At 44.1% G+C, this 60,948-nt stretch overlaps 2 protein-coding genes and 1 long non-coding RNA gene across 5 annotated transcripts in view; 1 reads left to right on the forward strand and 2 right to left on the reverse strand.

Moving 5' to 3' along the window:
- Window positions 1–4,664, forward strand: part of LOC128838035 (retinoic acid-induced protein 3-like) — a 7,179-nt gene extending 2,515 nt beyond the window's left edge. The window contains exons 2-4 of the mRNA XM_054029796.1: window positions 1–852; window positions 1,953–2,011; window positions 2,881–4,664. The exon at window positions 1–852 is cut by the window's left edge and continues 234 nt beyond it. Coding sequence (XP_053885771.1) covers window positions 1–852; window positions 1,953–2,011; window positions 2,881–2,973 — 1,004 coding nt within the window. The 3' untranslated portion in view covers window positions 2,974–4,664. The remainder of the gene's footprint in view (window positions 853–1,952; window positions 2,012–2,880) is intronic.
- Window positions 4,665–27,124: 22,460 nt separating this feature from the next.
- Window positions 27,125–37,087, reverse strand: HEBP1 (heme binding protein 1). Of its 3 annotated transcripts, none has more exons than XR_008445080.1 (4): window positions 35,385–35,640; window positions 33,826–34,006; window positions 29,736–30,591; window positions 27,125–27,306 (listed from the first exon to the last, which is right to left on the reverse strand). XR_008445080.1 is itself a non-coding variant. In XM_054029825.1 (4 exons), exons 1-4 carry the CDS (start codon window positions 37,026–37,028, stop codon window positions 30,420–30,422), a joined length of 570 nt encoding a protein of 189 aa, XP_053885800.1. In that variant the 5' UTR covers window positions 37,029–37,087; the 3' UTR covers window positions 27,919–30,419. The 3 variants fall into 3 exon arrangements, 2 of the variants coding, with proteins under 2 accessions (XP_053885800.1, XP_053885784.1); XM_054029825.1 differs by lacking the exon at window positions 27,125–27,306 and adding an exon at window positions 36,951–37,087 and having other exon boundaries at window positions 27,919–30,591; window positions 35,385–35,523; XM_054029809.1 differs by lacking the exon at window positions 27,125–27,306 and having other exon boundaries at window positions 27,919–30,591.
- A 4,044-nt stretch (window positions 37,088–41,131) lies between these two features.
- On the reverse strand, window positions 41,132–59,503 carry LOC128838051 (uncharacterized). Its single transcript, XR_008445088.1, has 4 exons — window positions 59,084–59,503; window positions 49,232–49,368; window positions 47,924–48,053; window positions 41,132–44,366 (listed from the first exon to the last, which is right to left on the reverse strand). It is a non-coding gene; the product is annotated as an uncharacterized LOC128838051 (long non-coding RNA).
- Window positions 59,504–60,948: the final 1,445 nt, after the last annotated feature.

A 60,948-nucleotide genomic window follows, 5' to 3' on the forward strand; every position in this document is an offset into this window, starting at 1 on the left:
GGGGCATCGTCCTGGAAACACTGGCTACAGCTGGTGTCATTGTCACAATCATCTTCATGCTCTTGCTACTCATCTTCATTGGTAAGGTCCAAGACTCCACCAAGCGAAGCATGATCCCTATCTATTTCCTCTTCCTCTTAGGCACCCTAGGGATCTTCGGCCTCACCTTTGCTTTCATCATTAAACTTAATGTCCGGACCGGCCCCACCCGCTTCTTCCTCTTTGGTGTCCTCTTCGCCCTCTGCTTTTCCTGCCTCCTGACCCATGCCTTCAACCTTGTCAAACTGGTGAGGGGGAAGGCCCCCTTTTGGTACCCGGTGTTGCTGGTTATTGCCATTAGCCTCACTGTGGTGCAGATTATTATAGCCATAGTGTATGTAGTCGTCATAGTGGCCAGACAAAATATTCACTTTACTACGATGAGTCCAGAACAACGCAATATGGACTTTGTCATGCTTCTGATCTACGTGCTCCTCTTGCTGGCACTCACCTTCCTGGTCTCCATGTTTACCTTCTGTGGGACATACAAAGGCTGGAAGAGGCATGGAGCACACATCTATGTCACTGGCCTGTTCTCCATAGCCATCTGGGTGGTGTGGATCACCATGCTCATGCGAGGCAACCCAGAATTAAAGAAACAGCCCCTCTGGGATGATCCTGTCATCAGCATTGCTCTGGTGTCCAATGGATGGGTCTTCCTGATGATGTACATGGTGCCTGAATTCTGCTTTCTCACAAACCCACGCAACCCTGAGGACTACCCTCCAGAAAACTATTCTTGCCAGCCTAAACTCGTGAAGAAGAACTTTGGAGTGGAGAACCAAGCCTATATCAAGGAGGAAACCACAACAGGTATAATGAAGTGTGTTGTTACATAGCGTCCTCGCTTGCAGTGCCATAGAATGCAGGAGAGAGAGAGAGAGAGAGAGCACCAACCATGAGTTGGAAGGGATAGGGTGGTTTTAAGAAGGGATTTGAAGACAATAAATGACTTAGAGGTAGGAAGGGGGAGAGTTCCAGATGGATGGGGAAACACAGGTGACAGAGAACTTCTCAACCTGGAGAGAGGGAAAGGTTATGGACAAGGAGGAGGCTAAGAATGGGGGAGAGGAGTGAGCAAGCAGGAGATGAGATGAATATCAGGACACAGAGGTGATCTGGGGGGGGACCCTGCTGAAAGTTTGAAAACCAGGAAGGTAAACAATCTGGGCAGTTTTGTTTGTTTGTTTGTTTGTTTGTTTGTTTACTAGTATCAGCATTGGGGACTTGCAGAGCTATCCAGATCACTCTGGTAAACTGTTTCCCCCAGTTCTGATCTAGTTTCCAAGACCCACTTAGAAAATACAATTATGTGGGGATGGGGGGAATCTTTTCTGTGGGAATCTCTTTTCCAATGGCATAGGGCCAAATCACATGTCAGTTCATGCTTCCCAGGGCCAAGGGTAAGGGAAGTGATCACTTGCAAGGTGTGGGTCTGCTGGTCAGAGCACATTCATGCCCGGGATGGCAGATTCCCTTGGCAGTCTCCCAAGAATTTATTAAGGAAAGGACATGCCCCCCCACTGAACACTGCAGTGGGGTCATGCAGTGTGTGTGTGTGAGGAGCTCTGGGGTGAAGGGCTCTGTCGAAGTCTGCATATGGGAGGATCTTTTTGTGTAGGATCTGGGATGTGAGGAGGACAACAGCTATGGAAGAAGAGAGAGAAATTTCAATGCCCCTAGCCCTACCACGTCCTTTTACTTAAGATATTTCCCATCAGTCTCTGGTTGATAAGAAAATGGGAAACGGTAAAATGATCTGTGGAATTCACACTCTTCCTGCCTGCTGGTTACATAGAGGACAGTCAGGGGCAGTTCTCCATACAGCATTGGGCCCCCTCTGGCATGGTGTTGCCATGGTAGCACTGTGACACTTACTGACTGCCTTCTTCCCTTTTCCTTCTTTTTTTTAGGCCCAGGAAACAATGGGGACCCATGCTACGTTCCACATTATGCTCACTTTCAGATGGAGGTAAAGACATCCCTTCCTTCATCTATTTAACTAGGGAGATGGGATGAAGCTGCCTTCTGTACACGGGATAGGCAGAGCTGGGTGGGCCCTGAGGCTGAGGAATCTTTGGTGGAATTGGGGTTGATGCCTTCATTTGGAGGGAGGCTGGCCCTGTCTGAGTGAGGCTGTGGTGTATCCCTATTCCTTGTTCATTGGCTATTGGGAGTGGTAGTGTAATCAATCCTGGGCAGGCGAGGGACTGTCCCTAAATTGTGTAACACGTAATTTTGGTGACTGTCAGGACCCACTACTCACCCCCTTGCAACACTGAAACAAACATGCAAAATTAAGGACCCACCCATCCCTAATGCAATGTGTAACTTATGGACAGCTCCCTACCTGCCTCAGTAAAAACTCACTATCCCACCAGGGATGATAGAATCTGTCAGAGCTGGGTAGGGTGACCAGATAGCAAATGTGAAAAATCGGGATGGGGGTGGGGGGTAATAGGAGCCCATATAACTCCCCCCCCCCCCCCCCCAAATATCAGGACTGTCCCTACAAAATTGGGACATCTGGTCACCCTAGAGCTGGGCTAGGCCTAATCGTTCATGTCTTATCCATACTCCCTGCCCTGCACGCACCCTGCCCAGCATAGGATTGTTCTCCACAGTCTATTCTAGAGTGCTTTGTCCAGTCCTTTTCCAAAGGGATCAACAAGCAATGTGGCTTCCGCCATTTCCCTTGGGAGACTGCTCCACAGCCTAACAGCTTGTGCTCTCAGGAAGTGTTTCCTGATATTCAGTGTACCAGCTCCCCTTTTACTCATTCTCATCCCATTTACTCTTCTCCAGTTTTGAAGTTTGATCACATGATTGTTTCCTTTTCAGAGCCTCAAACCTCAGCAGGAGTTCTCCATCCCCCGGCCTAAAACCCGGGTCAGTCCGTATGAGAATTACACCGGCGGGCAAGACACCAAGTAACAGCTCAGTGATGAGCCAAGAGACAATGCACAGGCAGTCGGGGCTCAGAGAAAGGCCAACGCTTCTATCCTGCTAAACAGAGACAGAACCAGACTGATAGGACTGCGACTGATGAAAGGGACGGGCCCTTTTTCTTCCCCATCTCCCTTTGGCTTTACACATGCAGCACTTTAATTCCCTTCCATTCATCCAGCAGAGCACTTTGAACATAAATCCCCCTGTCTACCCCTGTTCACTCAGTTCCCTGCCCTCACTCATGTGACTGAGCTCAGCTGTTCTCCTCCAGAGGCAGTGGGTTTCTGATGGCACCAGAGCTTCCTGCGGTAAGGCCCAGGAACCAGGAACCTTGTCAGCAGAGACTTGACCCCAGGCCACTCAGTCCTGATCACCTTAGCATCCTTGTGCACACTGCCAGCTGGTAAACTGAAACAAGCAGGAATGTTCAGGAATCACCTTCCAACTGCCTCCCCACCCAGATACCAAAGTCTCATGTATTGCTGAAAGTACCTGACCCGTACAGCACTGATCCACCCAAGTACTGCAGCCTCTCCTATCTCTAGTTCCATAGCATTGACTCACAGCTAGAGCTGGCTGGCAAAGAGAGAGAATTTCTTTCTTTCTTTCTTTCTTTCTTTTATCCCAACTTTATGCCCCTATAGAGCTGGTTGGAAAATGGCAGGGGGGGGGGGATTAATTAAAAGTTTTGGGGACATTAGTTTCCATTGAAATTTTGAAACCTTCTATATTTCCTGACCAGCTCTCCTAACAGCTCCCTCCCTAGACATGCTGCTCACTGATTCCCAAACTCCGCCCCCAAGACAACCTTCCCAGCACTGACCACCAGCACCACCACAGAGCTCCTTCCCAGCACTGATTCCTAGTCCCTAGGACTCCCATCTTCCTAACACTGATTTCAGTCCCCCAAACCTCTTTTCTGACATTTCTAACTTCTGGTTCCTTCCAGCCCCTGAGTCTCATGCTTCCTGGCCACCCAAGATCTCCCAAGACAGGAGGGGAGGTAGACTCCCTCTTTCCCAGAAGTGTGTGTGAGCTGCGTCCTGGTGATAAGTCTGCAGAGTTGACTCTTCCTGGAGTCTGCGATGCATTTTGTAAATAATCTTGTTTGCATTTATATATAAATACACAGACATCTCCAAGTGAACGAGCTAGGTACGTTAGTGCTGATGATTCTATATTTATTTAATACTTTGTATGTGGAATATTTAATAAAAGCCTGGCTCACAGGAACTGTCATTCTTCATCAGTGAAATGAACCTTCTAGTGCAGTGGAGGAGCAGGGCCAGTATTTGTCATTTGTGACACTCCATGGGTTGTAGTGAGTGAGTTGGCACAAGCCCCCCAGAGGGAGCAGGGCGGGGACAAGCACCGAACCCCTTAGGAGTTGTCATTGTGGATCAGGGTTAACTTTGTAAGGTGATGCACTGTTGGAGAAGAAGATTTAGTAGCTCTGGCTTCTCTGTGCTACTGTTCCAGACAGAAAAGGCAATTCAGATTGCGCGTTGCCCAAGAAATGAAGAACTCTAGAACCAGGCCCTACAAGACATGTGTGCAGAAGGCTGCGAGCATTTCAGCTTTGCATGCGCATGTGTGTGGGTCTGGATTATATTATTTGTGTCTTGTTCCACACTGAGCACACTGTAAGAATGTAACTAATAATAAATAAGAAGAAATAATAATGTGTATCTATTTATTTCAGTTTATAAAAATGCACCCGTCTAATTGTACCATATTTATTGAACAATCTACAGACTGCAGCTAGGAGCCAATGTCCTAATATGCAGGGATGTTCTGGATTCCCCCCTGGATTCCTCATCTCCACCTATTTACTCAACCCTAAACGCAATCCCATGTACACTCACATTCTAGAAAACACCTCAGGGAAACGAGTAGGCCTTGCAGTGTCAGCTGAAGTCAACAAATTCAGGCTCTGGAGAACCAACAAGAAGAAGCAAACTTCACAGTAGTGAACTCCTCACTGAAGATTCCTTGCCTCTAATCACCTCACAATTAAACCAGGGAGCTGTTATCCCCCTCAGATACTCTTAATTTCTGTGGTTTTAAAACAAAGGCCTTGTGTGCGTTAGCAAAATTCAGACATGTAATTCACCACCAGCGCAAACTAGCAATAGTGGAAATGTTAATGTAAACCAGTCTCGGGTGTCTAGCCATGGTCAGAGCCCTGTCTGCACTACCATTTCACCCACTGCTTTCAGCGGTGGAGTTGCACTAGTGAAGAATGACAGGTGCAAATGTTGCTAGTGTTGACACACTTGGATAGATCTGTGGGTTCTCAAGGAAACCAGGACATAGCCCAATTAAGATTTTATTACTTAAAATCAATACCTGAAATTGCACACGGAAACCAAGGGTTGTCAGAACTATATGCGTGTGAAGAGTGAGTAGGTTAATAAAAACAACAAGGAGTCTGGTGGCACCTTAAAGACTAACAGATTTATTTGGGCATAAGCTTTCGTGGGTAAAAACCTCACTTCTTCGGATGCATAGAGTGAAAGTTACAGATGCAGGCATTATATACTGACACATGGAGAGCAGGGAGTTACTTCGCAAGTGGAGAACCAGTGTTGACAGGGCCAATTCAATCAGGGTGGATGTAGTCCACTCCCAATAATAGAAGAGGAGGTGTCAATTCCAGGAGAGGAAAAGCTGCTTCTGTAATGAGCCAGCCACTCCCAGTCCCTATTCAAGCCCAGATGAATGGTGTTAAATTTGCAAATGAATTTTAGTTCTGCTGTTTCTCTTTGAAGTCTGTTTCTGAAGTTTTTTTGTTCAATGATAGTGACTTTTAAATCTGTAATAGAATGACCAGGGAGATTGAAGTGTTCATTTACTGGCTTTTGTATGTTACCATTCCTGATGTCCGATTTGCATCCATTTATTCTTTTGCGGAGGGACTGTCCGGTTTGACCAATGTACATGGCAGAGGAGCATTGCTGGCACATGATGGCATATATAACATTAGTAGATGTGAAGGTGAATGAGCCCTTGATGGTGTGGCTGATGTGGTTGGGTCCTCTGATGGTGTCACCAGAGTAGATATGGGGACAGAGTAGGCAATGAGGTTTGCTACAAGGATTGGTTCCTGGGTTGGTGTTTCTGTGGTGTGGTGTGTAGTTGCTGATGAGTATTTGCTTCAGGTTGGGGGGTTGTCTGTAAGCGAGGACTGGCCTGCCTCCCAAGGTCTGTGAGAGTGAGGGATCATTTTCCAGGATAGGTTGTAGATCGTGGATAATGCGCTGGAGAGGTTTTAGCTGGGGGCTGTATGTGATGGCCAGTGGTGTTCTGTTATGGTCCTTGTTGGGCCTGTCCTGTAGTAGGTGATTTCTGGGTACCTGTCTTGCTCTGTCAATCTGTTTCCTCACTTCCCCAGGTGGGTATTGTAGTTTTAAGAATGCTTGATAAAGATCTTGTAGGTGTTTGTCTCTGTCTGAGGAGTTGGAGCAAATTCGGTTAATAAGTGTAGCGAGAGGGAAACCAGTTAGGGATTATAGTGTGCTAGAATACTGTAAATACATACAAACAAGAGGGAATTGCACAGAATCTGCCAGTTTTATAAAGCCAGCCTAGCGTAAAGAGAGAGAATTTAGGACCAAGGACAAGCATGGCAGTCGGCAGAGCTTCATGTCATGGGCCCAGGACATCCCGGAACCAAGAAGAAGAAGGACAGACTGGTATTCCCAGCACTCATGCAAGTGCTGCACACAGTACAATGGGCCTAGGAAGAGGCATGACAGGGCTTCATGCACACATGTAATAGGTGCAATAAAGACTGTATGTTTGTAAGGCCGTGATTTTTGTGACAAACAAAATCTGTGACTCATAGACTTTAAGGCTAGAAGGTAAGGCCGTATCATCGTGATCATTGAGTCTGACCTCCTGCACATTGCCAGCCACAGAACCTCACCCAGCCATTCCTTTAATAGATCCCTAACCTCTGGCTGAGTTACTGAAGTCCTGAAATCCTGGTTTAAAGCAGGGGTAGGCAACTTATGGCATGTCTGCCAAAGGCGGCACGCGAGCTGATTTTCAGTGGTACTCACACTGCCTGGGTCCTGGCCACCAGTCGGGGGCTCTGCATTTTAATTTAATTTTAAATGAAGCATCTTAAACATTTTAAAAATCTTATTTATTTTACATACAACAATAGTTTAGTTATATATTATAGACTTATAGAAAGAGACCTTCTAAAATCGTTAAAATATATGACTGACACGCGAAACCTTAAATTAGTGACTAAACGAAGACTCTGCACACCACATCTGAAAGGTTGCCGACCCCTGGTTTAAAGACTTCAAGTTACAGAGAATTCACCATTTACACTAATTTAAACCTGCAAGTGACTTTCAGAATTTTGTTGTTTGTTTTTTATTAGCTACTGAGCAAGACTTGTCCATGGATTCTTCCCTTATCCATATCTTAATGATCTCTGAGCTATCTGGGAAAGACCCACAACTCAGCCACTCACTTTCTATGTGAGATAGGCCAGACTGAGCACAATCGACCTGTGCTCTACTCTCCATACTGGCAGCCAATCAGCTGCTAAGTGAAATTCAAGATATTGGTAGGTATATGCAAGGACCGAAGTGGATGAGGCCACACTACCTTAAGGTGTAGCCTAGGGTTACCATACATCCGGTTTTTCCCGGACATGTCCAGCTTTTCGGCACTCAAACCCCCATCCGGGGGGAATTGCCAAAAAGCCGAACATGTCCGGGAAAATGCCGGCTGGGCACTTCCCCTCCCGCGGCTGCTCTGCTCCTCCCCTGACTCTTCAGCTCTGTTTAAGAGCCGGGCTGCCCGAGTGCTACCGGCTTCGGGCAGCCCCCATGCCTCCGGACCCTGCGCCGCCGGAGCCCGGGAGGGGAAGTGCCCGGCTGGGGGCGCAGGGTCCGGAGGCAAGGGGGCTGCCCGAAGCCCAAGCGCTACTGGCTTCACGGTTTGCCGGGCAGCCTCAAGGGGGCTCCAGCTGCACTGGGGAAGCGCCGGCCGGGGGTGCAGCAGGCTGAGTGTATAAGGGGAGCATGTTGCCCTACCAAAGCATGATGTGCCATGTCTGTATGCTTCCAAAGCATCCTGGGGTGCCCAGGATGAGTCTGTTTCTCCCAAATCCCTCCCTGAGCTCCTCCAGGAGGGCGTGGTGCTGCTGTACTTTTCTGGCAAAACATAGGCCTCACTGTTAGTTCCAGAGTTGAATTTCAGTATCTGTCGCTTTACCCTGTGTGGAGACCTGTAACCTGTATATTCCCAAAATGTGCTCTGTAGAGAGTGACCTGGTCACATGATACTGCCACTGGCTCCTCCTTCAGCTGTTAAATTGCATCAAGCCAATTCCAGTGCATTGAATACATTCCTAATGTCACCTTTCCCCTGCAAGCAATTTCTGTATTTGCCAAAGGGGCAGTGGTGTGGCTGCAAACAGGAGAGGAAGTGGCCTGTTCAATCCTGTTGGGAGGGGAGGCATTTCATAAAGCAATCTCTCTAGGGTGTGGCCTGGATGCTGGGGAAGTCTGAGAACCCCGAGCTCAGAAAACAAAATGCTTGGACCCCACAGGGGCCTTTGTCGGGTGTCACTCAGATGGGATATGGTGAGGGCGGGTTCACTTAGGCCCAGCTGCGCTCATCTGTTTTGTGCCCTGTGTAGCGTGATGAGGGAGAGTCCAGTCTCCCCAACTGGAGTGACTTGTCACTGCAGCACTGAGAGACTCAATACACCCTGAGCAACCCTGTGTCTGTAGCTGAGGATCCACTGCTGAGGCCAGGTGTTACCTCTCAGGCCTGAGGTCAGACTACATGATTTCTGGCCTTAGTATCTAACATCTCTGTTCTTCACTCCCTTCTCTTTCAGGCCAGGTACAGGCTCTCCCTTGCTTGATTCCTCACTCCCCTCTCTTTCACTGCCTGAGCCCCAGGAGCGCCCATACTTCCCTCCTTCTCCCTCCATGTGACCCACCCCTCCGCAGGATTCACTGCATCTTTATCTAGCCTCTCCTCCCCCACATGACATTCTTAGGTCTGATACTCTCCCACCACTTAAAGTCAACATGCCAGTATGGGGTGAGCCAAACATTTTCAAGGAAGCTGGTGTTTGCTTTCCCTTCACTATGGTGAGCCTACGTCATTGTACATTATGTCATGAGTAGCGCCCTCTTGCACATTTCCAGTATGAACATTACTGCTTAACAATTTGTAAATCTTTCCAAACCAAACCAAAAGCGTATGGCTCTGGTGGGTGATAAACAACAGATGCGGCGGAATCCTGAGCGGGCTGGGTGTCTGTAAATCTGGCTTATTTCATAGGGCGTTTGAAGATGCGCTGTGTCTCTTGGGTTTTAGCCCATGCTCTTTCCAACAGTGGATTGAATCTCATCACACTGTCAGTAATGGGTGTATAGTAGAAAAACCCGAGTTTAAAAGAGGGTTTTTTGTTCTGTAGATAATTATTCAGTTGTGAAAATACCATATGTTGCTCTACCACAGATTTAACATGATCCAGAATTTTGTACTGAATCTACTATGGAGATGGTGAGGATACAGGTGTACACTAGTTCTTAAAACAGTTGCAGGAATCCAGGCAAGAGGAGTGCTGGAAAATGTTACTTCTATGCAGAAGATCTACAGTGAAGTGGGGAGAGAGACTGAGTAGCTTTTCTTGTTTTTAATAATCTTCCTTGTTCAGTGTTGGAAGGAAGCAAAGCTTTCTGTGACTGATTTCTTACCATTGTCCCAGGATGTGGCGGAGGATCAAATATGAGACACATGAGGCCTGACCTAGTAAAATTTTCAGCACCCATTGACTGCAGCGCTGAACAACTTGCAGGATCAAGCCCATGAAGTGACCCCTGGGGAAGGGACACTGAGATTTAGTATTGAAATGTTCCCCGAAACATCAACACCCCAAGTGAGTGTCCTAATCTATTGAAGTAGTTTTGATTTTTAACTCTGTCAGTGGAATAATTGCCTGTAGAAATTCATCATCTTAGTAATTTTTGTTTAGTAACAGCCCCGATTTCATCACTAACAAAGTGAATAAACAGGTGGACATATTTACTGTAATGACGGCCTGTAATGAATGCTGGCTCCCATCCATGGAACAGGTGATACAGGAATAAATCCCAGCTGCCTGTGGACGGTGCCATTGTTAGTTAGTTCTCATGCTTATTGCCACACTGTGAAATTTTGTAATTGGCCACTAGGTGGTAATCTTATATCAAGGAAATGCAGCTGTTTTCCAAAAAATTGAGCACCAAGTGGCTCTGAAATACAGGAGAGAACATTGAGGAAGCTGGGAAGTGAGAAATCTGTTTGACTGGCCACACACACCACCATGAGTCTGTGATGGATCCTTCTCCATTGTCCATTTTAAAACTGACCTTTAACATTGCTTTTAATGTATAATTTTCTACTAATTCTCATGCTCTCTCTGTGAGCCTGAGGTTACCATGCTGAGACTGAGATGTAGCAATGTTGCCAGACCTTACGATTTTATCAAGAATCTCACCATATTTGGCTGGGTTTTGGTTGGCTTTTTTCCCTGAAAGCTCCAGCTCCTGGAATCCTGTGATAAACAGGAGACTCTCAGCTTCTTCTTCTTCTTCTTCTTCTTCTTTTAATTAAAGATTTTCTTCAGAGCTGGTTGAAATTTGGGTATTTCCATTCCACAGGAAATTCTGCCATTGGATATTTCCTTTCATCCTGGATCAGATGAACAGCCAAAACTTCCCACGAAACAAAATTTCCAAATGTTTTAGTTTCTGTAAGGTTGAAGTGCTTCCTTTTGACTTTTCTATATTACATAATCATAAAGGTCAAAATGAAGCACTTTAATACAAATATATGACAAGAATATCAAATTGATGTGTTTCTGCAAAACATTTTGTTTACATCAAATCAACATTTTCCAATGGGAAATTGTTCCGCTGGAAAATTCTTGACCAGCTCTAGTCTTGTCTACACAAGAATATTGCACAATTATAATTTTAAATCTGTTCTTAAGCCAGTACAAAAGGCTGTTTGGACACATTTATTTTGATAATAATGTGTCAGTTTAGCTGAGTTGAACTACCTCCTCCCACCACTTGCTCACCACAGCGACACGATTTTTAGTGCACTAGCTTGATCACAGCTAGTGAGGCTATGTCTCCTCGAGCTGGGAGTGACGCCCGCAGCCCAAAGTGTAGACATATGTACCCTAAGGATAGGTCTACATGGCAGCTGGGTAGTGCAATTCCCAGCTCAGGTAAACATACACGTGCAGCTCTGCTCGAGCTAGCACCTACAAATAGCCACGTGGCCATGGCAGCACAGGCAGCAGCTTGGGTTAGCTGCTCAAGTACATGCCCAGAGGCTCAGGTGGGATTGTTCTCCAGATATGCTTACACTGCATTACAAAGCCATGGTTGGCTTGTGCCAGCTGACTTGGGCTCATGGGGCTGTTTCATTGCAGCGTAGACTTCTGGGCTTGGGCAGGAGCCCCGGCTCTAGGACCCTGTGAGGTGGGAGGGTCCCAGAGCTCAGGCTGCAGCCCAAGCCCACAAGTCTACACTGCAATGAAACAGCCCCACAGCCCAAGCCCCGCGAGCCCAGGTCGGCTGGCATGGGACAGCCGTGGGTGTCTAATTGCAGTGTAGACATACCCTCGGGCAGCTAGCTTGAGCCACCACCCATGCTGCTGCAGCCACACCGCTATGGTTAGTGCCTAGCTTGAGCAGAGCCAGCATGTGTATGTTTCTTCAAGCTGGGAATTACACCTTCCAGCTGCTGTGTAGTAGACATATCCTGAGTGACTTACTCAAGGTCACATAGTAAGGCTGTGGCAGAGCCAGGAAGTGAACCCAGATTTCCTGAGTCCCAGTCTAGAGCCATAACCACACAGAACAGAGTTTAGTGACATACACAAGAAACCCACTTTATGTGCTGGTTTGAAATTTGTACAAGGAATGGTGAAACTAATAAGGCTGTGAGGCTTCTGTGAAAATGTATGTGGTATAGGAAGGTTTATTTTAGAAACGGCCCTTATGCAACAACTCCTCATCTGCGCACCATGACCTTTGGGAATCATCTAGACTTTGCAACTCTGTCTCGCTGCGAGAAATGAACGGTGTGGAAGGGGATGCTGAATGCTCCGAGGTCAGACCCAGGAAAGTCGAAGCTGTGTAAGCTTCTTGCCCTGGACTCAGTATGCTCAGAGAGAGGAGGCATGCTCCCCCAGAGTAGTTCCAGAGCATCGCCCCAAGTCTTGTTTATTTGTAATTATATGCCCAAAATGAAGCACATGACCCAAATAACTGTACAATGAATATGTAAAGCAACCCAGATGTGTAAAGCAACCCAGCTGTATAAAGCGATCCAGATGTGCAAAGCAACAACATTCCAGGTGTTTTTCATCTAGTCCACCAGATCTAACAAATAAGAGAATGAAGAAATTCACTGATGCTCTTTATCTTTTCTGATTGAAGTATCAGTGCCAGAAAGTTAGTCATTGCTCAGCTACACAACCACGCATGCCTGAACTACAGATGAACTCTCCTTTCACTGGCTGAACTTAGCAAATTTATTTCTCAGATGGAATGCAAAACTGAAGTCCTGACCACATGCAGTCCTTAAAAACCCCATTGCCCTTCTTTCAAGAGAGTTTATTATTTGCATTGCAGTAGCACTGCAAGGCCCCAACCAACATTGTGGAGGGAAGAAGGATTGTGCTAGACATTGTACAAACACCTAGTAAGAGAGTACCTGTTCCAGAGAGCTTATAGTCTAAACAGACAAGCCAAAGTGTGTGAGAGGTGAAGTGCTTTGTTCAAGGTTACACAGTGACAGAGATTTTCTCCTTGGTACATGGTCCAGGTTTGATTTAGGGTATATATATTCTGTTTAAACCCTCCCCGCTCCCCCTCCACCCCACAGTTGTGAGATATAAAACTCCAGCAGATGAAGAGTGCTGCATCAGAGACAGGGCCGGCTCTGGCTTTTTTGCCACCCCAGGCAAAAAAGCCTCCGGCCGCCCCCCTCACCCCCCCGCGCGGCAGGGGAGGGCAGCCGGAGCCCCGGGGGCAGGGCAGCAAGCCCCGGCCGGGGCTCCGCTCTCCCCGGTGGCGAGTCCCGGTCGGGGCTCCGCTCTCCCCGGCGTCCAGAGCGCCAGGGGGAGAGCGGCGAGCCCGCCGCGGCTCCGCTGTCCCCGGCGTCCAGAGCGCCGGGGGGAGGGCGGCGAGCCCGCCGCGGCTCCGCTGTCCCCGGCGGCCAGAGCGCCGGGGGGAGGGCGGCAAGCCCGCCGCGGCTCCACTGTCCCCGGTGGCCAGAGCGCCGGGGGGAGGGCGGCGAGCCCGCCCGGGGCTCCGCTCTCCCCGGCGGCCAGAGCGCCCGGGGGAGGGCGGTGAGCCCGCCGCGGCTCCGCTCTCCCCGGTGGCTAGAGTGCCGGGGGGAGGGCGGCGAGCCCCGGCCGTGGCCCCGCTCTCCCTGGCGGCCGGAGCCGGAGCACCGCGCCGCCCCCCCTCCAGGTGCCGCCCCAAGCACAAGCTTGGTGGGCTGGTGCCTGGAGCCGGCCCTGATCAGAGAGATCACAAAGCACTGGGCAAGGAGGGTAAACATAACTATTCCTTCTTACGGATGTGACTTGTCCAGGGTCACATAGCAAGTAAGTGGCAGAGCTAGGAATAGACCTTAGATCTACTGATTTCCTTTCTGTGCCCTATCCTCGGGACCATGCTGATCTCGAGAGGGAGAGAGGAAGGGATCTGGGAGGGCAGGGGCCTCTGAGGTTGACTTTGAGGAGTTTTCATGCAATCATTCCATTGGAATGTGGGGGCTTGCCCCTGTCCACCCCTTCACTTGTTCCATATGGGGGAAGTCCCACAGATCGCAGGAATCGACTGGAGGCCAGAGCTATCTACATGAAGTGCAGGGACTCTGATTCAGAAGAAAGTTGGCCTTCCGGTTAAGGCACCAGACTATAATTTGGGAGATCAGGGCTCACTTTCCGGTTCTGCCACAGACTCCTTGTGTGACCCAGGCTACGCCAATCACCCTCTGTGCCTCCATTTCCAATCTGTAAAATGGAGGGCATACTTCCTTTTTCTTCTCTACTTAGCCTAGATGCTCTTTGGGGGCAGGGTCTGTCTGTGTTTTTATATAATACTTATCACATGAGGGCCCTGACCTTTGGTGAGACTGCTAGGGGTTACGGCAACACTCAGACATATTGAACAGGGTCCCCATCCCTCTACCTCTGGCAACCCTGAGCAGCACAGCTCCAACAGAGCTTCATGGTCGGGTGTTCCCTGGCCTGCTGAAGCTTCCCAAAGGGGAGAGCCACAGGCTGTAGAGTAGGGGTAGGCAACCTATGGCATGTGTGTCGAAGGCGGCACGCGAGCTAATTTTCAGTGGCACTCACACTGCCCGGGTCCTGGCCACTGGTCTGGGGGGCTCTGCATTTTAATTTAATTTTAAATGAAGTTTCTTAAACATTTTAAAAACCTTATTTACTTTACATACAACAATAGTTTAGTTATATATTATAAACTTATAGAAAGAGACCTTCTAAAAACATTAAAATGTATTACCGGCACGCAAAACCTTAAATTAAAGTGAATAAATGAAGACTTGGCACACCACTTCTGAAAGGTTGCCGACCCCTGCTGTAGATAAATCTTTTTAAATCCTGAGATGTTTTCATCCTCCATGTAAGGCAGTGTAAGATTGATTATCTATCTTGCTTGTTTAAGATTTAATTTGTTTTTATGGTTATAATATTTGAAAATATGAGAAACTGGGTTGTGTGGTTGTATTTTTTAAAAAAGGAAAGCTGAGGCTGGAAATGACTTCAGGGCATTGAAGGGATGAGATGTTGAAAACAGAAAAATGTTCCTTAAAGGGACAGACCCATCAGTGCTTTCTCTTCTGGTTTCCTCCTTCAGAGCACACTCTTAAAATGCAATTAGACTTGTGGAGCATATTCTGCCTTCACCTGTGCAGCTGATGCTCACATTGAAGTCAGTTGGAGCAGAAAGATATCGTCAGAGTAGGAAAATGGCCTATCCATGGGAGAAAAGTCAAGTCCTTACCAATCAAGTCAATGGCAAAACTCCTTGTGGCTTTAAGCCTTGCATTATACACTTCTAGTGATTTCATAATCCTTATGGACATGTGGATCTTAGCAACAGCCATAGAAATAAAAGCATGGGATTTTTTTTTATCACAGAATCATAGAAGTGTAGGACTGGAAGTGACCTTGAGAGGTCATCGAGTCCAGTGCCCTGCATTCAAGGCAGGTAGGGTTGCCCACCGTCCCAGTTTGGCTGGGAGTCTCCCAGAATCAGGCTCTATCTCCCAGAGGCTACTGAAGCCAAACTGGGAAATTTTAGGCCATTAAAAGACCGGTAGTGAAGTGAGGCTAAAGCAGGCTCCCTGGCTCTGCGCCACTCCCGGAAGTGGCCGGCATGTCCCTGAGGACCCTGTGAGGGAAACAGGGGGTCTCCGCGCTCTGCCCCTGCCCCGAGAGCCAAGTCTGCAGCTCCCGTTGGCCGTGTGCCTGCAGGGAGGGGTAGCGTGCAGACACCCCCGTCTCTCCCAGGGGCTGCAGGGATGTGCTGGCTGCTTCCGGGAGTGGCGCAGGGCCAGGGCAGGCAGGGAGCCAACCCCCTGCCTCAGCCCACTAAAAGCAAGTGAGGGTGGGGGAGAGTGAACAATGGAGGGAGGGGAGATGGAGTGAGTGCGACGGGGTCTCAGAGAAGGGGTGGGGCCTCGGGGAAGGGGCAGGGCAGGGTGCGTTTGGGTTTGTGTGATTAGACAGTTGGCAACCCTAAAGGCAGGACTGTACAATACACCACTACATTAATTGTAATTAAGAACCGAAAGTGCACTTTCTTTCAGTTTCCAAGAACTCCAGCCTCCCATCCCTCAAATACCAAGAAGGAGATCCAAATGCAAAGGCAGCTTGGACACCAATCCTCTTAGTCTGACTTTACCAAGGTGTACTTGCTGTGTATGTACTTATCCCCAGCGGTCCTGTGGGAGAACCCGGGGGCGGGAGGGATGTTGTGTGTCATGTAATTAAAGGCCACATCATAATACATATACCCAAGGGGTTGGAACTGGGCATCTTAATTTTGGCACTTATGAACTGTTACTGTTATTTTAAATCCATCTAATAGTAACTATATGTCTCCCATTACCAAGGTAGCTAAGCACCTCATCATCTTTGATAGGTTTAGCCTCACAACACCCCTGTGAGACAGGGCACTGCTATTATCTGCATTTCACAGCTGAGGTCCAGAGAGACTAAGGGACTTGCCCAAGGTCACACAGGAAGCCTGTAGCTGAGCAGGGAAGTGATCTCAGGTTTCCAGGCTAGTGCTCTAACTACTGGCCCATCCTTTCTCCCGCCTTCATGGAGGTGATGTACAGATAAAATCCTCCCATGCACTCTTCCTGCCCCTGTTGCCAGTCCTTTATGCCCATAGGTAGCAGTAGCTGATCACAAAGCCATGCTGTGCCAGCTTTTGCAAACCCACTCTTGCTCACAGGCATACAGGCTTAGGCCATGGCTCATCAGATTTTTGCAGTAACCTGATGGAAACTCTAGCAGAGAGCTAAAGCCATCATGACCTCAAATAGGTAGTGCATCCTGGGGATAAGGGGAAAAGGCTAATCAAGGCATGGAATGGCTGGTTCCTTCTCTACATCCCCTCAGGAGAGCTACTGTTCATTCGAATTCAGAACTTATTTTGTAAAACAAAGGTTTTGCGATCATGGGCCTGAAACGATCGTACCCTGCTCTCAAACAGTAAGTAGGGCAGCAGTCCGCCTCACTGGCATGGAGCCAGGCATGGGGTGTGAGCGTCCCAGATTGTCTTGCTGCTCCAGAGCACTAAAAGAGAAAATCCAATGTGACTGTAAGGCATCTTCTGCACAGCTGTGCTCCCTGGGCGAACACTGCCTGCTTCCTTACTGCTCCCTGGGCCGGGTGCGTGCATGTGTGGAAATTGCCTGGCCCACGTGGCAAAGGAAGAACACCCATCCTTGTTGCCCTCACAGCTTTATTAAAAATCCCACGTGAGGCAAAGTGAATCACTTCTTACATCACTAGCACTTCCAGCTGTTAATGTGCAATGGGCACCCACAGGGTGTTTGTGTTCTCTCTAGGATCCTGTTGGCAGAGATATTTATAGAGCACATACAAATGGCCCCAGTTCAGGAAGACATCCTTATTCAGGCAGGGTGCTTAACATGAAACCTGGGCTCTTATTGAAGTCAATGAGGCTTAAGCAATGTTTTTGAGCCTAAATTATATAAAACAATTCTTTAGCACCATCAATTTACGTTACACAGTAAATCCTCTCAGGAGGGAAAGGGGAGATTATCTATCTCCTCATAGACTTTAAGGTCAGAAGGGACCATCGTGATCATTGAGTCTGACCTCCTGCACATTGCAGGCCACAGAACCTCACCTACTCGCTCCTGTAATAGACCCCTCACCTCTGACTGAGCTACTGAAGTCTTCAAATCATGGTTTAAAGACTTCAAGTTACAGAGAATCCACCATTTTCACTAGTTTAAACCTGCAAGTGACCCCTGCCCTATGATGCAGAGGAAGGTGAAAACCCCCCCCAGTCTCTGCCAATCTGACCTGTGGGAAAATTCCTTCCCAAACCCAAATCTGGTGATCAGTTAGACCCTGAGCCTGTGGGCAAGACCTACCAGGCAGATACCTGGGAAAGAATTCTCTATAGTAACTCCTGCTGGAATTCATGGTGGGGAGTTGGTCTGACTCGGACACTCAGTGCCTGTGCTTGTTGAGAAGGTCCAGATGAGAGAAAGGAGTCGGTGAGTTGGAAACTCAGCCAAGTATCCTCCTGGCTGTCAGCCGTGCCTGCCAGAAGCCCTGGCACCATAAGTAGGATACCATCTGCATAGCCATCCCAGTTGTGAAGAATGGTCATGTGACCAAAAGGAAGCTTGTGATGAGGGAGCCAGTGAGGTTGATGAGTCATATGTTTGAAAGAGGTTTAATAAAGTTGTGATGGGTTTGGTCACAGAGACCCCCTTGGGATTGTCACCTGACGTGCTGAGATTACCTCTGAGCCCATTTTCCCTGCCAGCTTGGGACTCCAGAACCCTGCCTTGTTGAGCCAGACATGCTAGCCTGCTGCAACACAGACCCAGGTCTCGTCCACGCCCCAAAAGCTGCAGACTTTAACCAAAAACTGCTCAGCAGGTTTCCTATCTCCAGCACCCAGACACCCAGCTCCCAATGGGATCCAAACCCCAAATAAATCTGTTTTACTCTGTATAAAGCTTATACAGGGTAAACTCATAAATTGTCCACCCTCTATAACACTGATAGAGAGATATGCACAGGTATTAATCACTTACTCTGGGTTCAATAATAAACAAAAGTGATTTTATTAAGAATAAAAAGTAGGATTTAAGTGGTTTCAAGTAATAACAGACAGAACAAAGTAAGTCACCAAGCAAAATAAAGCAAAAACATGCAAGTCTAAGCCTAATACATTAAGAAACTGTTTACAGATAAAATCTCACCCTCAGAGATGTTCCAATAAGCTTCTTTCACAGACTAGACTCCTTCCTAGGCTGGGCCTAATCCTTTCCCCTGGTACAGTCCTTGTTAGTTCCAGCAGGCATCTTAGGTGAAAAGCCGGGGCTTTCTCATGACTGGGACCCCCTTTATTCTGTTCCACCCCCTTTTATAGCTTTGGCACAAGGCAGGAATCTTTTGTCTCTCTGAGTCCCCACCCCTCCTTCTAAATGGAAAAGCACCAGGTTTAAGATGAATTCCAGTTCAGATGACATGATCACATGTCACTCTAAGACCTCCTTCTTCATTACCTAGGAACTGGCTGACAAGTACGCAGGAAGGCTTGCAGGTAAACAAACCCATTCACAGTTCATTGATTCTGAAGCACCCTTAATGGCTTCCACTTAATATGTTTACATTAGTAATACAAGTTTATATCTTATTCTCCTAACTCCAGACATAGAAATAATACATGCAAATGAATAGGATGAACATACTCAGTAGATCATAAGCTTTGTCATGATGCCTTACAAGAGACCTTTTGCATGAAGCATATTCCAGTTACATCATATTTACACTCATAAGCATATTTCCATAAAACATTATGGAGTGCAAGCCAGTGGGGTTGATGAGTGATATGTTTGAAAGAGGTTTAATAAATTATCTTCTGATGAAGGCTCCCAATGAGCGTAATAGGATTAACGTGCTCCATCTGTGGAGGCAGGGTGGGGAGAGGAACACCACCCCTTCAGTCAGCCCTGGTGACCTCTCCCTGATTCCAGCTCCTGGTGGCAGGATTGTTGAAGCGTTGCTCTATGTGTGCCTCTACCAGCCTCTCCATTTCTCCTAGGCCTCTGAATTTCTCTCACTGCCCCTTTTTTCAGAGTAACAGCCGTGTTAGTCTGTATCCGCAAAAAGAAGAACAGGAGTACTTGTGGCACCTTAGAGACTAACAAATTTATTAGAGCATAAGCTTTCGTGGACTACAGCCCACTTCTTCGGATGCATATAGAATGGAACATATAATGAGGAGATATATATACACACATACAGAGAGCATAAACAGGTGGGAGTTGTCTTACTAACTCTGAGAGGCCAATTAATTAAGAGAAAAAAAAAAAAAAAAAAAAAAAAAAAAAAACTTTTGAAGTGATAATCAAGCTAGCCGAGTACAGACAGTGTGATAAGAAGTGTGAGAGTACTTACAAGGGGAGATAGTCTCACTGCCCCTATTGACTTTGCAGCGGAGTGCTTTAATTTATTCACAATACAGCATCATTACAGCTTTGGTTTTATCTTGCATTCATGACATTAGATTTTGTGTTGTGACTTCTTTGGGGCAATGACTGTCTTTTACTATGTGTTTGTACTGCACCTAGCACAGTTAGGCCCTGATCCTAATTGGGGGTCCCTGGACATTTTCACAATGCCAATAATAATAAGCACATCTGCTGGCACTATGCTGGAAAACCTGAATCCCACGAAACGGAAGAGTACCAGGTCAATTGACACCACGAAAGCAGCCTTTTAGTGAATGGTAAAATGGCTAGGCTGGTAGTGGCATTCAAACTAACAAACAGCTGGACACACAAAGATGCTGCAGATACTCACACTAGCCCCATTGCACCGTAACGTGTGTGTCATTTCGTGGGTGGGCCGGGCTTTACCTATCGTGGTTATGTGCTGGTCAGTGATAGGGGACTGAAAATGACTGACAAGCTGGTCCAAACCCCTCCTGTATTCTCCCCTATAGTTGTAACTTTGGGATCACTAGTGTATGTAAAATGTGCTCTATGAACTGGCCAGAGGTGGTTGTATCTACAGCATCAGCAACAGGTAGGAGGAGAGTTCTCTGCTCTGTACAGCAAAATCTTGAAGCCCAAGTATGAAACAGGAACAATGGCTCCAATCCCTCATGGTCCTGGCCTGCAGACCCAAAGACTTGGAGCTAATGGGTTCTAAAGCCACCCATCAGGCTCTTCTCCAGGGATTTAGTTCTAACTCAAATGTCCGGATGACATCCCCAACGCTCAGAAAGGTCCAAAGTCCCTGCAGATACACACTGCAGCCACCGCCCCTGTTAGCAGAGAATGTCACATCCTCGGTGTGTTGTCCTGACTTATCTTCTCTGTGTCCTTGCTGGGAGCTGGGGCATCAGGGGAAGTGGCTAACACAGGGGAATTCTTTTTGCTCCCAAGCGAGGATGCGGAAGATAACCTCAGCTACTGGGGACCTTAGCCAGCCTCCGGGGGCACTATGAGTGTTACGTGATTTATGCCTGTAAAATGTGTTGAGGAGAAGAAGCCCTAAATTAGGTGCTAATGTATTATTATTAATAATTGCTCCTTGAGCAACTGGGCAGCAAACACGCACTCCCAGGGCAGCTAAAAAGCACCCTGGACAAAGAAGATGCACCTCTTCCAGTCCCACTATGACTCAGACCACTGAGAAAATAAAGCTCCTGGGCCAACTCCTCCACTGGTGTAAATGAGCCTAATTCCATGGGCTTCAATAGCACTACACTGATTGACACCAGCTGAGGATCTGGCCCCCAATGCCAGGGGCTGAAGTTGAAGCCTTCCAATAGCAATACTGGGGGCAAACAACTGAACTAGGTTTGGGATGGAGCCTGATAAATGATGGAACTACATGATAGGGTTGCCTCCAATAGCAGGGGACTGGACTTGAAGACCCAGGAAGTCTCTTCTGGTCCTATGGCCCTCTGAAATATTCTGGCATCAGCAGGACATTCACCCAAGAAGCAAGGTGGAGAGCGGACCTTGTCTTTGAAATGAATCAAGTATCTTCCATCCAGGCCACTACTAAGTGCACTTTCTCTTAAGTCAGGTCGCTGGAATGGGGTGTGTTCATGAGACCACTTAAAACAAGAATGACTCCATCCCACCCATCCCCACAAAGTCTCTGTGCTTCCCCATGAGTCTGGCCATCAGTTGATGCAACCAAGCAACTGGAGAATGAGCCTGACCTCCCTCTGTAACATGTATATATACGTATCCTTGAATCTAGTCACTGGAAGGGAGAGGGACTGTAAATCAGAAATCCCAGGGCAAAGACAACTGTAAGCCCTCCGTACCTCCATCTTCTTTCCTTTGAGCTAAGCTGCTGGGAGGGGAAGTCGATGTGGCTACAAGACTCCATGGAGGGAAAGACTCTGCACTGCCTCCCACTACCAGGCATGCTTTTCTATCTGGCTGAATGCTAGGAGAGCTGGGTGATGTGCAAGTAGATAAGAGAAAAAAGAGTAGCGAAGTAAAAAAGAGAAGACTCACCCTATAGCGAAACTAGGACTGCTTAATTAAGAGAGACTATTTTTACACCGTGCCAGTTTCTCTTCGGGCTGGATCTTTTCTTCTTTGGCTTGAAGCCATCACAACAGCCATGATCAGTGCTAGTTGACATTTTTCTGGATACTTTTTTTTTTCTTCAATTAAAAGAAAGAAATAGCCTTTTCTGACACCCACATTTTTCATGTAACGTTGTTGATGTTACAACCAACTGTAGGGCAGGGGTAGTCAATTATTTTTTGTCAAGGTCCAAATTTCTTGGTCAAGATATAGTCAAGGTTCAGACTCCAGAAAAAAAATTATAATAAATAGATAGATTTTGGAGTCCGTTCAAAAGTGTCTGGCAATGCGGATTTGGCTCACAGTCCACCTATTGACTCTTTAAGCAAAACTTTTATTAAAATGATTATTGAAATGATTTGTTTACTGAAAACTACATTTCCCATAAATTAAACATTTTGATAACACTTAAATAATATCGTGAGAGTCGTCCTGACAAAATGGGTCCATTTTGAGCCAAGCAAAATGAAAACACCTTCCAAATGTCAAGTAATTCCAAAGGGATAAAGATCAGCTTTGTAAAGAAAATCAAGTTCTTAATCTATTTATTTTTGTGGAACTAGGTATTATGTTTGTTGAAGTGCACTGCACTGACAGAAGCCCTGGGTACACACACCGGGTCTATTTTGGGTATGCTTATAATATTGTATGAGTCCCACTATGGTTTGTCATATCAATGGGCCACGCAGTGTTTCTTTATGATAGGTGGGTTACAGAACTGAAAATGCTGGAAAAGTATTTTGCTTATTTTTAGAGTAGTTTGGAACACACTGTCAATATCCACAGTGCTTTGCCAGAGTGTGGGTATCACAATGCTATAATGCTCAAATTCACTACTGGTTAGTGCAGTATAAACACCTAGATAGATCAGAGCCATTTCCCTTTAGGAAGAAGTGAGAAGAAACACATTCTTCTCCCCGCTACACCTTGCTGCTTTAAAATAAGTTTTTTTTTTTCTGAATTCTGCCTGTTTGTAGTGACATTCAGACTTCACCCCCACAATTTTTATTTTTAGACTTTTCCCTCCAGGGCCAGTGAGACATACGCAGAGCAAACCCCTCTCAAACATCACTTGCCTCAGCGCCAGGAACAGGAGAAAATCCTGGATGTGAAAAAACTGCAGATTTGTCTCTCTCTCCAGTTTTTGTTGCATTTTGAAAATTCTAGACTTTCATTAAAAAAACTGCAATAAACATCCCAAGTTTTTTCTCTCTTTCTGTTGCCAAGATAGCGCCATCAAAATGTAAACAGATGGGCTGCTGCCCTGTGTTATTAACCCAGCTTGGGAGAAAACTGCCTCCAGCCAAACACTTGGGAAAGGATAGTTTTGTAGTTAAGGTGCTACACTTACCTGCAGACCTGGGTTCAATTTCTGGATTTGCTACAGGCTTCCTGTGTGACTTTGGGCAAGTCACTTAATCTCTGTGTCTTAGTTCCCCACCTATAAAAGGAGGGTAATGGCCCTTTCTCTGTGTATAAGTCTTTTAGGGTAGGGGCCATCTCTCACTCTGTGGATCTATCACAGTGCTGCCCCATGCTCAGCTGGTACCTCTAGCATGCTGCTATAAGGCAAATAACAAGCAACACTGGCAAAGACCTGCCCCTCCTCCACTCCATTCACTTCAAGGGGAGGTAGAATAGCTCCCTTCTGCAGCTGAGCCTACCACAATAAGGTGTGATCTTCAAAATGTAACTGGGACTGCACAAATGCTACATTATTCAGGGCAAGCAGTTTATGTTTTGTTTTTCTTCTAAATTAAAAAAAAGATAAAAGCTCTTTGTGCAGTGTTAAGGTTGCATGGTTAAAATTTACAAAAAGGCAAGGCAAGAGTTAATGGAACATTAACTCCCGCACATTGCACAACCGACCCCTGGAGTGGGGCTGCCAATTGGCCTGGAGTCTCCAGGAATTAAAGATTAATCTTGAATTAAAGATTATGTCATGTGATGAAACCTCCAGGAATACGTCCAACCAAAACTGGCAACCCTAACGAGGGCTTGCTTCTCCACTGCCTTGTGCAGTCACTTACACCCAGGCAACACTAGTGTAAACTTGCTATCACACTGATTTGGATTATACTCACTTTGCACAGATGTAAAATCACTACTCAAAGGCATAAAGTAGGGGAAAATCAGGCCTTTGCTTTGACTATGGCTTTAACAACCTAAAATAATGAACATAAGCAAAAGAAACAGGGTGCGTACTACATATATGCCACATGGCCAAGTAATATTGCTCTAGCCTAGGAGCCTTCATTTGTATGTTTCTCGTGACTTTAAATTCTAACTCTGCAACCTTAATGTTGCATTAACCTAGTTTTTTCCCTTACATTTAATTATACCTTGGTTAAATAACATTAGTTTGGGAAAGGGATTTTAACTGTCTCTTAAATGTTGATCCAAGATCTTTCCTTACTGAGCTTGGTCATAAAGAGGATTTAGAAACTCTTCAATCTTTGATTAAAGAGCTTGGGTTAGTAGAGATCTGACTGTAGGAAAACAACCCCCATCAGGAATCATAACATTCAAAAACCAGTAGAACACTTCAATCTCTCTGGTCACTCAATAACAGACCTCACAGTGGCAATTCTTCAACAAAAAAACTGCAAAAACAGACTCCAATGTGAAGCTGCAGAACTGGAATTAATTTGCAAACTGGATACTATCAGATTAGGCCTGAATAAAGACTGGGAGTGGTTGGGTCATTACAAAACCTAAACTTAATTTCCCCAATACTAATTTCTCCCTACTGTTACTCACACCTTTTCATTACCACTACAAACAGTTCTTTTTCTTTCCTGCTGATAAAAGCTCACCTTAACTGATCACTCTCCTTATAGTGTGTATGGTAACACCCATTGTTTCATGTTCTCTGTGTATATATATTTCTTCCTACTGTATTTTCCACTACACGCATCCGAAGAAGTGGGCTGTAGCCCATGAAAGCTTATGCTCAAATAAATTTGTTAGTCTCTAAGGTGCCACAAGTACTCCTGTTCTTTTTGCGGATACAGACTAACACGGCTGCTACTCTGAAACATCTCACACCTTTTTGTCAACTGTCTGTAATGGGCCACTCTGTTACTACTTCAAAAGTTCTTTTTCCTCCCTTGGTATCCTGCTGTTAATTGATTTATCTTGTTAGACTGACTTAACACTTGGTAAAGCAATCCCCATCCTTTCATGTATTTATACATGCTCCTGTATTTTTTATTTCATACATCTGATGAAGTGGGTTCTAGCCCACGAAAGCTTATGCCCAAATAAATTTGTTAGTCTCTAAGGTGCCACAAGGACTCCTTGTTTTTTTTTGCTGATACAGACTAACACAGCTACCGCTGAAATCCCAGAATTGTCATGTTGCATGCTACCCTCCATCTTAATACACTGTCTTGGGTAACATTTTTTTGCTTACTTGTTGCCTTATAATTTTCTTTAGAGTTTTAGATGCAGTTTGGTTTTGGTCCTCTCTCCTCTTTTACTAATTACAGGATTTAATTATGCTGACTCTGTTTCCTCAAGATTGGAAAAGGTGATCTAGCTATCTCCTTACATCGAGGATGTTTCTATTACTTGCTCATGCTCAAATAAGGGAATGTATTCACATGAATACAAGGGATATTACAAGTCCTGGAATGGAACACAAAGCTTTTCAAAAGCTAGTTAGGGGACAACCAGTTGTTTGTTTGTTTTTTGTTTCCGCAATAGGTATTAAAAAAGAAACACGAAATGGAGAGATTTCCAAAAGGTACAAACGGCGTCAGTTAGGCACAAACAGCCATTCAATTTTTTCTAGAAATTGGGTGTCTAACTCCTATTTGTGTCTTTGAAAATCTCCCAAGCTTCTAGTTCCCAAGCACACTGTCTTCGAAATCAAACCGTATTTACAGATTGATCTCCTAAAAGATCCGAGCACTAGGAAACAAGAATTTGGCCTGACCAATACCCATTCTGTGCCATGTATTTTACTTAGAGCTAAGCAGAAAGATTATGAATGGGCTGACAAAAATAGTAAGCTGCTGGCTTGAATACTCAGGAGCGATGGAGTAGATAGATTCCTACTGCTCCATCTATCATTGTCGAGGATGGTACTATTACCAGTGATCCCACTCCAATAAATCAGGTTTGGGAACAATTTTATAGTAGGCATCATACATCTATGGCTACTTACAGCCCAGTTAGAAGTGATGTGTTTTTTAGATAAATGAACTCAAAATACTTAGTGAAGAGCAAGCAGTTGCACTTGATAACCCTATTACAAAAGGGGAATTAATAGCTAGTCAGGTGCCAGTCTAGGAACACCCAAGGCAGCCTTGCAAAACTATCATGAAAATTTGCCACTTCCAACCATAAAATCTACTCTCCTGCCCTTTATCACAACGACTGATGAGAATGAAAAAAAAACCCGAATGATATGTTGTTCACCCATCCAAAACCACCTGTCCCCTCAATGGGAGTAGAATGTTGTAAGACACCCCAGAGTTAAATGGTCTATCTATCGGATTAGCTCTCTTATATTCACCATTCTCTTATTAACTCAATATTAGATATATCTATGTGTTGTCAAAACAGGTCTTTCCTTCATACATCAGCAAATCTCTGATTCTTGCAAACTTAGGGCCAGAGCCTAGAAACACACACAAGTAGGAAAACTCATGAGTTAAGTTACTGGTATATGTGTTAGAGAGCCAAGGTGGATGAGGAAATATCTTTTATTGGACCAACTTCTGGTGGTGAGAGAGACAAGCTTTCAAGCTTATGCAGCTAACTGGCTTGAAAAGAGACAGCTCGAAACCTTGTCTCTCTCACCACCAGAAGTTGGTCCGATAAAAGATATTACCTCACCCACCTTGGCTCTCTGGGACCAACATGGCTATAACAACACTGCATGCAATGATGTATGTGTTTTCAGGATTAGAAAAATTAGTTACCTGTTTGCTCAAGCCACTGTGGTCAGGCCTGAGTGACTGGTCCTGTAGGTGCTTCCTATCTATATTATGTTTTTGAATGTGGCCCTTCATATTTTGTCTCTATTACATTACACTGCAAGCTGTTGTCCCAATACACGAGAATCAATCTGCTCAGCCTTCTGGCTGGTCAACCACACAGAACGAGAGATTCGGCTAAAATATCTGCAGATTCCTTTCTCTCTAGTAATCAAGAAAAAGTATTTGCTTCTGCAGAGTGAGATTTTGTTGGTGATGCTGAAGAGAATAAATGTTGGAAATATTTTTTAATTAGACCAAATTGCTTCATGCAGCTCCTTCACATTTCATAGGGAGATCGTTTCAGGTTTCTAAATGTTTTTGGCTGCACAGCAAGATCCATGAAGCAATAAAGTTAGCTTCCAATTAATTCTTTGCAGTTGAGTCTGGGAGAGAGAGCTGAGAACTGTAACACCTGAAGTACACAAAAGGAGAGATAAACAATAAAAAAAATGTTGTCATTCAAACATGAGGCACTAGATGAAATTAACAAAGTAAATCCAAATGGGGCTGGTTTTGTATCATCCAATAGAAACAATCTTCTTTTACATTTATTTTCAGTTAACATTTTTAAATGCATACTCAGTTTTTAACAATATCACTCAGTTTTGAAGATCAGAGGCGCATAAAATGTCATTTTCAGTGTTCATGTGAAGCACAGATAAGGGCACCTCACAGGCACAAAAGAGGTTACATGAAATTTTTTGATGCGATTTAATTGTATTATTCTCCTACAAGGAATGTGTTTGAAAGGTACAGAGAACATAAAAGAAAAGAGGGAGGATTGTGCATTTTTTAAGTCAATTAAGGAGTTGATCAGTGTATGCAATGAAGTGGGTTTTGTGGCTCTAATCCTGTAAATAAAAGCAGTATGTAATTTTATTCAGGTGAGTAGCCCCATATAATTCAATGGCAATACTCACATAAGTAAAGTTACACAGGAGTTTAAGAGTTTATGGGGCGTATGATATAAGATGTTATCATAGAATCATATCAACCTTCATTATCCACACATACACTTAGATAATTGAGGCCAAACAGTTCTTTATTTAGAAAGGGATCAGTGGCTAAGTATAAGTACTGTGACATGATCTGTATCCCAAACACACACACAGGCCAAGATTTTCAACCTAAAATCAGGCTCTTCAATCAGTGACAAAGTTTTTCAAAAGGGCTGAACAATCAAAAGCTCCCACTGCCCTCTCAGATCCTTTGATCAAGTCAGGAAATTCCAAGTTGCAATTTAAAAAGTCATGATTTTTTAAATGTTGCAAAGAATGGAAAAACAGAATTTAGATACTTTGCTTGTGAAGGAAGGTGCTATTCAATTGGAGTAATCTCACTGAAATCAATGGGATTACTCATGGGATAATGTTCTGTTTAGTTTGCATAAAGGCATAAAAATCTAACCCCTAGGAAGTCTATGGGAGGCAAAGCCTGTGACTTCATAACTCTCAGCCTTTAGTCACAACCTCATTTCACTGCTTGATGTTGGGAAGGTGCTTATACATTTTGTGAACTCCTCAGTCTTCTACAGTGTGTTGCTCCAATCTGGAGCGTGATCACATCAGGTTTATTATTACCTGCTACACATTCTAGAATTCATCAACTGTGGGTTCACATCACTGTAGCACACCTGTCGCCTCAAGCCAGAGAGGACAGTTCTTACACTGCATGCAATTCATATGCAAGAATCCCAAAATAAACCCTAGAATTTAGAAACAAGATGAACCCAACTCCTCCATTCCCCATGTGGTTAGATAAAAATAACCGTGTGCATAGAGACGTTCCTTTTGTTGTGGAGAACCTTTTAAAGGTAGCACCTGCTCTTTAACAGTTCTTCATATTCATTCCTACCTATTGTTTTACTGTCTTAAAAGCAAAACCTCAACTTTACAAATATCTATTTGTCTACCTATTTCTTTTTGGCCCATCTCCCCTTCAGGAATTATGCTCCAATGTCTTACTCTAGCCAACGGTTACTTTATTTCTAGATTTTCCTGTCTTCTGCAACAATAAAATACCCACCTATTCTTTTTCCTAAACCAGCCAACTGTTCTGACTGTAAAGGGCCTGATCAACTTTCACTGAAGTCCAAAGCTCTTATTTAACTTCAGTGGAAGAAAGATCAGGACATTAAACTTCCCCTCCCCCTGAAAAACTTTCATCTCAAGAGGATCACCTTAACATAAAACATCTTGACTGGCCAGAGCCCGACTTCCATCTGAACAGCTTCTCCTCTGGCTTCAGGATGAAGCTGTTTCTTTTAGTAAGCACCCTTGGGCATTCATGCACAGAGACGTTGTAAGAATATTGCTCTTAGTTTGAGTTAGCTGAAATTATAGACACACCTGTGTAAGTGTAGTATGTGTGTCCGTCCACCTGTCTGATACTATCTGACATCTGTTTGGCAGGACTATTGACAGCTAAAGTGTTGGTTTGTTATGTACCGGTTAAAGAAATTACAGTGTTCATGGAACTAGTTACACCCTTACACACATGAATGCCAAGATTTGCAAAAGTGTCTACATAAAATTAGACACCCAAATCCATATTTTCAAGAAAGCTGAGCCAAGAATCTCATGCTCACTTCGGTGGGAGCTGTTGTGTGCACAGCTCTTCTGAAAGTCAGACACCTAAATAAGAGGTACCAACTGTTGAGACTCTTTACCCCTCTGTATACATTTAGGCCAATACAGATTTCATTGTCATGTCCAATTGTGACCCCTTCATAGGCTAGTTTCAGAGAAAACATATTATAAACACTTAATAGACACAAAGAAAGAGTCACAAGATTATATCATACATTATCCAGTGATTAATGGCAACAGGTCAGTAGCTTACACTGAAGAGTTCCATCTCCTAGTCAGGAAGCTGTACAAATAATCTTGGCTCTTCCTCTCGAGCAGGTTTGTGAATCAGATTGTTGGCATGCTGTTCCCTTGTGCACTGCTAGGAAATGGAGATGACGCTATCTTCACCGCACAGCGCCTCAGCTGCAGCAATCTAGTCCCTTTATACTCTTTCAGAAAGGACCAGATAAAGCATCAGTGTAACATGGAATTAAGCTATCGTAACACCCCATCAGAGTGGAAAAGCCACTTGTTATAAAGACTTTAGTTGACAATAGGCATCTCTCTCCAGTTTCAGAGGAACATAACAGGCTGCCAGTGAATGCAAGCAACACCCAGCTGTTAGCGAGTGTGATTTTGCAAACTCCTTGGTGCAACTGGCTCATTTCCCCACCTGAGAATAAGGGAGTCTAGGAAACAGGAAGAGCACTAGTACCTGAGAGAGTCAGATCCTAAAGCCAGGGGATCCAGGGAGGAGATAAGCCTGGGCAGAAGGCTTTGCTGGGGAGGGTTCACGTATTATTTTTAATTATATTTTTGTTAATAACTGAGACCCCGGGAAGGTCTTTTTTGACTCTGCGAGCCTGTGGTTTTGTTTGGAACAGGGCAAGGACTCCACCTACATACAAGCTGGAGAAGACATCAACCTCAGCCTACACCTTTGCAAGCCAGTGGCTCACTCCTTCACAAACCAGACTTCGTTGCGTCGCCAGTACGGTTTCATGGGGGGGTCGTAGCCATTACACAAGTAGAAGTCCTTGCGGTAGGCTGCCTCGCTCCCCAGGGCAGAGCGCAGCTTGGCGGCATAATTCACATAATCCTCTTCCTTGGCATAACCACCAAACTGCCTGCAAAGGAGCCAAACATGGAGACACTGAGTGAGACAACCCTGAAATATGGTGACAAAAGGGGAAAGAGGGAACAAGATGCTAAAAATACATAGTGATGTAGATCTGTGCTGTGGCTTTTCCCTGAGCTATCCGGTCTGAATCTAGTGCAGGCAAAAAGTGTTGGCTTGAGAGACCCCGAGACTAGACAGCTTTAGTCATCCACAGATATATAAAGCATGGGCATCACCTGTATTAGCCCTCCACGTCCTGCCCTACATCTCAACCCCAAGCTGAAGGGACAGCTTCTTGTAGTGAAGGGATAGGTCTCTCCAAGCCCATTCAATTCTTGGCCTTTGTGCTGAGCCTGTCAACACAGATGTTAATTGTGGGGTGAACACTTGCCTGCTGGAACCTGAACTATGAGAGGAAGCCAAACTCTAGCTAGTTCAAGTAAAAGAGGGATAAAAAACAACAAAGGGCTGCTACTGATTCCTGCAGGAACAACCAACAGCATGCAGCTCATCTTTGTTGACAATGCATCCTGTCCCCATGGAGGCAACTAAACACAAAAGCTGGATTGTGGCAGCATTCAGACACACCGCAGGAGCCTGCAGACTGCAAAGGGAAAGGCCAGGCCAGATAGAAACATCTCACCAAGGGGGAATGGATTTGAATCCAGCATAAGTGTGTATAGCAACCAAACAAAATACCCAATGGCTGTTCAATCCTGAATGACAATTGATGGTTTGATTCTAGTTTCTAGAGGACACGTGTCCACATTACCACGTGGCACTAACTGACCCCTGAGTTAGACAGCTGGTGGGCCGTGACCACTATTTATCTGTCTGTTCCTAACTCTCTCATTGTTACTGGCATACCCTCTTACGGTCTATGGCCAACAACTGTATCATCAATAATTTCAACAGAAATCTGCTGAGGGACCTCCAGACTGATATGAGAGACAGAGGAGTATTCTGCTCATTGAAAACTAACAACCACAAAGGAAACGTTAGAGGAGAAAACCCGAATGTATTTATTTTTACATCATATTTTATTCCTTTGTGCCTATTTCCAGCCCCTTCCTCCCTAAAAGAGTGGCAGCCGGATCACAGCAGCTGAACAAAACAGTGGTTTTCCTTGGCACAACAGTGACCAGGGCCGGCTCCAGGCACCAGCTAAGGAAGCAGGTGCTTGGGGCGGCCAATACAAAGGGGCAGTATGTCCGGGTCTTCGGCGGGAATTCGGTGGCGTGTCCCTCAGTCCCTCTCTTCCTCTCTGAGCTGTCGCCGAAGGACCGCTGAAGAGGAAGGGAGGGAGTGAAGGACCCATCGCCAAACTGCTGCTGAAGAATGGAGAGGCTCGATTGAGCTGCCGGCAATCGGTGCTTTTTTTTTTTTTTTGCCGCTTCGGGCGGCAGAAAACCTGGAGCTGGCCCTGACAGTGACACCCCAGTGGCCAGTTAGACTGACAGAGTGTTATTTCCTAGGGAGTTCACAACCCAGTTTCTTAGCTGAAAGTGGCAGTTGGAATTTATTCAGGTTCTCTCTCTTCAGTTTGCAGGAGCTGCCTTACAGGAAGTAACGAGGAACCTATTCTCAAAACATTTGCTTTTGTTAGCAACAGGTTTAGGACCCTGGCACAACTGAGGTAGTGCCTGAAAGTTGTTCTTATCTGAAAGCAATTTACTGACTTAGGTTAAATAAGTTGCTGATCTCAGTCCAGTTCCTAATAGGCAGGTATTCACTCCTCCCATATTCACACAAATTATCACCACTATTGCACTAATATGCCACTTTAAGAGCATAAGAGTAGCCAGACTGGATCAGACCAGTGACCCATCTAGCCCGGTATCCTGTTTCCAACAGTGTCAGTACACAGCTTCAGGTCGGGTGTACAGAACAGGGCAATTTGGGAGAAATCCACCCCCCCAGCTTCCTCTCCTGGCTTTTGGCAGTCAGAAGTATAGGGTTGCCCTGAGCATGGAGTTTATAGACTCAGACTTTAAGGTAAGACGGGACCATCGTGATCTCTAGTCTTGCATCCCTGACCTTCTTGGCTAATAGGTTAATCAGTGGCTATCCTCCAAGTACTGATTTAATTCTTTTTTGAACCCAGTTACGCTTTTGGCCATTACGACATCCCCTGGCAATAAGTTCCACAGGTTAATTGTGCATCACGTGAAAAAGTACTTCCTCTTGTTTGTATTGAGCCTGCTGCTGCCCATTAAGTTCATCTGGTGGCTTCTGGTTTTTGTATTGTGGGCAAGGGCAAATAACTTTGCTATTCACTTTTTCCACACCATTCATGATTTTATAGACCTCTATCATGCTCTCCCTAATCATCTCTTTGCTAAGCTGAACATCCCCACTCTTTTTAGTCTCTCCTTGTATGGAAACTATTCCATACCCTTGATCATCTTTATTGCCTTTCTCTACATCTTTTCCAGTGCCACAATATCCTCTTTGAGATGGGGCAACCAGAACTGCACATAGTATTCAAGGTGTGGGCTCACCATGGATTTAGTGGCATCGTGATATTTTCTGTCTAATTTTCTATCCCTTTTCTAATAGTTCCTAACATTGTTAGCCTTTTTGACTGATGATGCGCATTGAACTAAAGTTTTCACTATCCATGACGACTCCAAAATCTCTTTCTTGAGTAGTAACAGCTAATTTAGACCCCATTATATATGTGTAGTTGGAATTATTTTTTCTAATGTACGTTACTTTGCACTCATCTATGTTGCATTTCATCTGCCATTCTGTGGCCCTGTCACTTAGTTTTGTGAAATCGCTTTGTAACTTTTCATAGTCAACTTTGGACTTAACTATCTTGATTGATTTCGTATCACCTCCAAACTTTGTCACTTGACTGTTCACTCCCTTTGTTGTCAGTCTCATCCCCCCTTCAATGGTGTGAAAAAGAAATCTGCACTGCTAGTGTCCACGTTATGTACAGAGACCACTCTCATCTCCAGGATTGCAAGCTGCCGTCTTTCACAGACACTACATTTGCTTCCAAAGTTAAAAGAATTCTGTTTCCTTTGTGCTGAAACATGAACAACATTAAGGGGGAAGCATTTTTGTTCAGTGGAGTAGGCTCCCTCAATCTTCCACTATTTGCACACACATCTATAACCAGTGATGAGTCAGCTGGCAAACATAACTGTATTCTTTAGAGCACCCTGTCCTTTAGGGCATCCAAACCGCAACACTTTCCAGCTGCCTGGGAATACTGAGATCTGCCCCTTACGTGGAGTAAATGGTCATTCCTTCTCGCTCTTCAATCTGAATGCTCTCATCACCAGGACGGGGAGGGTTGTCCTGATATTGGCTTGGAATCCGCAGTGAGACTTTCACTTTCTGCTGTAAGGAGCCGTCCTCATCAGGAAAGGCAGTGATGGAAACTGGCGCAGTCATGCCCATCCCAACCGCTAAGACAGATACAGACAGAGGTATTACAAGCGGAGTCCAGGCCCTTGAGAAACTAAGCATTAGGGGACAGATTTTCAGAGGTGCTGAACATTCACAACTCGGAGTGAAATCAATGGGAGGTGCCAGGGCTCAACACCTCTGAAAATCAAACCTTAGCACACAGGAGTTTCAATAAAGAGACAGACCAACGATCGATCTGGGCCAGGATCCTGTGTCCTTCAGTAGCCAGTGCCAGATGCTTTATGGATAGTTTAATCAGTGTAGGCCCTGAAGCATAAGGCCTCAGCTGGGGCAGAACAAAACACTCCCTGCGGGAGCCAATGACTCAGAACTCTGAGCTGTTCTAGCTCCAGCCAGGACTGTGTGTGATCCCACCCCAACATGGTAAGCTATTAATTTGTTGTTCTTGGAAGGTATATCCAGCAAGTTATGACTATAACTCGCACTGGAGATGATTGTTTTTCCTTCTCTCCAGGCTGTCACCGGTTGTGAAACTTCAATCACTCAAAGAGAAGTAGCAGAATAACAACAACGATCTAGCTGTCATATAGCGCTTTTCCTCAGTAGATCTCCAAAGTCAGGGTCATTATCCCCATTCTACAGACAGGGACGCTGGGGCACAGAGAGGTCACAGAGAAGTGACTTACCCAAGGTCATGCAGCAGGCCGGTGGCCAAGCTAGGGCTAGAACCCAGCTCTCCTGAGTCCCAGTCCAGGGCTCTGTCCTGAAAGTGCTCTCTTACCTATTCATACACTTAGGTGCAGTACTTCTCATCTCAGTGCTATGGATTATGGCTAGAGGTACCTTCCCTCATCACCACATTTACTGACTAACTGTGCTGCTGCAATTGCTGTTCTTTCCAGAACTGCAACCTGCTCCCTCTTCCATTCATTCCCCCTCTTCCTGCCACGTGCTACTGGAGTCTGGATACCTGCCTTCCTCAGACATCTGGGAAAGATGCAAAAGCAGTTGTAGGTGACTTATAATTACGCTGTGACCGTCCCCCCACACCCTTGTTGTGGGATATTATTGAAGCACCTTGCTTAGTAAGATGAGAATTGGAAATTCATGTAAGTACTTATGTAAAGCAAGTTTATTATTTACTACTCTTTATTATTAATTAGACTAGCCTGCGCAATTACACTAGCTAAGATAAAAGCTACAAAGGTAATCTCTGCCATCACCACATAAAAGGGTGGGTCCCCTGCACATACAGCGAGTTAAGACACAAAAACCACACACCATATGCATACATGTTGGGAGTTCCCCTAAGAAGCCACTTAGAATGTCCTTTAGAAAATACAACTACAAATCCTTCTCAGAGGCAGACAAGATGAAACTAGCAGTTGAACAAAGGAGGTCTGCAAAGTTTCTGACCCTTATCATTGGTTCCTCCCACGTATTTCAGAAGCTTCAGCACCGCTTCCTTGGAGGCCTCATCAAATTGTTTCCCAGCTACCTCCACTGTAGCAAATTTCCCACCTTCACATGTCCTTTCTTCATAGGTTACTTCTTCCTGGAAAAAGAACACAGGCAGATAACACATCCACCTGAGAGATTCAATGCTCCTCATGCCAAGGAAATTGCCTCCCTGGGGGAAATTAGATCCTAGGAACATACACTGCCCCCCTACCTCTCTCCACATAACCCTCCCATGTAAAGACCAATTTCAATGTTAAGTGGAGAGACTGACCATGGAGCTGTCAGTCTCTCTCCTGAGTGGAAGCACTTCCTGCCTCTCCCCTGATGGCCTACGTTAGCAGCATGCAACAAACAGCTCTGATGTCATCATACCTTTGCAGCAGAACAGATCTCAATATGGGGTTAACCACCGTTTGTGGTACCAATGATGACCGGGGCAGAGGGAAAAAAATGGGAGATAAAACAGGACAACTGTAACCTAGACTTGAAAGGCCTGGGTGAACTAAACACTCTAGGTCACCTTGCTCCCTTTGGAGCTGCCCTGCAGGTGAAGGCTCCCCTATCTACCCTGCATCCCTGGGAAGCACCATCATCATAGAAAAATGCAGATCAAACCAGTTACACACAGCAGCAAGCCCTAGCAGATCACATCAGAGTTCTTTTGAAACAAGGAGCAAGTTGGATTCTGAACGAGGAAAGACCTGAGCAGACCAGTTACTTTCACGTTACTATCCACTGAGGACTCAACGCCCTGCTGATTCTCTGGTGTGCATAGATAGTAAGGGAGGAGTGGTAGAACTTGATAGGCACAGTGTGTGTATGCATGAGTGCACGCATGTGTTTTGGGGGTGGGGAGAACAGGTAAAACCAGAACATTCTCTCTCTGCATGGACAGAATTCACACCAATGGATATCGGCCAGAAAGAGGGCCACAATGCAAGGCCATAGTTTCTCAGCGTTTGCTGCATTAGCTCAATTTTCTGAAGCCCTCTGTTTGACAAGAGTGCTGTGTGCACCCCGTGCGGAGATAAGGCAGGCAGACAGGCCACCGCGCCCAAAACACTGGATGCAGGCGCTGTCTGCAACTTGGCCAGTTGTGCAATGGCAGTGACATAATTCCTTTAAAACGGAAGGAGAAATAAGTCACCGCCTGGAAGTCTGTGCAGGGTGATTGGTGCTCAGGCTGCATACCCAGGGGGAAAGGCCCCGTATTGACACCAACAAGCGGGAGTTCTGGAGGCGTGAGCAAACGTCGGGTTAAAGGAAAGGATCCCGACTCATTGCACACAGCTTCGTTATGTGTGTGTCAGCCCCTGGGAACTGGATGGTTAGGGGAAGGAGGGGCACACGTTTCCCTTCTAGGCAGTTTACACGGGGGCGGCAGAGGCGCCGGGGGAGAGGAGAGAGGGCGCATCTCCGTGTAACACCCCGCCGCCAAACTCCGGGGCAGATCTCGGGGAGAGAGGGGGGTAGTTCCTCCCTAGCTCGCTGCCCTCCAGCTCCCGGGCAGCCCGCTCCTACCTTCTCCCCTCTGCTCAGCACCTGGCAGGGCCACCCCTCCACCGACCCGAACAGGGAGTTCCTGATCATCCCAAACATGCTGCCGGTGCTGTCCCCTCCGCGCCGCAGCTGCAGCTACTCCTGCCCCCCGGGAGGCCCCGCCCCGGCAGCAGTCACTTGCCTCCCCCTCCTTTGCCGGTGTGGGTGGGGACTGGGGAGGCTGGTGCGCGCGGGGCGGGGGGCACCTGACGAATCAGAGCAGAGGTGCCCTTCAGGGGCGGGTTGTCGCCCCCAGCTCCCACCCTTGGGCTTCCGCGGGGGCGACCCTCAGAGGGGAGCGGGCTGATCATGGGCACGTGCACACGTGTGCAGAGATGCTTGACCCACGTGCCTTGGATTTTTGGCACACCCTTTGGCACTGAAAAGGACATACCCGGACATTTAGGCACGCGCATGCGGCTTCTGAGCCTAGGGTCTCTGTCTCCTGCACTTTCAGCCAGTGTGTGCCCGCCATCCGGAGGCACATCATCCTTCTCCCATCACCACCTCGGTGGCGTAGTCTGGTGGCTAACTTGTAGGACAGGCAATCAGAAGAGCTATTGCTAGCTCTGCCACAGACTTTCCATTGTGGCCTCGGGCAAGTCACTTAAGCCCAGATCCTTCAAGGTGTTTAGGTGCCTAACTCTTATTGACGTCAATGACAGGTGCTTACACATCTTTGAAGATCTGGGCCGTCAACTCTCTGTACCACCTTCCCCCGTATCAGTAGCACTGGACTACAGGGTAATATCTGCTCCACAATTATTTCTGTTTGTGTTTTGAGATCCTCAGGGGCTCGATGTATGTAAAGGAGTGGCTTGTACAAGGATGCAAATAGTTGAGCTATAGATTTTATTAATAAATTATAGGAAGGATTATAATGAGTGGAATCAGAGTTTGGAACTGGGAAAAACTGATGCCTCTGAGGATGAAGCAATGGAACAAATTGAGAAACTCTGGCATAATAAAGCACAAGATCAGATGGTATTCGTCCAGGGATGTGGAGGAGGATCTGAAGAAAATAGCAGGTGAAATACCGGAAATACTGACAAATTACAGGATATGTAATATACAGTATATGCTGAAGAAAGGTAAGTGTTCTTAAGGCTGGAAAATCATGAAGACAATGCTCATTTTAGAATGAAAGAAGCCAAGGGGATGCTGGGAATTACAGTTTCTTTTTTTCAAGTTAATAAATATTAGCTAAAGCCCTATAATTTATTTGGGTTTTTCAAAATCTTTCAATAATGCAATAGATTTTTAAAGGTGCGCATGGAAGTCAGGGTGGTTAAACACTGGAATAAACTGCCTAGGGAGGTTGTGGAATCTCCATCTCTGGAGATATTTAAGAGTAGGTTAGATAAATGTCTATCAGGGATGGTCTAGACAGTATTTGGTCCTGCCATGAGGGCAGGGGACTGGACTCGATGACCTCTCGAGGTTCCTTCCAGTCCTAGAATCTATGAATCTATGAAGTTAGGTGCCCATCTCCCAATGACATTAAGGGCATTTGAGTGCCTAACAATCTTAACTCCTTTCAAAATGCCAGACTGTCTGTCTAGATACTTATATGGTCCCCCTCATCTTGTTATCTGAGTGTCTCATGGTCATTAATGAAATGTATCCTCCCAACACACTTGTAAAGAAGTATAGCCCATTTTACAGGTGGGGAACTGAGGCACAGTATAGATTAAATGATTTACCTGAGATCACTTAGAAACTTAGGGTGGACATGGAATCCACAGAAGGGACTTAGGAACTGTGACACTGAGCATCACAACACCTAACTTAGATGCCTAGTAACTAGGGCTGTCAAGCGATTAAAAAAATTAATCGTGATTAATCACACGGTTAACCAATAATAGAATACCATTTACTTAAATGTTTTTGGATATTTTCTACATTTTCAAATGTATTGATTTCAATTACAACACAGAATACAAAGCATACAGTGATCACTTTATATTTATTTTTGATTACAAATATTTGCACTGTAAAAAACAAAAGAAATAGTATATTTCAATTCACCTAATATAAGTACTGTAGTACAATCTCTTTATAATGAAAGTTGAATTTACAAATGTAGAATTATGTACAAAAAATAACTGCATTCAGAAATAAAACAACATAAAACGTTAAAAACTACAAGTCCATTCAGTCCTACTTCAGCCAATTGATCAGACAAACAAGTTTGGTTAAAATTTGCAGGAGATAATGCTGCCCACATCTTGTTTACGTCACCTGAAAGTGAGAGATGCACTAAAGATTCACATGTCCCTTCATGCTTCAACCACCATTCCAGAATACATGCGACCATGCTGATGACGGGTTCTGCTCGATAACGATCCAAAGCAGAGCGGACAGATGTATGTTCATTTTCATCATCTGAGTCAGATGCCACCAGCAGATGGTTGATTTGTTTTTTCTGTGGTTCGGGTTATGTAGTTTCTGTATCAGAGTATTGCTCTTTTAGGACATCTGAAAGCATCCTCCACACCTCATCCCTCTCAAATTTTGGAAGGCACTTCAGATTCTTAAACCTTGAGTCGAATACTATATCTATCCTTAGAAATCTCACATTGGTACCTTCTTTGAGTTTTGTCAGATCTGCTGTGAAAGTGTGCTTAAAACAAGCATGTGCTGGGTCATCATCTGAGATTGTTATAACATAAAATATATGGCAGAATGCGGGTAAAACAGAATTGAAGACATACAATTCTCCCCCAAGGAGTTCAGTCACAAATTTAATTAACGCTTTATTTTTTCAGTGAGCATCATCAGCATGGAAGCATGTCCTCTGGAGTGGTGGCCAAAGCATGAAGGGGCATATGAATGTTTAGCATATCTGGCACGTAAATACCTTGCAATGCCAGCTACAAAAGTGTCATGGGAACGCTTGTTCTCACTTTCAAGTGACATTGTAAATAAGAATCAGTCAGCAGTATCTCCCATAAATGTAAACAAACTTGTTTGTCTTAGCAATTGACTGAACAAGAAGTAGGACTGAGTAGACTCCTACGCTCTAAAGTTTTACGTTGTTTTGTTTTTGAGTGCAGCTATGTAACAAAAAAAAATCTACATTTGTAAGTTAAACTTACAATAATAAAGAGATTGCACTACGTACATATATGAGGTGAATTGAAAAATACTGTTTCTTTTGTTTATCATTTTTCCAGTGCAAATATTTGTAATAAAAATAATAATATAAAGTGAGCACTGTACACTTTGTATTCTGTGTTGTAATAGAAATCAATATATTTGAAAATGTAGAAAAATATCCAAAAATATTTAATAAATTTCAATTGGTATTCTATTGTTTAACTGTGTGATTAATCGCGATTAATTTTTTTAATTGAAGTAACATTTTTTGAGTTAATCACATAAGTTACCTGCGATTAATCAACAGCCCTACTAGAAACTCATAGGAGCAAGACTATAATCAACAAAGCCAGAGCTAGACACTTAGGCTTCTATACACTGAATAGGGAGAGAGGTGCCTTAGAAGGCTATCCACAACGCCAGCACCTAAGCTATCCAATGGGAGACGCCAATGAGAGGAGTGTATGCTAAGCCCCACCCCCTCACAGAATTAGGGCCTAAATCCATGCTGCAGGGAGGCATCTAGTGATTCATAAACCAGGGGAAGATGGCTGCTCAGCTGCCTAAGTCATGGGTGGAGCCTGATCTGATAGGCACACTCAGAGGCTGTTTACCAGACTGGGCCCCTCAAGTGAGTTCACACAAAACAGCTGAGATGCCCAATTTTCCTTATAACCCAGTGGTTAGGGCACTCATCCAGGATATGGGAGATCACTGGTTCAGGTCTCCCCTTTGCCTGATGAGAAGGGATTTGAACAGGGAACTTCTATCTCTTGGGGAATTGCCCCGGCAGTTAGGCTATAAAGTCATTCTAACTCTTTCTCTGGACCAATCAATATTTAATTAAAGTGGAACAATTTAAACAGGAGGGATTGAGGGAAACTCACATCAGACTTTTCTTGGACAGCAGGAGTGAAAGAAACTGTCAATAATGACAAAGTCATAGCTGTACGTGATTTTAGTTCATTCACCATTTTAGTTTCTAAGCTAGCTAATAATTTTATGAATTACCAAAAAAAAACAAAAACAAAGCAAAACAAAAAAAACCAACCACACCTTGCAACTCCACATTAAAATTTATTTTATTCTTTAACAAAATATTATGAGTGGGTTCTGTGAGCTGAATAGTTTCACATCTGACCAATATTTTCCATCTGTACAGATTCAGGAAACCTGGCAATGGGATCTCCATACCTGAAAGATGAACAAATAATGAAAACTGACATTTTCAGTGTCTCTTATCCAGAGATCCCAAAGCAGTCAACAGACTTTAAAACCATAACCCCAGTCCTGCAAGCAACATTTGCAAGACACTACCACTAAGCAGAGTGGGAGTTCTGTGCAAAACAGTGTGAGAATTGATAATATGTAATAACAGAGCAAATGCTGAGATAGTCTTTATTTCCTGTTATTCTATTCAGTCATTTACTTAAAAAAATTATGAAATGTATTACTGTGCAGTTCTTGACAAAAGATGAGGACACATTTGTTCAGAGGTACAGTAGCATGTTCCTATCAGCCTTTTCTGCCTCCTTAAAATATTTGCAAACAATTGTCATGTTGCCCTCCTACTAGCCATTTATTCAGTCTAGATACAATGCTCTTTCTTTTTTCATGTTATTCCATTCAGGCCTTTAATAGGGGGTGGGTGGGTGTGTTTCCTCTCTGAATTTTCTGCCAATTTACTAACATTTCAGATATGCACTCAACCAGAACAGAGTTCAATATTGTAGGTGAATTTCACTAGTTCTGTACAGGGCAGGACAATTACCTTTGGATTTATTTGGTCCATGACATCACTTTTGGTAGAAATAGAAATGAAAGTGTCACTTTGTCAACTCCCTTTACCTTTTCATAAGAAGAGTACTTTTACCCAGGGTCTTGAGAGAAAAACTGTTATTTCCTGTCTTTTGTTTAGTCTTCTCCTATGTCAGACGGCAAGAGTTCAGCCACTTCATCACCACTTTGCCTAATTTTCATCGGGTGAAATTCACCCCTATGCAGAAGGTCTACACAAGGACTGTCTACCACTTATGTCTCACCTAAACCATGTTTTGAGGTCTTAACTAGAACTTAAATGATGTATAGGTCCTGTGTGGCTCCTCTGCACAGGGGCAAATTTCTCCCACTGTGAGCCTATATTTTGGTCAGTGAGGAGAGATAAGACACAGGAGTTTCATTGGCTCAGAAATCCAAATCATGATTTGTTTGTGTGCTCAATAGTCTCTCACTTTCTTCCCAAGGCTAGCAAGAGCAGAAACACTGCAGAGAGGGTGACTAAGGGTACATCTACACTACAGGGGGGAGTCGATTTAAGATACGCAAATTCAGCTACGTGAATAGCGTAGCTGAATTCGACGTATCGCAGCCGACTTACCCCGCTGTGAGGACGGCGGCAAAATCGACTTCTGCGGCTTTCTGTCGACGGCGCTTACTCCCACCTCCGCTGGTGGAGTAAGAGCGTCGATTCGGGGATCGATTGTCGCGTCCCAATGGGATGCGATAAATCAATCCCCGAGAGGTCGATTTCTACCCGCCGATTCAGGCGGGTAGTGTAGACCTCGCCTAAGGAAGGAGAGAGTGCATCATTTTCCTACAACTTCCTACTGCTATTCAAATGGAGTTTCACTGATCAACTTAAAGAGGGAAGTCCTGTGAGTCAAGGAAACTCCTGAGCTGTAAGGCCTTAGGAGGAGAAGTACTTCGCAGAAGTTTACTGGAAAGAAAATCTTCCGTTTTCTCCTAAATCAAACCCAGGTCTCTCTCATTACAGCTAAGAGTGCTAACCATCTGACTGGTCCAGAAATCCACATTAAAGTCAAACAAAACTAAATATAGTGGTTACAAGGGTAGGTATCATATGCTCACTGGGTGATAGATCTGTGCTATAACTGAACCAGGAAAACTCCTCTCAGAATTCCTTGGTTAATCATCTGGGGACAGACTGTAACCAGGTGAGTTCGGCACCTAACCTACAGAGGCACTTCTGAGAATCCAACTAGGCACCTATCTGCATCTTTAGGAGCCTAAATACCTTTGAAAATCTGGCCCCTGGTCTCCAAGACCCAGATCCTCAACTGTATTTAGGAGCCTAACTCCCACTGAAATCAGTGTGAGTGAGGTGCCTATATACATTTGAGGATCTGGGCCCAAGTGGCTTGGTTGGCCGTGTAGTGTTTTAAAGACTGCTGTCAAGATCAGGGCATACATTGCAAAAGTGATTAGTGATTTTTGGCACCCCTAAATAGATGCTTAAAAGGGACCTGATTTTCAGCAGGTGGGTGCTTGGCACTTTATAAAAACCAAGCCCCATACAGTGTCTAAAAGTGGGCCCCCCAAAACTGAGGCACCCTAAACCACTAGCAATGTTTGAAAATGTAGGCACTGTTCCCTGTTATCCAATGCCTTGTGAAGTTCCTCCTCCCTCACACTCTAAAAAATCTGCTTATCAACAGAACATGCTTTATATGTACAGTTTATAGATTGAGACCAAAATTTTCAAATGTAGCTGCCTCACGTTACGCATCTAAATAAAAGTGGTCTGGTTTGTTTTCAGAGGAGCTAAGCAAGTACAATTCTCCCTGAAGTCAAATGTTCAGCACACTGAAAATCAAGTCACTTTTATTTTGGTACCTAAGTGTGAAGTTAGGTGCCTAACATTTGAAAATTTTGGCCTAAGTGTCCATAGGTATACATGATCCCCCAACCCCTGAGTCCATAGTTCTTTGTGAAGTAGGACAGAGAGAAAAAGGCATCTGATCTGCATAGAAGGAATATAGTTGGCAATCCAAAGGAAATGTGGGGACAACTGTATAGGAGACATATACAAACACTTAACTGGATTGAGATCAACAACTCATCACACATGGGTCACAACACAGCCATCATCACAGAGCTAGACTGGGTTTGACCCAATGACCTACATTTGAAAGGCATCTCCATAACCCATAATTGCCAATCTCCTGAGGCATCCAGACTTTCACTCATACTTTATTCAGTCTAATAGTCTCTCATTGATAAAGGCTTGCAGAAGAGAGAAAGACAGAAATGTTTCTTTTTTTTTCTCTGTAAGAGAGCTAATTCTGCTGAACTCTCCTGCGGATGTACATCCTCCTCCTCTGGAAAGGGAGTCTTCTCAGCTGCACACTGCTGAGCCTCCGTCCCCTCAGGGCATTGAATCGGATAGGAGAGAAGGCCCTGCTCATTATACTGAGTCGTTCGTTCAGCTCTTCCAGCCTCTTCTTCATTGAACGTACTTCCTTCAGAAGGTCATCAAGTGCCTCGGAGACGGGATGGAGGCTGTAGATAGAGGAGGCAGCACAGGTAGAATGACCACAGACCTGGAACCACTACTTAAGACAGAAAGTAAAACAACTAATATCTTACACTTTTTATAGTGTCTTTCATCCTGGCAGATTCCCAAGTGAGCTATAAAATGGGGTCTAAATTTTCAGAAGGGACCTGGTGATCTAGAGTCCTTCAGTTTTTGGGTGCCCAACTTGTGACACTTTCTGAAAATCAGGCTCCTTTATGGTGTCACAAGTTAGGCTTCCAAAATCACTAGTTACTGTTGAAAATTTAGACTATATATACACCTCTACCCCTATATAACGCTGTCCTCGGGAGCCAAAAAATCTTACTGGTTATAGGTGAAACCGCGTTATATCGAACTTGCTTTGATCCGCTGCAGTGCGCAGCCTCCCCTCCCCCCCCGAGCACTGCTTTACCACATTATATCCAAATTCGTGTTATATCAGGTCGTGTTATATTGGGGTAGAGGTATATATATATGTAGATAGATAGATATAATGTATTTCAGTGGTGAGCAAAGGGATATATATCTCCAAATACTGGTCTTTGTAGACCACTTCACAGCCTTTTAGGGCAGGAAGTGAAGAATAGCATTTCTACTGAAAAAAGAACAGGAGTACTTGTGGCACCTTGGAAACTAACAAATTTATTTGAGCATAAGCTTTCGTGGGCTACAGCCCACTTCTTCAGATGCATAGAATGGAACATATATTGAGGAGATATATATACACATACAGAGAGCATGAACAGGTGGGAGTTGTCTTACTAAGGCTACGTCCTCACTACGGGGGGGGGGTTTCAATTTAAGATATGCAAATTCAGCTACGCGAATAGCGTAGCTGAATTCGACGTATCCGAGCCGACTTACCCTGCTGTGAGGATGGCGGCAAATCGACCTCCGCGGCTCCCTCATCGATGGCACTTACTCCTACCTGCGCTGGTGGAATACAAGCATCGATTCGGGGATCGATTGTCGCGTCCCGATGAGACGCGATAATTCAATCCCCGAGAGATTAATTTCTATCTGCCGATTCAGGCGGGTAGTGAAGACGTAGCCTAACTCTAAGAGGCCAATTATGTAAGAGAAAAAACTTTTGAAGTGATAATCAAGATAGCCTAATACAGACAGTTTGATAAGAAGTGTGAGAATACTTACATGGGTATTACATAGATTCAATGTTTGTAATGGCTCAGCCATTCCCAGTCTCTGTTCAAGCCTAAGTTGATTGTATCTAGTTTGCATATCAATTCAAGTTCAGCAGTTTCTTGTTGGAGTCTGTTTTTGAAGCTTTTCTGTTGCAAAATTGCCACCCTCAGGTCTGTTATTGAATGACCAGACAGGTTAAAGTGTTCTCCTACTGGTTTTTGAATTGCATCATGTGCCAGCAATGCCCCTCTGCCATGTACATTGGCCAAACCGGACAGTCTCTACGCAAAAGAATAAATGGACACAAATCTGACATCAGGAATCATAACATTCAAAAACCAGTAGGAGAACACTTTAACCTGAATGGTCATTCAATAATAGACCTGAGGGTGGCAATTTTGCAACAGAAAAGCTTCAAAAACAGACTCCAATGAGAAACTGCTGAACTTGAATTGATATGCAAACTAGATACAATCAATTTAGGCTTGAATAGAGACTGGGAATGGCTGAGCCATTACAAACATTGAATCTATTTCACCATGTTAAGTATTCTCACACCTCTTGTCCAACTGCCTGTAATGGGCTATCTTGATTATCACTACAAAAGTTTTTGCTCTTACTTAATTAGCCTCTTAGAGTTGGTAGGACAACGCCCACCTTTTCATGCTCTCTGTATGTGTATATATATCTCCTCAATATATGTTCCATTCTATGCATCCAAAGAAGTGGGCTGTAGCCCATAAAAGCTTATGCTCTAATAAATTTGTTAGTCTCTAAGGTGCCACAAGTACTCCTGTTCTTTTTGCGGATACAGACTAACACAGCTGCTACTCTGAAACCTGTCATTTTCTGAAACTGCCAATGTAATTTGAGTGGGCAGAATGGAATTATCCAAGCTGAAACTTGCCAAGATAACCAGGCTAGCACCCCTAGTCTTGTGAAAGTGTCCAGGGATCTTTAATGGGCACGAATGTCCCGGATCAAAATTTTACATCCTGACAGAAGAAGGTATGGAGTGGGAAAGACAGCACACCCCTTAGCACCATGCTGGACCATCTGGCTCAGTACAGAGTTAGAGGGAAGAGAGCTGCCCTGAATCACTAACACTGCTAGCTATACCAGCTTCTAGTTTTGTTTGGAGATCTTCCATCCAAGTCTCAACCCTGCCTAACTGGGTAGATCTGATAACTTTAGAGTCTCAACTGTTATTTGTTATTATTGTTGTTATTAATCCAGTAGCAGCCACCATGTGTTAGATTTCCCCCATAGATATTTAAGTCACAGTCCCTGCCCTGAAGAATTCACAATCTAAGAATGGTAATACTATGCTATGACATTGGAGGGGGAACAAACTATACTTATACCAGTATTTAGAGGGAAATTTCATGCCTCTTTTGAAGAGCCCACACATGACCTAACTACCAGCTAAATCCCACTTGGACTTTAATTTGAATAGACATTGTACAGGCCTTCTGCACAAGTGAACTTCACCCTGATGCCTAGAGCTGGGTTGAAAGTCAGAAAATAAACTGGAAATATATTGATGATATTTTTGTAACAATATTTCCTTCTTTTTTTTTTTTTGACCAACTATAGAGCTTGTCAATTTTTTTTTCTAACTTGAAATTTTTGAAACAAAACAAAGCAGGGAGAAACCTTTTTGCAAATCCCTGCACCCCGCCCACTCCCTTTTCAACCAGCTCTGATTCTAGCATTTCCTAGACAGCTGTTTCTCGTTAGAGAAAAGTCTGCATTATGAATGAGAACCACTTGTTCTTCAATGGCAGCATTCAGTAGCATTGCTCTGAGTGAGATCTGACTTTTTATACATTGTCTATTTCCTTTCCTCTTTCTCTCTTCCCTATAGTTAGATTCATGCTTCACTATCTTTCAGTAGCCTGGGGCTACAGCAACATACGAAGACTGTGTTAAACTCATAGTGATTAGTAATTTCTGAAATACGAACTGGGAAAATGTGAGTTGATGAACTAGAGAGCAGTTTTGTGTAACTAGAGAAGTTACATAGACTAAAATCATAGAGATTCCAGGACTCCCCTTCACTGCCCTCTGGCCAATTCTAGATTTTCCATGCAACATAGTCCCAACTCGACTACTTTGTCCAGCCCAGTTTTCTATGTCTCACATGATGGGGCTTCCTGCTCTTCCTTTGAGATAATTTTTCCACAGTCTAATACTGGTAATTAGGAAATATTTAGCAATATTTAACCTACAGGATATTCAGCTATTCAAAAATTGTTCAGGGAGAGTTTCGTAGTACGTGCCATTTCCTCCTGCTTTGGGATGAGTAGGAGGATGAGGACAGTGGAATGATGCAACATACACAGAGAGAGGACACTGATCTGAACACTGAATCCTGCCGTTAGCTGATGGGAGTTACCTGGAGAACTCAGGCAGCAGAGTGTTAGGGTGACTCAACAAGGAGTGTTTCATTTGCCAGAAGATGCTGTTCCCCCATTTCTCCAGCATACGAGTGACACTGTTAATGCCGTGGATGTTGACTTTGTCTGCTGCATTAGCAGAATGCCATGGGAGAGAAGAGAGGAGATTTGAGGGAACAAAGAAACTCATTAGCCATTTATCTCATTTGGTAGGAAGGTCCTTCACATTTTCCCCCTTAACTCTGAGGGCATCCTGGATGAGAACCATATGCTCATTCTCAGTAAATTACATTGATGTACTGAATACTCCTCTTGAGAGACTAAGTATGACAGCTTACCCTTCCCCAACAAATACCTTCCACCACCACACACTGCTTTACCCTCCTACTGTCACCAGACACCCCTCTTCCCCAGCCCCACTGCCCTGACTAATCACCTTACAATCCCTTCTCTCCAAAACATCCCAACCCAACCTCCCCTTCTCAGATAAGCACCTCTCAGCCTGCTTCCCAGCTGCCAGGGTCCTCCTCCTACTTCTGGACAAAAATCCTTCACCAATCTCACTGGGTTCCTATCTCCTAAACATGTACTCTACCCAGCCCTACTCCTGGATGCAGGAACTCTCTTGTTTTCCTCATACATGGAGAACAATAGACCTTATTCTCAGCTGTAGGTTACTCTGTTTTATCTGTCTGAAAATACGGTAGTGTACTCAGGGCTACTTCCTCTCTCAAAACCCCTGCGTTAAACTGATCCATCCTCCCAGACAAAGAGGCCCCAATTCATCCTTGCCTCACAGACCTCTCGCTCTGACAATGTAAAGGATTTGTAAAGCATCAGACCCCTGGAGATTTCACTTTATATAAGAGGAATACCAGACAGGTTTGGAGTCAGTGGAGCCTAGAGTATTTTCTGTGGATGTTCCCAGGATGATATAGATGATGTAGATTCTTATGCCCTAGCTATTCCCAGCTGCCAGATCAGCCAGAACCAGGAAATGCTGAGAAAACCACACAATGGTTGTGCTGGGCATGGAGTGAAGGGGTGTTGGTTGTGTTTTGAGTGAAGAATTATATCAGTTAATATTTTTATCCTGACCACATCTCTCCTGTTCCTAAACGATGGACGGTAACCCCACTCCCACTCCATACCTTCTTCTGTCAGTAGGACCCTAAAAAGAGCAGTCCACATTGAGGATCGCAGGTTTTACTAGGGATAAAATAAGAACTAACCTAAACCTTCATCAGCCACTTGAAGATAATCTTCTCCATACTCTTGCTCTGATTCCCCCTATCTGTGTCTCTTACCTCCTTCTCTGTAGTTCCATCTCTGAAGCTGATTCAGAAAGTCCTTCTGACAACTACAGTTGAGTAGGAGGAGGAAGAAGAGGAGAACTGGGAGAACACCCATGATGGAGGCTAGCTGGGCCTTCAGCTCCTTACTTCTGCAGTGAGACAGATAATATCATTCATTCCTTTAATCCTTCCTTCTCTCTTCTCTTTCTATCCCTGTGATGGTAAATCCATTTAAGAGAATGCTGAGGTCAATTCAACTTCTATATAAGCAATGGGGCCTATCCTGCAATTTCCTGTAATGTCTTTCTCAAATAATTGAGGGGTACAGGGATCCCAAAAATATGCAGTAACTAATACAATATTTTTTCTTAATAATTCTTTGCAGTTTGATAACACCTTCCACCCAAGTACCTCAAGGCACTTTACAAATACTAGCAGAGTATGTCTTACTAGACCACCATGAGGTAAGGAAACATATGCCCATTTTACAGTTAGGAAGATTAAGATATGAATTGGTGAAGTGATTTGTCAAGCTTTAGAAGAAGATTATGATAGAGGCAAGAATGCAATTCACATATTTTAGGGACTAATTCAGTGTCCAGTGAAGTCAATGGGAGCTTTTCCATTAATGTCATTGGATGCTGGATCAAGCCCTGCATTCCCACACTTGTGTCTTACCTTCTATATTGTCCTTCCTCCAGACAGTCTGAACTATAAAGAGTTAATTTTCTAAGCATAATTTGGTGTTGGGTAAAAGGTATTAAGATAACTACCCCTGGAAACCAAAGTCCTCAATTTATCACCAGGATATATGTAACACAGAGGGCAGAGGGAAAAGCTCCTCAGATTCCTTCTACTCCAGGATCTTTCCCAGTCTAATTTAATTCATACTTAGCCTATAGGCCTTCCTGTGTAGAGATTATGTATAAATGTAAGAGGACAAATCAGTGTCTGTGACCTTTTCATTCTGTCCCTTTGTTAAGACTGCCAACACAGGGGTCAGGTAATCCCAGCTGTGGAGATGCAGGTAGTTTTTATAACATGGACAGCTGTCCATCTCGGAAGTGGCTAGAAACACCAATTCTGCACATACTGTGTATAAATAGAAATCTGCTCCATTGATGCAATAGTACATTGCCAAATTCATGTTACCATTCAGGATTATTAGCAATGATTTACGTGATCTATATTCTAGTTATTAATCATAGTCATGGAGGTGCCCATTTGAGAAATGGGCACATTTAGAAAGCCCAAATTATTGTGACATTCCATTCATACGTCAAATCGAAGACCTTACTGCAGACCTTGAAGAAATTAAATTACCTTTTCAGTGACATATGACCTTCGTCTCCTAATAGCCTGGGAGACGTTTCAGTCTAACCGTTTAGCATTCTCAATGTATATCAGAAATTGAGCCAAATAAGGAGGAATCTGAGTGCACCATTTTATTTCATTATATTTAAATAACTAATTATTTTTTAATTTTACATTGTGCTTATTTTTATGCATATAGTCATATAAGGAATATAAATACAGTGATATTAATATTAAATTACACACTATTTAAAAAGTAATACATTGCGCATGTCGAGGATATATTTTGAGATCAAAATTCATCCTCTTAATCATTTTTGAAATGGAAAAAAGGGAATTGTCCTTCCCGTAACACACACACACACATGCATGCACAGAGCTATTCTCGCCACAGGGTGCCAAAATGCAGAACTCTTTTTAAAAAGTTTGATTTGTACCAGAAATGCATCACTGTGGCCTGTGGTAAAAATACCTTCACTGACCTTCTCTGTACTGTTAAGTGTTGAAACCATGGCTCCCCCTTCTCTTCTCCTTTCTGAATAAATGAGCCCTAGCCTATTGGGCTCATTTTGTTTATTGTCTATATAAGAAAATCTCTTTTTAAGCTTTCCCAATAGGAAAGGGTTTACTAAACTCTGGGGCTTCTAATCTCAAACCGTCCTACAATTCAGCCCAGATCAGGGAGGCTGGGTTGCTTTTCAACTCATTTAAAAATATCCCAAACAAAATCTTCCACCACAATCCTTATCCCCAGCCTCCACCTGTTTCAGTACTGGGTTACTTTGATCATTCTATATGTATGAAATAAAAGGTGATGATAAACTCTCCCCACATCTGGTGTTGAAAACCCAACCTATTTGATCTCAAGTTCTTTGAAACATCAAATGGTCAAATAAAATAAAAGACCCAGATGTTGTACTTCCAGGGCTCCTTAGACCAGTTCCCCTTCTACCCAATTCCTTGAATTCTTGAGAGTCAACTGTTATTTATTAGCATTTAAGTATTATTTCATAATAATAATTGATTTAAGGTCCCATGTCTCGGACCCTTACCCATGTAAGTAATTTTTACTCCCTTAGGTGTCCCATGGAAATCAATTCACTAGTAAGGACTACTCACACGAGTGAGAGCTTGCAGGATCATATTCTTTATAGGCCTGAACCAAAGACCTTTGAAGACATAGGCTTTGGAACAGGCATTATATTCCAAAGGTGGCGTTAACAACACTATTAATGGTGTTTAAAACAATGTTAATAGACTGTTATATTTGTAATAATCAAAAAAATCCTAAATGCTACAAATTCAGAAAACTTGCTGTAAGATTCCAACTCCATCCTTAGCTTTCATCCTCTCCACTTTCCATTTATAGGCTGGAGACCCGGATCAGTTGCCAAGCCTACCCTGTATAGCTTGGTGTGTGAGGTCCCCAGTACTTTTTCTCTGTGTGTGATGATATAACCCTTCAGCCTACACCAGGTCTGGGACCTTGTCTGCAATGTTTCACAAGGGAGTCAGAGTGAATTAAGGACAGACCCTTGCAGCCTGGAAATTTGAACTCTGTGCTGGAAAGGCCCCCTTGATTTCTTAGCAAGTACCTTAGTACAAAACGGATTGCTGATGGCCTGCTCCCTGCTGCCAGTGCCACTTGGAGGGCACAGATTGAAAGGCAAGAGAAAGGGGTTGTGTCTCAATCGCACTCAGGTTACTTTGTTTGATATGGTGATTGACTGAGAGAATGGAGGTAGGATAGATGGACATTTTCAGTCATATGCTGCCTGAGATGCAAGGAGGCTGCCAAGCAGCTTTAGGACACACTCGCCAGCTCCAATCTCCCCTCCAGAGAAGTGGCAGAAGTAAAGCCCCCATTTGAGTGCATGGGATACTTTAAGGTCTGCAGCCCGTATATGTAAAATGAATAGGTCAAAGAGAGCTCTCTGTATCTGAAGGACAGGCTCCCCAACCTATGTCCGGAGAGTGACCAGAGGCGGGTACTGTGGGTTTTCCTGCCTGTGCAGAAAGGGAGGGTGTGGAAGATACATGGAGCTCTCTGGCCCACAATGAGATAGCAGATGAAGAAGTGGGAGGGTTGATGGACTGTATATGAAGGGCAAGATGTTAGATGTTGCAGTCTCCGGTGTGTGCCAGCTGATTCGAGCTGGCAGGGTTTGGGCTGTGGGGCTGTAAAATTGCCTTGGAGGTGTTTGGGCTGGAGCCCAAGCTCTGGGACCGTCTCGCTCATGGGGTCCCAGAGCTTGGGCTCCAGCTGAGCCCAAATGTCTACACGTCTACACCACAGTTTTACAGCCCTGCAGCCTGAGCCCCGTGAGCCTGAGTCAGCTGACACAGGCCAGCTGTGGGTGTTTAGGTGCAGTGTAGACGTACCCTGACGTGATCAGTGTCTGAAGCTTAGACAATTTTGTCTAAATATTAGAACTCTCAATTAATCACAGTTAACTCATGTGATTAACTCAAAAAAATTAATCGCGATTAATCGCAGTTTTAATCACACTGTATACAAGAGAATACCCATTGAAATTTATTAAATATTTTTGGATATTTTTCTATATTTTCAAATATATTGATTTCAATTACAACATAGAGTACGAAGTGTACATTGCTCACTTTATATTATTTTTATTGCAAATATTTGCACTGTAAAAATGATAAGCAAAAGAAATAGTATTATTCAGTTCACCTCATACAAGTACTGAAATGCAATCTCTTTATCGTGTAAGTATAATGTACAAATATAGATTTTTTTTGTTACATAACTGCACTCAAAAACAAAACAATGTAAAACTTTAGAACCTTCAAGTCCACTCAGTCCTACTTCTTGTTCAGCCAATCGCTAAGACAAACAAGTTTGTTTACATTTACAGGAGATAATGTTGCCCACTTCTTATTTACAATGTCACCTGAAAGGGAGAACAGGCGGTCGCATGGCACTTTTGTAGCTGGCATTGCAAGGTATTTACGTGCCAGATATGCTAAACATTCATATGCCCCTTCATGCTTCGGCACCATTCCAGAGGACATGCTTCCATGCTGATGACGCTCATTAAAAAAATAATGTGTTAATTACATTTTTGACTGAACTCCTTGGGGGAAAATTGTATGTCCCCTGCTCTGTTTTACCCGCATTCTACCATATATTTCATGTTATAACAATCTTGGATGGTGACCCAGCATATGTTCGTTTTAAGAACACTTTCACAGCAGATTTGACAAAACGTAAAGAAGGTACCAATGTGAGATTTCTAAAGATAGCTACAGCACTCGACTCAAGTTTTAAGAATCTGAAGTGCCTGCTGAAATATGAGAGGCACGAGGTGTGGAGCATGATTTCAGAAGTCTTAAAAGAGCAACACTCCAATGTGGAAACTACAGAACCCGAACCACCAAAAAAGAAAATCAACCTTCTGCTGGTAGCATCTGACCCAGATGATGAAAATGAACGTTGGCCTGTTCTGCTTTGAACCATTATTGAGCAGAACCTGTCATCAGCATGGACGCATGTCCTCTGGAATGGTGGTTGAAGCATGAAGGGACATATGAATCTTTAGTGCATCTGGCATGTAAATATCTTGCTATGCCGGCTACAACAGTACTATGCAAATGTCTGTTCTCACTTTCAGGTGACATTGTAAACAAGAAGCGGGCAGCATTATTGTGACGTTGTGCAGTCTATATGGTTTTATAAAAACTTGATAATAAGTCAATATAATGTAACTGAGATAGTTTTAGAGAAAATACGGTAATAAGTGAATGTAAGTAACTGGGATATGCCTCATGCAAAAGGTCTCTTGTAAGGTATCATTACAAAGCTTATAATCTACTGAGTGTGATCATCTGATTTGTATAAATGTACCACTCTTGTATCTAAAACTAGAAATATAAAATGTAACTCTGAGGGCCTATTGTAATTGGGTAAAGTGTGGACCATTAATGATGGTTTGGAATCTTGATGACTCCCATTGTCTGCAGATGGCTGTATTTACCTGTGAGTCTTCCTGTATATGTGTGTGCTGGCAAGTGAGTAATGAAGTCTTGCAGTGACATGTGATCATGTCACCTGAACTGGAATCCATCTTTAACCTGGTGCTTTTCCAGTGAGGGGGGGTGGAAACCCAGAGAGACAAAGAGTTCCCGCCTTATGCAAAAGATATATAAAGGGGGGAAGAGAACAGGGAGGGAGAGGAGCCATCATGAAGAATCCCCTAGCTACCACCTGAGCTGCAACAAGAGCTGTACCAGGGGAAAGAATTGTGCCCAGGCCTGGAAGGTGTCCAGTCTGAGAAAAACTTTCTGAATCATCTCTGAGGGTGAGATTATCTGTATTTAGTTTGATTAGGCATAGATCTGCGCATTTTATTTTATTTTGCTTGGTGACTTACTTTGTTCTGTCTGTTACTACTTTGAACCACTTAAATCCTACTGTCTGTATTTAATAAAATCACTTTCTATTTAGTAATTCACTCAGAGTATGTATTAATACCTGGGGGAGCAAACAACTGTGCATATCTCTCTATCAGTGTTATAGAGGGCGAACAATTTATGAGTTTGCCCTGCATAAACTTTATGCAGGGCAAAACGGATTTATCTGGGTTTAGACCCCATTGGGAGTTGGGCATCTGAGTGCTAAAGACAAGCACGCTACTGCGAGCTGTTTTCAGGTAAACTTGCAGCTTTGGGACAAGTGATTCAGACCCGGGGTCTGTGTCTGGAGCCAGACGGGAGTGTCTGGCTCAGCAAGACAGGGTGCTGGAGTCCTGAGCTGGCAGGGAAAACAGAAGCAGGGGTAGTCTTTGCACATCGGGTGGCAGCTCCCAAGGGGGTTTCTGTGATCCAACCCGTCACAATTATCTCTTGCAACTGTAAACAAACTTGATTATCTGAGTGACTGGCTGAACAAGTAGTAGGACTGAGTGGTCTTGTAGGCTGTAAAATTTTACATTGTTTTATTTTTGAATGCAGTTATTTGTTGTACGATTCCCCATTTGTAAATTCAACTTTCATGATAAAGAGATTGCACTACAGTATTTGTATGAGGTGAACTGAAAAATACTATATTTTTTTTTGTTTTTTACAGCACAAATATTTGTAATAAAAAATAAAGTGAACACTGTACATTTTGTGTTCTGTGTTGTAATTGAAATCAATATATTTGAAAATGGAGAAACCATCCAAAAATGGTATTTTGTTATTGTTTACCAGTATGATTAATCGCACAATTAATTGCAATTATTTTTTTTAATTGCACGATTAATCATGATTAATTTTTTTAATCGTTTGACAGCCCTACTAAATATTAAACTGTAACTGTCTCCCCACTTTGGTCTGCTAATTCTGCACTCCCACGTGACAAGAGAGCTGTGTGAACTCACTACCTCAAGAGCAGCGCTTCCAGGATCAACACTTGTGCTTTCCAAGTCTCCTTGAATCCATGCTCTACAATAAATTAATGCTGCCAGGATTTCAGTTTCCAGCCCCATGTTTCCTGCCAATTCACCCTGTCTTGTTTGTGTTAAACATTTGTTCCCAAGATACTGTGTTTTGGGTTTTTATTTTGTTTAAAATTTCCCAGGAATTTATCGGTGTTTATTATACAATAATAAAAATCAGATGAAAATCGGTGCAAAAACTTAACATTCATTTTCTGGGTAAATATTGAGGCTAATACTGGGGCATGAGAGGATAAAAAAAAAGCAACAAATAGAGAAAAGTGAGAGTGTTTCTGACCCCACTCCCCACCCTAGAAGGAGAAATGGCAACTCAGTAAACTGAGTAGGTTTCCGAGCCACCATCTCTCCTTCCAGAGCAGGTCCAGAAGTGGAAGAGGTTGAGGAGGTGAGGGTGCCATGCCTTCATGCTGCCTTCTCCACCTCTTCCATTTCTGGGCCCATTCTGGAAGGAGAGACAGGAGCTCGGTTACCTGGGCTGCCCAAGTTACAAAGCCACCCTCTCTCCTTCCTGAGCAAGGAGCCAGGTCCAGGGAGTTCTGCCACTTCATTTTTTAGGAGTTGAGCACTGATGTACACATGTGTGGGTGTGTGTCTTCCACTGCATTGCCTTGCTTTGACAGACAGCCTCGCATTTACACTTAGACTAATTCATGACTAACGTGAACACATGCACCTAATGGAATATGGATTGGATTTTCTTATCATAATCAGTATATTCATGTACCTGAGTGGTCCAAAATTTGTGTGAAAATGGGTAAAAAACAAAAAAGAACTTTTGCAAATTTTTTGTTAAAAACTGAAAACAAAGGGCCTCGCCGATGTGTTCTAATCCCTATAAATATCAGGTAAACAGAGACAAAGATATCGCAGGGAGATTTCCCTTGTGTCTGCCCTGAATCCCACAGAGAGAAAACATTCAACCACTCAGTTCAGTACTGTACACAACTAATGTTTTCTGCTAGTGCAGATGGGAATTTTCTAGGTTATCCAGTCCCAGTGCCAAATACAGCCTCCATTTCAAAGAGGCCAACGCCTTCGGAAGCCTGATGAGTACATATTGTACTCATTACATTGGATCAGGACTCTGAGATTGCCTTAGAACAAGATAGGCTGAAATTGTTAACTCTACTTTCCACCTGCTCCTATATGCATATTGTCTTCTGATTCTACTTCTGAGCATACTGAGGTGATTGATGCTGGCTCGACCCTCGATTCAATTTGAGAGCAGGATTTCAGTGACTAGGGATAGCAGTCATTATAGTTATGTCTAAAATGTGGGACCTATGCCCCCATTGTCATTCACATCAATATACAGTGAATGCAAAGTGTGTGTAAAATATTCCCATTTTGATTTCACTGCAGAAAATGAAGGGCACCAGTGAATTAGGCTAGTGCCTTCTATGTGAAACTCCTTTCCCTTTGTTTTCAGTTGCTCGTGACTTTCTCAAATTTCTTTTTAGGCTGAAATTTTCCCTGTTTATTTTCAGCCCAAAGTTCAATTTTCTTGAAAAATGTCAACAGTAGTGAATGAATATTTTGATTTATTTGCATGGGAATAAAATACACATAGTCTTATCAGAAATGTTGTGCTTGAGTAAATCAAAAACACCTGAAATTAGAAAAATCAAACTAGGCTCATTTTGTAGATTTAATGGACTCTGATGCAGCAAGACAAATTTGCTTTAAAAAAATAATTTAAAATGTTCAATATATAATTTCTGCACATTCTGCTAGCACTTTTCTATTTTTTGTTTTTTAATGTGCAATATTTTGAGGATGCATTTCTTATTGAACACCCAGCTAATGATGTCTTATTCCACACGTAAAGGCAAAAGAGCTTTTAAAGTCCTCCAGCCAAATAGCTCCATATCTGGGAACATACAAGGTCATTAAAGTACACCTAAGTTAATGACCGTTCCATTAGAACTGTGAGAACCAGGATGTTGAAAATACTGACAGTTCCACAGGAGAAAAATCTTCCAGGCTGGGAAGTCTTTAACATAAGCCCACAATCAAAGAGTTTACAAGCTTCGCTTAAGAAATGATTCTGTTTGTAAGCTCCCCAAGTAAAAAGCAGGGAAATATAAATATAAATGTAATTGTTTATAGTTGAAATACCACAGAAATGTCAGAAAAAATCCCACAATATTAACTCAGTACATTGTACCTCTGCTGTGTATTCTCTTTCTAATCCTTGTTAAATGTTAATTGTAATTGGTATCATTTGTTATTTTATATATATACATAGAGAGAGAGAATGGAATACCTTATTGAGTTTAAGTGGGAGTAACATTAACTTTCAGAATTTCCTGACTTTTAAGGGCTTGCCATTTCTGCATTAATGCCCCATTAACACGAGTGGTTTTTTGCATGTAATTATAAACGAATTTGTTCATTTTGCATATGGTCATTTGAAAGCAGACCTGTCTGATCTTGCAAATAGACTGACCATCCTAATAACCAGACAGATCCCCTGACCTTATGGAAGACCTGCAGGCTGGCAGCTAGAGAAACTGATGCTTCAGACAGACAGGCATACTGACTGAAAGGAGTGAGCCGTCCTGGTACCAGGCTGGTACCAATAAAGGTATTGCTGCAAAGCAGAGCAGCAGTGAAAATATTGTTGGTCCTTCCTGTCCTGAGGATGTGTACACAGTTCCTGCCCCTTCTTCAAAATGTGCATGCTTTTTCAGAGTGCATATTCTCTCTCTCCTTCAGAACACATTCCCCTCTCTCTTTTAAGTCTCAGAACTCACACACACACACACACAGACACTCCTTCAGAACTTGCACTCCTTGTCTTTGGGACTTGCACATTCTTTCTTTTCTTCCTCCTTTCATTCTGCACACTAACACCCTCTCCCCTCCAATGCAATCCGGTAGCACTCCTATAGCCTTAAGGTCTAAGCCAGTCCAACAAAGGACACAGGTGTTGAGACAGATTTTCTCTCCTCTTCCTGCATCTTCTTGCAGGTTCATTCACTCCCTTCTACTGACCAGGCTTTTTAGAAGCTTGGCTATGTCTCCTCATGAAGAAGGTACAACTTCTTCCTGGTAAGGAGGGCAGAGAATTGTAAATAAACTTTACCTGGACTCCAGAGGACAATCCTGTGATGAGGTTTCAAATTCTCTCTCTCTCTTTTTCTTCTCTCCTCACCGCCCACTTTGGATTTCAGCTTGTCGTGTGTGACGTGTCCCTCTTCATATCTCTGCTTTACACATTTCTCCAAGCTTTCTTTGGAACCTCTTCTAGCTGCTCTTTCTTGCCCTTCCCTCCCACCCATTCAAGCTGAACATCTCCTCAGACACATGGGAGCCTTACGGAAGTGAAAACATCCATCAGTGGCAGTGGAGTTCCTTTTTAAAGTGGACCCTCTCTTGAGGGGCCTCCTCTCCTCCGTGCCCCTGGTTCCCCATTGCACAGCACACAACTCTTTGGCATCCAGCATGGCTGTGCAACTGCTCTTACCATCCATAGTTTCCACTATGCCGTGTTCCTTTCTGGCAGCTTGAGCCCCCTGGAGCCATCCAGCCTGGGATTTGTTCCTCGAGTTGTTTCTGCCTTTGAACAAACATGCCAATTAATTCTCTGCCGATTAGTTCATTCCTGAGCCATTGTGCCAGATCTATTTTGGTCAGAGTAAACAAGGAGGATATATTGTCGGCAGTGTTTTTCTCAGCTCCCAAGTTACTTGGCTGCCAAGCCAAACAGAGTCAGGCTTGGACAGTACTTAACTTAGAGACCTCCAAAGAAATATCAGGTGTCACAATAAGTGATGCTGGTGACTTGGTAGAGGGTGATCTTGTCTCTTCCTTTGAGTAAGTATTGAACAAGTATCGTCTTAGGATGTGCTGCACTACTACAGGTACTATCCTTTGGATAAAACTTTAACGCCATGTTCTGGCTTCCTGTGATCATTACCATGTCCATGGCATGAATTGCTAGTCCCCTGGCCAAATTTGAATTCTGCCTAACATTACTCCTATAGTGTCAATTTGCTGCAGTGCTAATTTCACTTCCTGTTCTAAACTGTTTGATGATTTTGCTGTGTGCTCTTAGATAACTGCACGTTCCACCCCTGCTGCCGCTGCATTTCAGGTCTGGTCTACATTAAGAGTTTAGTTCGAATTTAGCAGCATTAAATCGAATTAACCCTGCACCCGTCCACACAACAAAGCCATTTACTTCGACATAAAGGGCTCTTAAAATCGATTTCTGTATTCCTCCCTGACGAGGGGAGTAGCGCCGAAATCGACATTGCCATTTCGAATTAGGGTTAGTGTGGCCGCAATTCGACGGTATTGGCCTCTGGGAGCTATCCCACAGTGCACCATAGTGACCGCCCTGGACAGCAATCTGAACTCGGATGCACTGGCCAGGAAAAGCCCCGCGAACTTTTGAATTTCATTTCCTGTTTGCCCAGCGTGGAGAGCACAGGTGACCACGCAGAGCTCATCAGCACAAGTAACCATGCAGTCCGAGAATCAAAAAAGAGCACCAGCATGGACCGTACGTGAGGTACTGGATCTGATCGTTATATGGGGAGAGGATCCCGTGCTAGCAGAACTACGTTCCAAAAGACAAAATGCCAAAATATTTGAAAAAATCTCCAAGGGCATGATGAAGAGAGGCCACAATAGGGACTCACTACAGTGCCGCGTGAAAGTTAAGGAACTCATACAAGCCTACCAGAAAACCAAAGAAGCAAACAGAAGGTCTGGGTCAGAGCCGCAGACATGCTGCTTCTACGCTGAGCTGCATGCAATTCTAGGGGGGGCCGCCACCACTCCCCCACACCTGACCGTGGATTCCGAGGAGGGGGTACTCTCAGCCATGCCTGAGGAGTCTGCGGACGGGAAAGATGATGAGGAGGAGGACGACGAGCTTGCGGAGAGCACACAGCACTCTGTTCTCCCCAACAGCCAGGATCTTTTTCTAAGGCCTGGTCTACA

This window comes from Malaclemys terrapin, chromosome 1 (assembly GCF_027887155.1).
Source record: "Malaclemys terrapin pileata isolate rMalTer1 chromosome 1, rMalTer1.hap1, whole genome shotgun sequence".
Lineage (NCBI taxonomy): Eukaryota > Metazoa > Chordata > Testudines > Emydidae > Malaclemys > Malaclemys terrapin.

Excerpts from the sequence above, each read along its gene's own strand:
- HEBP1 (XM_054029809.1), bottom strand. The coding sequence starts at position 35,625 with ATGTTCCTAGGATCTAATTTCCCCCAGGGAGGCAATTTCCTTGGCATG. Across the intron at positions 34,007-35,384 it reads GGGAGGAACCAATGATAAGG|CGGTTGGGATGGGCATGACT; the intron begins GTCAGAAACTTT and ends TATCTGTCTTAG. Across the intron at positions 30,592-33,825 it reads GGAATGACCATTTACTCCAC|GCAGTTTGGTGGTTATGCCA; the intron begins GTAAGGGGCAGA and ends GCTCCTTTGCAG.